Here is a 72,089-nt window from a genome sequence, read left to right as displayed (position 1 = left end):
TTGGACTTTGTTCCTGACCCTGTCTCCCTTCTTCTGTCTTAGACGGTCTGACTCACGTGAGCCTCCTTCCCAGCAGAGCTCTCCCCCGCTGCAGCCTCCCCACTGCTGGTGGTCCCATGTTCTTGGCCCAGATGGATCTGCTACCCAATTGCCTGCTTATTTGTCAAGTGGTTGTCCCCAGCAGATGTTCCCATGTGGGAATGTGAAGTCCAGCATCTGTACACAAACAGCTGATTGCGTCACTGTCTGCTTTTGATCTAGTCCTGATGGGGCACCTCCCAGGCCATGGATGATCCTCCAAAACTGACCTGAGCATGACTTTTCTGATCCCCTCTTTCCATCCCCACCCTTTCAATCCTTAGTGGTTTTAGAAGCTCTGCGTGTGTGTTTTTGGATCTTTCTCCCTCTGCCTTCTCCTTTCCTCCTCCAATCCCTTCCTTCTTGTTCTCTTCCTCCTCCTCCTCCTTCTTCTCTCTTCTCCTATTGGTGTTTCTCTTTGAATAACAATACTTGGCAGGAACCTCAGTGTCTTCATGGTACCAATATGCTAGCTGAGACCCAGAAGGGGAAAAGGAAATTGGTTATGATTAGAATATAGCCATTCAGGGACAGAGTTGACTTTTAGTTCTTTTATCTTCTGCCTTCCTTCATTATCATGTACTCATGACTATACTCAGACTCTCAGAAATATCCATGGGTTTGATGGCTGGTCCAAAAACCTCCTAGCTGTGTTATTTTCAACAAGTTACTTCACCTAAAGAGAGTGATCGTTTGCAAGAGAGTGATCACCTATGACTCTCTGCATCATTTCAAATATATCATTAGTAACTTTTTAAAATACTGTGCATGAAGTACATAGCACCATATATAAAGAGTCATTTAAAAGTATGAAAACATGATGGAAAATGGATTATGATGATGAAGTGCACTTTCATATGTATTAGATCCTTTCATGTTTTAATCCCTGTTACTGTCACATGTTAGCAGAGTTTCCTTGGTCAAGTTAATTTATTTCTTTAAGTCTCCATCCCTTCATTTTAAAAATTAGGATGTAAGTAATTTTAACTTCACAGGGTTATAATATTTAGTGCTTATTACAACAGCCTGGCACCTAGTGAGCACTTGAGAGAACTATGAATGTTAGAGATGATGAGAAGAAAGAAGGAAAAGGGAAAAGAAAAAGAAAAGGAGAGCAAGATTTTCTATCATTCAGAGAGAGCATGAGGAGTCAGAACACTTAATTTTTAATCTTAGCTCTGAAAACTAAATTGCTATGTGATTGCTGATAAACTCCTCTTTGTATCTATACTTCAAAGATCCAAGGAAGGGTAGATGGTCTTTGAGCATTCTTTCAGACTGTGATCTTCTGTATCTTAGCAAAGTTCTCTCCTTACCCTTCAATTCTCTCATCAGCCAAGGGATGGGACATTCAGGATCCTTCCGGCTTTATAAAATCATCTGCCTTTGATACAGCCTTCCTTGTCTTCCTAAACCTTTGTGGTGTGACATCATTCCCACTGCTTTGGAGTCTGTTCAGAAGGAGGCGTTCTCATCTTCTCCTGAGACCCCTTCCTTACATGTGGGGAGAGGGACCCAGGAATCTAGCCTTGGAGATGAACCGCTGAATGTTTTCCGAGATAATCCATGAACCCCTTTAGAGAAGGCAGGGCTGTCAAGTGGAAACACTGACAGCAGCCTTGGTTCCAGCCATGTAAATAGTATTACTGCAAAAACATATATTTAGCATCTATGACATCAGCTTGATTTACCTTGATTAACGGAGCAATTTGCTGTACATTTTTCCAAATGCTGTAATCAATTAGAACTCAAAATAGATTAGAAAACCCTCTATGGTGTGGCCACCGTCCAAAAAAACTAATCCATCATAAAATATACGTATGTATCCTTTTCCAGCCATGGCGTGGATAAAGATTTGTGTCCTGGAGGAACTCAGAGTGGTTCAGGTTTGTGCAGTGGGGCATCAGGTACTTTTTCCTTCAGCTATTAGTAAAGGCAAATTGGGGGAAAGGATGTTTGTGGACATTACTCCAGTTTTGAGCAGCTTCTCATCTCCCTACTTACTGACCTTCCCTGCCTAGTTTCACTATCTGTTTGTAAAAGACCCAACTGGTTATAGACCCCCTGGAGCAACAGCATTGACAGCCCTTTAAAATAAGATCCTATATTACTCTTTCAAATTCCTCTCTTCCTGTGTCCCTATGCATGTACTTTAGGCTCCTCAGAGCTAGCCCCATCCCAAGCATTCGCTGTATTTCCTTACAACTCCGTGTTTCCACTGACAGTTCTCTCAGCTTGTGTTAGAATGAAGAATTAGTGTTTATTGAGTATTTACTGTAGATGAGGCACCAGGCTAAATGTTCACCATATATTATTGCCCTAAATCCTTTTAAACATCCCTTAAGACACTAGAGTTAAAATATCAGCCCGAAGGTATACACAACTAAGTGGCATCAAACCCTAACATCAAACCCAAGGCTAATACCAAAGCTCTCAGCTTTCTGCCTCTCTTACTACATCATTCCTTCATCTTTCACTGTTTGATTTCTTCTCTCTGCTCCCCCAGATCTCAAAGTACTCTTGTGTCTAGGAGGAAACTTATTTCTTAGAGTTAGTGACAGTTAAGTGTTAGGGGGTGAATGTAGAGCCCATTCACAGATTAAACTGATCCATTTCCAAGCTACTCATTCTGCCATGGCTGTTAGAGTTGCTACTGTAGGTAAAATATTCTCCTAGGTCTTCTACATGGCACAGTGGGATGGAGTGTTAAGGAACAGACCTGATGAAGTGCTGGCTGAATCCTAACGCATTAGGATTAAATTCTAGATCTTCTACTAATCATGTGTATAATTTTGGGTGTCACAGAATATACACTTCATGATTAATGAATAGAAATAATGTTTTGTGTGTACACACAACACATACGTCACCATCAATATCAATTAAACTGATATGAAGGTATGAAAGTACTTTATCAAGAGTGGTTTACTTGCTAACTGACATTAGGAACTTATGATCTAGGAGCTCATACTCTAAATTGCAGGTAAAACTACCCAAGAAGCTATAAAGCAGTGCATGCGTGCCTGCTAAGTGGCTCAGTCGTGTCTGACTCTTTGCAACCCTGTGGATCATAGCCTACCAGGCTCCTCTGTCCATGGGACTCTCCAGGCAAGAATACTGGAGTGGGTTGCTTTGTTCTCTTCCAGGGGATCTTCCCCACCCAGGGATTGAACCCACATCTCTTACATCTCCTGCATTGGGAGGCAGGTTCTCTACCATTAGCACCGTCTGGGAAGCCCCACAAAGCAGTAAGTTCTTGTTAGTTTTGAGCAAGAGTCAGAGGAGAACTGACTGTAACATGACTGAGATGGCTGGCTGGTTTTTCATGACTTTCCCCAGGACTTCTCCAAATGCCTGAGCCATAAGCGGCCCTCAGAGCACACATCCCTCATGAATAAATACTGCTGTCATTGCAGAAGCACCAGACTGGGACGTGGGTGCCCTGGGCTCTGACCCCAGCTCTATGCCTCACAGACATGAGTGAGTCAACTCAGCCACTCGTGCCCTCAGTTTCTTTATCTTTGAAAAGAGTATTAAACCCCTGACTTCATGAGAGTGTTATGCAGAGCAAATAAAACTGTCCACATGGAAGTGACTTGTAAACTATAAAGAAATGTATATGTTCAAGGGGATGAACAGGGCTGAGCTGCATTCTTAAAGGAACACAGGCGTGTGAGTGCTGTGCTTTGAGGCTCTCGAGGGAGTCCCATCCAAAAGTCTGCAATTTGAAGCCCGGCGGTTTATCCCAATTTTTACAAATGACCATTCATCTTCTTGACCTGACACTAAGCAAATGAACCACATAATCCACCAATGGACTGCTTAGCATACTCTTGGCAGAAAGGACATTAGAGACCAATGAATCCACCACCCTTCCCCACTCCAGCTCTCACCACTGTCATGATGAGGAGTGTGCCCTACAGAGGGTGGGAACTCATCTTCTCTCCTTCCCTAGCATCTATTACAGTTCCCCTCACCTATTATAAAATCATTAACTGTTTGTTGAATAAGCGAACAAAAAAACAAATTAAATGATTTGTTCAAGGTGTCTTCAGTAACTGACATACCTAATCCATGATAAGTGCTGATTCGTTTGCTTATCAAAAGAGTGGATGGATAAACAGTCATCCAGCCAATTGATAGTAAAATGAATTGCAAGGTATGAGATCTGAGACCCAAGATCAGATGTGAGCGACTGATCTGATCTTGGGTCTCAGATCTCATACCTTGCAATTCATTTCCCAAGACATCACAGGATGGTGTTCATCCTGGCTTGCATTTGTTACTAATTGATTTAAGTTTGTGCATTTTGCCTCTATGTCTGCAGTTCCAAATCATTAGAAGAAGCAAAGGGCCGTGGCTTCTCCTACCATTTTTCTTGGGGCTCAGGGCTTGAAATTGGTTATCCAGTAGGTAATCAATACATACATCTTGATCCTCTGAACCCAGACAAATTAAAGAAGCTATTTGGAGTGTGACTTCTGAGGCAGAAACCGGGTAGGAAGTGCTTTGTGTGGTCTGATAATGTATTTATTTATGAGACTAAATGTTTATCTAAGCCTCCAGAAGATCTCTGGCTTCATTTTGGTGTCTGTGTGCATTTGTGTTGTCTTGTATGGTCACAGCAGCCCCATCCTTCTGGGGTCCAGCTGGGCTACGGAGTAATAAACAATTTTTATAAATTGGCTCTCTCCATGACAGGAGTGGGAGCAACCCCAAAGCTTTAAAAAAAAAATTCTTCTCGGAGTTGTGAATACACCAGCAGCCAGCTAGTTCAAGTAGGGTTCAAGTAAGCACTCTAACTTCATGAAAGCTATTTATGACCAACACAATAAAACCTCTCTACCCATTCAGGCACTGGGCATTTGAGATGTAGTTGTTTTTCTTTCAGTCTGTTCTTTGACAGCATTCAACAATGCCGGGTTACTTTGACAACTTCAACAAGCAATTCAGAGTAGGAGCAAGCCTCCCCTTTGGTTCCGTTAGTCTTTGCCTTTGCCATTTGCTGCTGCGAATCAGTGATCATGTTGAACAGCTGAACTGGGAAGTTCAAATCCACTCTTGAAAATACCTTCCTGGTTGCTTCTGAAAAGCCAAACCACTTTGCAAGGTTCATCACCTCTCGTGGCTCATGACACTTCCTTCAGAAAGTACCCCATACAGTCCCCCCAAATCGCTATCTTGACATGGTTGAGTTGCAGCCGGTAGGCATTCATTTACCACCCTGTTTATTTTATGAGTGCCACCTACAGCAACCTAACTCAAGAGAGAGAGTGAGAGGTAAAAGCAATGACCTGTGCCCTCCAGGAGCTCATGTCCTGGCATGAAAACTGAGCCCGGAGTATCCATTTCAGTGGCACCAGTTAGACAGTCCTGACGGCCACCAAAGAAGACACATCAGGTTCTGGAAGCTCAGAGGCAAGGGCAAGAGTGGCCATGTCTAGGGGTGGACGGAAGGAAAGAGACAGAACTAGAAGACTTTATGGAACAGAAACCCTTGAGCTGGACTGGAAGTGTGTGCACACCACTGACCAGTTCTACATGAGGGAGGGAGGTGGGAGCATGACTCACTCAGAAGGAAAGCATGGTCTCCACCAGCTTCCCATGCCTTCTTTTCCCCCCAGAGTCCCACGGCCCCAAGCAGCTGCCCTCCCCAGGCAACTCTTGGGAAAATAATAGTAACCAAGAGAGCCACGTGCCAGGTATCATTTGAAGCACCTCACCCTCACTAGCTACTCATACGCGGAAGGTATTATCCTCATTTTTGTGGATGTGGAAACTGGAGCTGATATAAAAGATGAGTCATTTGTCCAACATCACAGGGTTAGTCATTGAAGCAGCTGGGCTCCTTCCCAGTCATCTTCTCCTCCTTAACCCACCTTCTTACATACCACACTCACCACCTCCTTGGGCAGATGGCTTAGCTGTTCCATGACAGAGAGGAGGTGGAGAGGAGGGAGTTTGGGAAGCACTTGGGGAGAGGTCCCCTTGGGTCTCCCCCAGGCCATGCATCTTCTCTCTAGCTCTGCTTATAAAGATAGAGCTCCTAGCCCCCACCATCTGATCCCAAGATCAAAGGAGACTGTACACACTCACATTTGTCAAATGCTCATTCTAGGAGGCACTGTGGTGTTTCACCTCTCTGTCTCAAGTTATCCCGACCAGAAGCCTTTGGACCACTGACTGTTTCCTTCAATTTGTGAGTGAGAGGTTTCAAGCCTTGTGTAATATCAGGGTTTGCTCTATTTTCCTGCAGCAAGGCTCTACCAGGGCGAAGAATCACCAGTAAGCAATTTCCCTCCTTTCCTTTGAAGTCCAGTTTGTTTTTACTCCTTTCCCCTGTGGATGATAACGTGTCCTAGAGCAGGTGGCATAACGATCCTGGTGAAAAGGAAAAATAAAAATGGCAGGGAGGAAGAAGCAGGAAATGAAGACGCAGACAGGGCAGGAGGAGGAGGAAGAGAAAATGTGATTGGAATGTGCCTAGATATGTGTCATTGACTTTGCAGGACTTATGGACATTGAGGACGTCTCCCTAAGACAAGACACAGATGTAGGCCTCTAGTTGACCTGTTCTGACTTGAATTTTGAACACGGACCATTGCATAAGAGTGGGTAAAGTTCTCAGTGTCGTGCAACGCCAAATTGGACACAGGAGGAAAGGGCATGACTAAACTGGGGTAGCAACAGGGGTGCTTATGACATAGCCATTTGCTGAAACACCCTCAGCATGACTACATGGTCATCTTACCCCAAACGTCTACCCCCTTTGTTTACTGAAATAAATGATGAATAAAAAGGTTTAGTCTTTTTTTTTTCTATCAGCCTAGGGGATTTATTAGTCAAATATTAATTAACCTCACCTCAAGTCATGTTTTCATTGTGTTTGGGACATGTCTTCTGGGCTCTGGTTTCCTTGGAATGAAGTTTGCATCTCTGTAAGATCCTTTCCATCCCTCTACTTTTCAGACAGCAAGCAGCTCAGAAACAAACAAAACAAAACCAAAAAATCTTGGATCTACAACACATTTCCCTGCCTCCTTCCTTCCTTTTCCTCTGCTCTCTAACCCCTCCCCTAGAGAACACAAGAGAAATAAAGTCGTAATTAAGAAAAGGACTAAGAATAAATTCCATGCATTTAAGCAAAGTTCCATCTCTGAACCCAGGAGGATTGGTGCATAGCTGTGGTTGTGCGAGAGGAAGCACTCAGGGACTCATGCTGGGCTTTCAACACAAATACAGCTCATAAGGAATAGTTTATCACTTAAACCATCTCTCTTCATTCTGCAGAGTAAAGGCAAGCCCTCAAAAAGGGCTCAGATACCACCACCACTGCCACTGGGATCTCCCATTTCTGGAGTCCCTCTGGCCCAAAGAGCTCAGAGCAATTCACAAACATTTACTGACGGAACCCCGTGACCCATCCCCCCACAAGTGAATACTTGAATATCCCATTCTGCAGAGGGCAAAATGGTAACATGAAGAAGTTCGAGGCTCTTGGCTGCCTGCCATGCAGAGAAAACGGAGTAGTGGCTGGACTCTGAAAGAAAAGCATCGCCAGGTGCGTAGAGGATTATTCAAGCAAAGAGCGATGGGCTGGGAGTCAGGAGACTGGGCTCTGATCCCAGCTCTGTCACACACGCCGTCACTGGGGGGGCCGTGCCTAAGTCACCTCCCTGCTCTGGGCCTCAGTTTCCCCAACTAAGGCAAGCTTCAGCTAGAACACCTACCTGAAAGCCCCTTCTCTGGGAATGATGGAGCTCTACATCCTCGGAGCCAGAGCACCAGGCGGTCTTTGTTATTATGGTGATGCCTAAACTGCACGACAATCATTCCTTCTGGAAAGGACTCCTCCTTCCATAGTCAGTCCTCCATTCAAGACCTTGCCCCATCCATCCTCCTACTGGTGCTGGTCCTTGAGTTGCTGCTGCCCATAAAATTCTGCTGTCTTTTGTTGATGTTCTGTCATTCAGTTGTGTCCGAGTCTTTGCCACCCCATGGACTGCAGCATGCCAGGCTTCCCTGTCCTTCACCAACGATCTCCTGGAGTTTGTTCAAACTCATGTCCACTGAGTCGGTGATGCCCTCCAACCATCTCATCCTCTGTCACCCCGCTTCTCCTCCTGCCTTCAGTCTTTCCCAGCAGCAAGGTCTTTTCCAAGGAGTTTGTTCTTCACATCAGGTGGCCAAAGTACTGGGGTTTCGGCTTCAGCATCAGTCCTTCCAATGAATATCCAGGGTTGATCTCCTTTAGGATTGACTGGTTTGATCTCCTTGCAGTCCAAGGGACTCTCAGGAGTCTTCTCCAGCACCACAGTGCAAAAGCATCAATTCTTCTGTTGTCTTTAGAACCCTTGATCACTTACTTCTCCACACAGAAGGAGCTCAATAAATATTTATTCAATTACCAGATTCCGTGTAACTTAATCTTTAATTTATCTGCCTTCATCTGACCAGAGACACAGTAAGGACCTTGAGCTAAGGGTAAAGAATGTGCTTGTTAAACCTTAAATGTCTCAGAAGATCTTAAAGCTTAAATATCTATTAACAGATGCCTTTCCCATCTGTATCTGGATTTTAAAACCCTGATGATACGTGTGCAGGGAGGCAGTTTGTAATGGGTAGGTTCAATTCAATGCAGTGTAATTCAGTTTGGCAATTAATTATTGATCAACTACTCTTTGCCAAAAACTATACTAGCATATGGAGTTACAAAGATTTCTACGACTGAGTTCTTGGCTTGGGGATGTTCTGCCCCATGGTGGAATCAGGCAAGGAGCACAGCAACCGTGATTCACTAAGATGGGTTCAACAGCAGCATGGACAAGACAAATACAAGGTATGAGACAAATAAAACACAAAAAGGCTAATTACAGCTCAGATTTCCGGTGAATTGGCTTTACCTTAGATTCCAAAGCACAGAAGTTGTGACATACAGATTTCAACGCTGATGAGATTTCACAGCACGAAGTTTCTTTGGTGACGGTACATATGTGTGTGGGGAAGCAATTGCATCTGTGGAAAACTTATATGAGACTCTGTTTCAAAGGATAACACAGCTGGCATGGACATAGTTTCCAAACGAATGTGTTGATATCAAGGTGTAGGCTGGCTTTCATGAAAAGCAGCTCATTTGAGATAATCCCGTGGCATCACGTATAGGAATATTTCTCCTCCTCCGTGGCTTGGTTTCCTTACATATAAAGAGGGTCGTTAGAGGAGATAGTTCCAACCATCTCTCCCAGCTCTGGTGCTCTGTATGTACGACACAGACCTGTGTTCTCTGTTGGGCTGGGAACTGAGATGGAGGTTGGGAGGAGGAAGAAAAGAAAGGAAGGAAGGAGAATGGGGATCTCCCTCCAAGGACTCTGACCTTTGGGGAGAGGTGAAATTCAGAGATGATCAGAAGGAGTAGGGGAATAGCAATAGAGGAACTGTCCATTATAAACGAATTTCTTAGGATGCAATACGGGTTTTTTATCTCATGCAGTGACATGAATATGATACTTGTAATCAGAAGTCTCAGATTCGAGTTCTAGCATTTTAGTTGAATAGATTGGAGATTCTTAAGAATTGACTTACCCTGTTGAGCTCAATTTCTACTCTGTAAAATGGAATATTGGGTGGGCCAAAAAGTTCATTTGGATTTTTCCCTAAGTTGGTATGGAAAAACCCAAATGAACTTTTTGGCCAACCCAGTAAATGCCCTCAGCCGTCTTAATTCAGGTGTGTTAAATAAAATAATTGAGAGAGCTGTACTTTGTAAACTATACAAGACAATACAGAGGTGGGTTTTTGTTGATATGTTATTGTTATGATTATTATAATAGAGAAGTAACTCAGTGGCTAAGGCAAGTCTGACTCTGCGTCGCTATGGACTGTAGCCCACCAGGCTCCCCTGTTCGTGGAATTCTCTAGGCAAGAATACTGGAGTGGGTTGCTATTTCCTTCTCCAGGGGATCTTCCCCACCCAGGGATCCAACCTGAGTCTCTTGAATTGGCAGGCAGATTCTTTACCACTGAGCCACCAGAGAAGCCCCATAATAAAGGAGTACATTGCCTTAAATGGATGGTGTTGTTATAGACATTTCTAACAGGCTAGTAGGGGGAAGAATTTGGGGGAAAGGGAGTCATCTGTCCTCCTAGAATAGCCTGCCCTATCCTCCTACCAGCTGTGAGCCTTCCCACATTCTGTGTCTCATTCCGTAGCGCAGTAAGCAAAAGCCACGAAGTGCTGGTGGGCTCTCATGGGCCCATCGATCTATACACTCCGAGAAAAAGCTGCTAATAATTCCCACTTTGCCCTGGAGCAGAGATACCACATAGTACTGTGATGGCCCATGGCCATTGAGGGGCCTCCACTAGTGAATTTTATAGAGGGCTGGTCCACATTTTTAAGCAAGATAACTAAGCCTCTAGAGTTCACTCTGAATATATATTTTTTAATCTTTACAAGTGTATGAGTCTCACAAGCTGGGATTTATGTAGAGATTTAGATCTGTTGCTGCAGAAGGTAAATTTTTAATTCACACCCAAGATGGAAACCAAAGTAAACCAAAGCTAGGATATCAGCGCCATCTAGTGGGCATATGTAGCCAATGCACACACCAGGGGAGAAAAAGATAAGCGAAGGAAAAGTGCACTCTCTCCGTTCAGAGGAGATTCTGCTGTGGTCACAGCCTCTACTGACTAAGGTAGGAGCCTTAGTCTGTAGCTCTGGGAGTCAGCATGGGTCAACAAGTCCGTACCACAGCTAATGGCATCATGAGACATTAGACTAAGAACTCGATCCGGTCAGAAACCAGACACTGGTTGCTTTCAAATACTGTGGCTCTGGGCAGGTCACTTAAACTCTAACCCTCAATTTCTCGGTCTGCAAAATGGGAACAGTAATGTCTGATTTAGAAGGTTGATGATAAGCTTGTGTTATAGCATGAGTCTACAGGCATTTGGACAAGAGTCTAATATAGAAAAGAATAATCAGTTTGGTATCTGCTGATTTGATGCTACTTCACTAAGTTCCTTTAGATCTCAATACAATAGCCATCAACAACTTCAGCTTTCCAAATAAGAAACTGAAGTCCAAAATGAGTCAGTGGCATGTCCAAAACCACACAGCCTATATGTGGCAGAACTGGGGTTTGAAAACAAGCCTGATATGTTCTAAACTCCTGTTGATCCCACTGTACCAGTTAGTAGACACACAAAGCGTGTTTCCTCCCCTACCCCTCGACATACACCATTTTTTCTTACAATGAATATTTAGTCACTGTCATGGACCTGACTTGGTGCACGCATTTTTGTATTCAACTGACATGTAGATATCCTCACTTTCTATGTGCAGATGGAGAAGCTGAAGTTCAGAGAGACTAACTAATGGAGCAAACATCAGCAATGAGGGAGAGAGCTGGGATTCAGACTTGCTGATCACAGACCCACTGCTTTAATCCCCCTTCAGCTGATTCATTCACTTATCATTTATCTCTAATTGTCAAGTATGGTTCTGTTTATATTTATATCCCCCGAATTACTTGTTTATTTAAAGACATCTGCATTTATTAAGGTCCCTGGCTCATTTAACTGTGACCTGTTTTCCTGCCCACAGAGAAGTGAGCATTGACTTTCACGTACAAAGCCCCCTACAGCTCAGAGAATTGTGAAGTCAGAGAGCCACCTGGCTGGATGGAGAGAAGGTCAATTCTGATTCCATTGAGGAGTCCCTTGCTCTATGGTTAGTTTTAAAAATGGAGACTGAAGGGCTTCACTAGGACAGCTACTAAAGATGGTTAGGAAAAGAAACACAGAGGCCTTTCACTGTATGTTTAGAAGGACCTCGAGACAGAGAGAGCCCAAAACCAGTTTGCTCAAGTCAGAGAGAGAGCTTGACAAAAATCAGCTCCCATTCCTCCAAAATGCTGATACAACGAGACATTTGCTCAAACCGTTAGAGTCTGATCAAGAGAGATGAAACGCATGCCTGGTGCAAAGAAACTGCTCTGTCTGGCGGTTGCTTCCCTCTAGTGGTCATATTGCCTTCAAGCTGAAAGATGCTTTCTTTTTTAAAAGATTATTTATTTTTAATTGGAGGATAATTAAAATATTGTGTTAGGTTCTGCCATCTATCAACATGAAACAGCCATAGGTGCGTGTATGTCCCTCGCTCGTGGACCTCCTTCCCACCTCCCACCGCATCCTACCCTGCTAGGTTGTCACAGAGCACCAGGTTTGGGCTCCCTGTGTCGTATATCGAATGCCCCCTGGCTCTAACCTCACACGTGGTGATGCATATGATCCAACGCTGCTCTCTCAATGCGTCCTGCCCTCTCCTTCCCACACTGTGTCCACAAGTCTGTTCTCTATGTCTGCATCCCCACGGCTGCCCTGCAGATAGGCGCATCAGTACCATCTTTCTGGATTCCACATGTATGTGTTAATAAAGATATTTGTCTTTCTGACCTACTTCACTCTGTATAATAGACTCTAGGTCCATCCACCTCATTAGAATTGAGTCAAATGTGTTCCTTTTTATGGCTGAGCAATATCCCATTGTGTATATGTACCGCATCTTATTTATCCATTCATCTGTCAACAGACACCTAAATTGCTTCCATGCCCTGGATATTGTAAATAATGCTACTATGAACTTTAGCGTATGTATGTCTTTTTTTAGTTATGGTTTTCTCAGGGTATGTGCCCAGTAGTGGGATTTCTGGGTCATATGGTAGTTTTATTCCTAGGTTTTTAAGGAATCTCCATATTGTTCTCCACAGTGGCTGTATCAGTTTGCATTTCTACCAACGGTGCCAGAGGGTTCCCTTTCCTCCACATGTCTCCACTTCTCTCGCACTTTTTCGTAGACTTTTTGCTGCTGGCCATTCTGACAGGTGGCTGTGATACCTTATTGTGGTTTTGATTTGCGTTTCTCTGATAAAGAGCGGTGTTGAGCGCCTTTTCATGTGTCTGTTGGCCATCTGTATGTCTTCTTTGGAGCAGCGTCTGTTTAGGTCTTCTGCCCACTTTTTGATTGTTTTTTTTTTTTTTTTAATTTTCTGATATTAAGCTGCATGAGCTGCTTGTTTACTCTGGAGATTAACCCTTTGTCAGTCGTTTCATTTCTCCCACTGAGAGTTGTCATTTCACCTTATTTATAGTTTCCTTCGCTGTGCAAAAGCTTTTCAGTTTAAGTAAGTCCCATTGGTTTATTTTTGTTTTTATTTCTGTTACTCTGGGAAGTCGGACATAGAGGATCTTATTGTGATTTATGTCAGTGTTCTGCCTATGTTTTCCTCTAAGAGTTTATAGTTTCTGGTCTTGCATTTAGGTCTTTCATCCATTTTGAGATTATTTTTGTGTATGGTGTTAGGGAGTGTTCTCATTTCATTCTTTTACACAAAGCTGTCCAGTTTTTATGCTTTTGAAGGCATCTCAGAATTACGAACCGCAACATAAAAGCTGGATGCTGTTTCCCCGGAGACTATCTGGTGTGGTCACTGTCTGGTCTCAGAAGAAGGGGATGACGACAGCGAGCACAACGTGAAATAGAAGTGAGCTGTTTAAAATATACATTCGAGAAACCATTTTTTTAATTAAAGTCTTCAAATCTGAGTTATGCATACACACGCAGACAACACCTGCTCCCTGGAACACAATTTGTAAAGTAAGTGCTGATCCAGTGCTCTTTCTCCTGCACCTAGACATTAATTTCCATTGTCAAATGAGACTGTTGAGGCCCACAGAAGGACGGTCACCATGCAGCGGTCCAGCGTAGGCTTACACAGTGACAGTGTAGACAATGTCTTCTGGAAGTATGTATCCGGAAAGAGCCTTCATTAGGCTATGCACTTGCATGAGCTGTGCTCGGGTGAGACCCCCACCAACCCACGATGGGCCTCAGTGAGAACAGGAAGTCAACTCTGCAACGTCGCTGATAGCTCTGGGTTATTAGCTACTGAAGCAGTACCTTGCGTAGCCAGAGTAATACCCCACATCTTCCACTTGCCAGCATCTGCTGTGCTCCTCTCTGGGTTAAGGCATGCTTGGGGCAAGAAGACTGGCCATTTCTCATGCCCGGTGGACTTCCTCACTCTCCACGTCTAGTAGAGAATTACAGCCCTTTTGTCTCTTGAGGGTAATTTCCTCCACTCGTCAGAGTTTCCATGTCGAACACCTCTCCCTGCAGTTAGCTTGACCCCAGGCTTCTCTAGCTCTATTCTGGGAGGTCTCTGGGGCTCTGTCCTCATTCCACAGGCCTTCAGAGGTCCGCCCCCAGTTCCCTTTTTGCTGAGTTTTGCTTGATCCTCCACACAGATCGATTGGACAAGGCCCAGCAAGAAGACCCCACTTAACTCTCTTTCTCCCTTGGCCTACACATGTTCCTGGGGAAACAAACAAAGGTTCCCTCCTTGGCAAACCCAACTGCAGGTCAGTCGCAATGCAGCAGCTTCTCTGGCTGTGACCCAAGGCAGTTAGTCAGCCCTCCTTCTCCTTCCACATTTACTGGGTTGAATCTAGGCATCATTTTTCTTGTTTTAAATATGTATTTATTTGGCTGTGCCGCATCTTAGTTGTGCATTCAGGATCTTTTGATTTTGGCAGGTGGGATCTAGTCCCTTGACCAGGGATTGAACCCATTCTCCCTGCATTGACAACACAGAATCTTAGCTACTGTACTCCCAGGGAAGTTCCCAGGCCTCATTTTCAAACAATCCCTCCTTGATTTTGTTAATGTTTTAAAAATCTGCATTTAAATTTTTATTCAATCATTATTTAACTAACTCATTAATTTTATTTTCTTTAGTTTTGCTTGTTACTTTCTAACTTGTTCAATGCTCATGTGACTGAGCTATAGCCATTTCCCTTTTCTAATATGATTGAGGCTAACATACCTCTTGAAACACTGTTCTTACCACATCCCACACTTGTGACAGGTAAGTATTTCACTGCACTAATGCCTGTAGGAGTATCCCTATGCAGACGGTGTGTGCCTGGTGGCTTTAGGGGGAAAGTTGGAGCTGGAGCTGGAGCAATTGTGGGCTGGGGCTTCTCCCTGGGCATTGGAAGCTGCCACCTTGTCAGGGCTGGACTGGAGCCAGGTGGGCTGGAGCTGGAGGTATAGCCTCCCCAGGCACATCCAAAGCCACTCCCTTGGGAGGGACTGAGGGTAGAAGCAGAGTCCGATGTAGGCTGGGGGCTCTGCTGGAGCAGCCTTGGCAAACCAGCCAGAGAGCCAAGCACTGTTCAATCGGCAGCCTCCGTGTGGGACTTGGAGCAAGCCCGTTCATGCACATACCCTTTAGGAGTAGGGTCTCAGTCTCCTACAGCCTCTTGTTATCCTAGTGGAAAACCCTGCTGGTTTTCAAAACCAGTAATGAGGACTTGTCTTACTGGTGCCAGTCCCCAGGGCTGCGATGCCGAATGTGGGGCTCAAGCCCCTCGCTCCTTAGGGAGGACCTCTGCGTTTGAGTGGTGCTAGTATAGTCAAAGCTGTGGTTTTCCAGTAGTCATGTATGAGTGTGAGAGTTGGGCCATAAAGAAGGCTGAGCGCTGAATTGACGCTTTCAAACTATGGTGCTGGAGAAGACCCTTGAGAGTCCCTTGGTCTGCAAGGAGATCAAACCAGTCAATCCTAAAGGAAAACAACCCTGAATATTCATTGGAAGGACTGATGCTAAAGCTGAAACTCCAGTCCTTTGGCCACTTGATGAGAAGAGCCAACTCATTGGAAAAGACCCTGATGCTGGGAAAAATGGAGGGCGGAAGAAGTGGGTGACAGAAGATGAGATGGTTGGGTGGCATCACCAACTCAATGGACGTGAGTTTGAGCAAAGTCTGGGCGATGGTGAAGGACAGGGAAGCCTGGTGTGCTTCTATAGGGTCCATAGCGTCACAGAAAGTCAGACAAGACTTAGTGACTGAACAGCAAAAACAACAAGTGGTAAAGAATCTGCCTGCCAGTGTAGGAGACGTTGAGAGATATGGATTCAGTCCCTGGATTGGGAAGATCCCCTGGAGTGTGAAATGGCAACCTGCTGGAGTACTTTTGCCTGGAAAACTCCATGGACAGAGGAGCCTGGCAGGCTGCAGTCTACGGGGCCACGAAGAGTCTACGACACAACTGAACACACACACTTCCTTTTTGAGTCACCCACCTGGTATGTGTGTGTGTGTGTGTTACACCTTTAATTGTAGAAGAGCTGTTCCACTAGTCCTCAGGCCATTCTCAGAGTTGTTCTATATGTAGTCGTAGTGTCTGTGGGAGGAGGTGAGAGCTGGGGACCTTCCTACTCCACCACCTCCACTCTTCTTCTTTTAAGGGATTCTGGTAGGCACACAATTATCCCTGCATGTGTATGCATTTGGCGCATATTTGCTTTTACTCTGAAGTCATTTTGCTACTGTCGTTGATTTTGATTGTTGAGAATCTGCTGGTAGTCCATTTGCTACTCCTTTGCAACTGGGTGGCTTTTCTATATGGATGCTTTAAAGATACTCTTTGTATTATTGTTCTTCACTCTCAGAACAGTGTGTGTTATTAGACTCTTTTATTCTACTCCATTCTCTGGGTCTCCTTAACCAGTTCTGACATAGCACATCTCTGTTTCTTTGTGCTGTACTCCAATGTGATTTTCAGAATGACCTTAGGATAATTTTCTCATGAGTTACGCCTAATGTGCTGTTTCATCCATCTACTAAGGATTTAATTTAATGACTTTAATTCTCATTTCTTAGTGTTTTAATGAAGTAGATGAGACTTTAGAGTATTCTTGGTCATTTTGTTTCTATATATTTTGGGAAGGAGGGAGTAAACAAGTGAACATTTTTAATGGTTTGTTTTATTTTGTGTTAATTTCTTTTACATGGTGTAAGGCAAAAATCTAAATTCATTCTTTACATGTAAATATCCAGTTGTCCCAGCAACATTTGTTAAACAGACTATCCTTTCCCCTTTAAAAGATCTTGGCACACTTGTCCAAATTGAATTGCCCTTAGATGTTTAAGTTTATTACTTGGTTACCAATTCTTTTCCTTTGGTGTATATGTTTAGCTTTGTATCAGTGCCACACTGTAGCTTTATGGTAAGCTTTGAAATTGGAAAGTGCGCTTCCTCTAGCTTGGTTCTTCTTCTACAACATTGGTTTGGTGACTCTGCATGCTAAGTCGCTTCAGATGTGTCCAGCTCTTTGTGACCCTATAGACTGCAGCCCGCCAGGCTTCGCTGTCCATGGGATTCTCCAGGCAAGAATACTGGAGTGCGTTGCCGAGCCCTTCTCCAGGGAATCTCCCTGCCCCAGGATCAAACCTGCATCTCTTACATCTCCTTTGTTGGCAGCGGTGTTCTTTACCACTAACGCCACTTGAGAAAACTTTTGTAACTTTATATGAATCTGAGGATCAGTTTTTCCATTTCTTCAACACTGTCAATTTTAGTGGGAATTGAATTGAATACGTAGATAGCTTTGGACAGTAGTGCCATCCTAACACGGCGAAGGCAATGGCAACCCACTCCAGTACTCCTGCCTGGAAAGTCCCATGGACGGAGGAGCCTGGAAGGCTGCAGTCCATGGGGTCGCTGAGGGTCAGACACGACTGACCAAACTTCACTTTCACTTTTCACTTTCATGCATTGGAGAAGGAAATGGCAACCCACTCCAGTGTTCTTGCCTGGAGAATCTCAGGGACGGGGGAGCCTGGTGGGCTGCTGTCTATGGGGTCACACAGAGTCGGACACGACTGAAGTGACTTAGCAGCAGTATCAGGCATCCTAACAACATTATCTTGTAATCCATGAGCACAGGATCTTTGCATTTATTTGGTCTTTTAAAATTTCCTTCAGAAAAGCCTTGTTGATTTCAGTGTAAAAGTCTTCCACATCCTTGGTTAAATTTATTCCTAGGTATTTTGTTCTTTTGAATGCTATCATAAATGAAATTGTTTTTATCATTTCCTTTTGGGGTTGTTCATTGTTAGTATACAGAAATACAACTGATTTTCATCCATCTATCATACTGTCTTCCAAAATCTTGTCATTAGGGACACTTCTGTGGCAGAGAAGTTTAGAAAAATCGTAGGATTTGGGGCCTTGAAAAAAATATCCAATTAAAGCAAATTATTCTTTTCTTTTTTTTATTGAAGAATAGTTAATTCACAATGTTGTGTTAGTTTCAGGTATACAGCATAGTGATTCAGTTATTTTTTCTGATTATATTACATTATAGGTTATTATAAAATGTTGAATATAATTCCCTGTGTTATACATAAATCCTTGTTGCTTATCTATTTTATGTGTAATCATTTGTATCTGTTAAACCCATACTTTTAAGTGGTTCCTTCCCACCTCCCTCTCTTCTTTGGTAACAATAAATCTGTTTTCTATGTCTATGAGACTGTGTCTGTTTTGTATATAGATCCATTTGTATTATTTTGTTAGATTTCACATATAAAAGATATCGCCTTCGCTTGTGTCTTTCTCTGACTTACTTCACTAAGTGTGATATTCACTAGGTCCGTCCATGTTGCTGCAAATGGCAATATGTTATTCTTTCATTGACTGAGTAATATACCATTGTGTGTGTGTATGTATATCATCAAATCTTCTGAAGCGAGTCATCTGCCAACAGGCGCTTATGCTGTTTCAATGCTTTGCCTATTGCAAATAATGCTGCTATGAACATTGGGGTACATGTATCTTTTTGAATTAGTGTTCGATTTTTTTTTCTGGATATATAACCTGGAGTGAGATTGCTGGATCATATAGGAGCTCTATTAGTCTTTTAAGGAAACCCCATACTGCTTTTATGGCAGCTGCATCAATTTACATTCCCACCAACAGTTTAGAAGGGTTCTCTCTTCTTCACACAGTCTTCAGCATCATTATATAGACTTTATGATGATAGTTATTCTGGTATGTGATTTGTGGTTTTGATTTACATTTATCTAATAATTAGGGCTTCTAAGATGGCACAGTGGTAAAGAATCTGCCTGCCAATGTAAGATACACAGATGTGAGTTTGGTCTCTGGGTTGGGAAGATCCCACGGAGGAGGAACGGACAATTGATTCCAGTGTTCTTGCCTAGAAGCCTGGTGAGCTACAGTCCCTGAGGACACAAACAGTGGGTCAGGACTGAGTGACTGAACACAATAATTAGTGATGCTGAGCATCTTTTCATGTGCCTGCTGGCCATCTGTATGTTTTCTTTGGGAAAATATCTATTTAGGTCTTCTGCCCATTTTTTTGATTGTTTTATTGATATTGAGTTGTTGCTACAATTTATGTCAGAGAATGTTTTGCCTGTAAAACTTCCAGGAATTTTATGGAGTCATGACATATAGTTAAGTTTTTAAACCATTTTGAGTTTATTTTTATATATGATGCAGGGGAGTGTCCTAATTTCATTGATTTACATGCAGCTGTTCAGCTTTGTCAACACCACTTTGTTGGGTAGACTGTTTCTCCATTGTATATCCTTGCCTTCTTTGTCATAGATTAGTTGACCTAGGTACATGGGTTTATTCCTGGGCTCAAAGCTAATGGTTTTTGAATTCACCAGTATAACAGGGCAAGGTTCAGTTCCCAAGAATAAGAGGGAGGTAGGAAGAGGAGGGGAATGGTGATAGGGGCATTGCAGGTGTGAATTATGTATTTCTCTCTGGTACCAACAGAGGTAAGCCTTGAAGATAGAAAGTTTTATCAAGTCCTGCCTACATGGCTAGAGGTAAATCTCACTTAATATTTGGAACATTTATTAAAAAAAAATATCTCTGTCTCCTCTCTTACCTAGAAAGGGCTGGACATTTTCCTTGAAATTAGTTCGCATTGCCAAGTAGTATTTTTAAAAACTATCTTTTAAGGTCATTTTTTTCCTGTTCAAAGTCCATCATAGGAAAAAAAAATTCAGATTTCAAATAAATAGATATAAAAATACACATTTCCTTACTGAAGAATTCCAAATAATAAATGTATTATAGGAGGAAAGCAAGAAATAGAAAATAACCATTAGAACATCACAGAAATAATAGCAACAGGCAAGATCCATCAAAGTTTGCTAAAATGGGTCATGGACTGTTAGGCAGAAATGGGATATTTGCACAATGTCAAAGAATCTACCAAAATGTTACATGATTATAAAGCAAAACTATTATGTTTGCAAGAAATAGTTCTGTCATCACTCACCATAGCCAAATGGTGGTGTATCACTCTAGCCAATAATACATATTGACATTGTACCCCTTGATGTATGATATAAGAATCTTGTAGAGTATGAACCATGTGTATTCCTTTGCTTTAAGTTTGAGGAACGCCTGACAAGATGGAAAATTTCATCAGATTCTACTTGCGTGGTTAGAGATAAATCTCACTCAAAGTTTGGAAGACTCACTAAAAGCAAAAATATTTCTGTCCCCTCTGTTTCATGGAAATAGAAAGAAAATTTCCTTGAAATTTCATTTACAAAAAAGTAAAGAATGTTGGAATAACATAAACAAAAAGTTAAAAAGATACACTGAAAAGGGGTAAGTCACCTCTGTGGTTTTCTTATTGGGAAGTAATACAAAACCTGAATATAATCACAAGAAAATAGAAAAACCAGGTAGAGGGATTTTCTACAAAATAATTAAACTGACCATTACTCTTCAAAAGTATTAAGGTCATGAAAAACAAGCAAAATCTGACAAATTATCAGGATTAGAGGTGTCTATTGAAACAGGACAACTAAATGTGATGTGGAAAACTGGATTGGCTCCTAGAGCAGAAAAGGAACTTTAGTGTAAAAACTACTGAAATCAGTAAACTCTAGTGAATGATATTATGAAAAGTGAAGTGAAAGTGTTAGGTGCTCAGTGTGTCTGACTTTGCAAACCCTTGGACTGTAGTCTGCCAGGCGTCCCTGTCCATGGAATTCTCCAGGGAAGAATACAAAAGTGGGTAGCCATTCCCTCTCCAGGGGATTTTCCTGACCCAGTGGTTGAACCCGGGTCTCTTGCATTGCAGGTGGATTTTTTACTGTCTGAGCGTCAGAGAAGCCAGCTTAATAGTATTCAGTTCAGTTAACTTCAGTAACTCTTTCATGTTTGACTCTTTGCGACCCCATGGACTGCAGCATGTTGGACTTCCCTGTCCATCACCACTCGTGCAGCTTTCTCAGACTCATGTTCACTGAGTTGTTGGAGATGCCACGCAACCATCTCATCCTCTGTTGTCTCCTTCTCCTGCCTTCAATCTTTCCCGGAATCAGGGTCTTTCCTAATGAGTCAGCTCTTCGCATCAAGTGGCCAAAGGATTGGAGTTTCAGCTTCAGCATCAGTCCTACCAGGGAATATTCAGGGTTGATTTTCTTTACTACTGATTGGTTTGACCTCCTTGCTGTCCAAGGGACTCTCAAGAGTCTTCTCCAATACCACAGTTTAAAAGCATCAATTCTTCAGCACTCAGCTTTCTTTACAGTCCAACTGTCACATCCATACATGACTACTGGAAAAGTCATAGCTATGACTAGACAGATCTTTGTCCGCAAAATAATGTCTCTGCTTTTTAATATGCTGCCTACGTTTGTTATAGCTTTTCTTCCAAGAAGCAAATATCTTTTAATTTCATGGCTGCAGTCACCATCTGCAGTGATTTTGGAGCCCAGGAAAATAATGTCTGTCACTGTTTCGATTGTTTCCCCATATATTTGCCACAAAGTGATGGTACTGGATGCCATGATCTTAGTTTTTTGAATGTTGAGTTTTTCTTTTTTATTTTTTTAATTGAAGGATAATTGCTTTACAGAATTTTGTTGTTTTCTGTCAAACTTCAACATGAATCAGCCAAAGGTATACATATATCCCCTCCCCTTTTGAACCTCTGTCCCATCTCCCACCCCATCCCACCTGTATCAATCCTAGATTGATACAGAGCCCCTGTTTGAGTTTCCTGAGCCATACAACAAATTCCTGTTGAATATCTATTTTACATATGGTAATGTAAGTTTCCATGTTACTCTTTCCATATATCTCACCCTCTCCTCCACATCCCCATGTCCAGAAGTCTATTCTCTATGTCTGTTTTTCCACTGTTGCCCTACAAATAAATTCTTCAGTAGCATTTTTCTAGGTTCCGTATATATGCGTTAGACTACGATATTTATCTTTCTTTTTGTGACTCACTTCACTTTATATAACAGGTTCTAGGTTCATCCACGTCATTAGTACTGACTCAAATGCATTCCTTTTTATGGTTGAGTAATATTCCATTGTGTATATGTACCACCACTTCTTTATCCATCCATCTGTCAGTGAGCATCTAGGTTGCTTCCGTGTTCTAGCTATTGTAGATAGTGCCACAGTGAACAATGGGACACATGTGTCTTTTTCAATTTTGGTTTCCTTAGGGTATATGCCTAGGAGTGGGATTGCTGGGTTATATGGGGGTTTTATTACTAGTTTTTTTTAACAAATCTCCATACCATCTTCCATAGTGGTTGTATCAATTTACATTCCCACCAACAGTGCAAGAGTGTTCCCTTTTCTCCACACCCTCTCCAGCATTTATTGTTTGTAGACTTTTCCTGATGGCCATTCTGACTGGTGTGAGATGATATCTCATAGTTTTGACTTGCATTTCTCTAACAATGAGCAATGTTGAGCATCTTTTCATGTGTTTGTTAGCCATCTGTATGTCTTCTTTTGAGAAATGTCTGTATAGGTCTTTTTCCCACTTTTTGATTGTTTTTTTTTTTTTTCTGGGATTGAGTTGTATGAGCTTCTTGTATATTTTGGAAATTAATCCTTTGTCAGTTGTTTCATTTGCTATTATTCTCTCCCATTCTGAGGGCTGTCTTTTCATCTTGCTTATAGTTTCCTTTGCTGTGCAAAAGCTTTTAAGTTTAATTAGGTCCTGCTTGTTTACTTTTGTTTTTATTTCCATTACTCTAGGAGGTGGGTCATAGAGGATCTTGCTTTGATTTATGTCATCGAGTGTTCTGCTTATGTTTTCCTCAAAGAGCTTTAGAGTTTCTGGTCTTATATTTAGGTCTTTAATCCATTTTGAGTTTATCTCTGTGTATGGTGTTAGGAAGTGTTCTAATTTCATCCTTTTACAAGTAACTGTCCACTTGTTCCAATACCATTTATTGAAGAGGCAGTCTTTGCTCCATTGTATATTCTTGCCTTCTTTGTAAAAAATTAGGTACCCATAGGTGCATGGGTTTATTTCTGGGATTTCTATCTTGTTCCATTGGTCTATATTTCTGTTTTTGTACCAGTACCATATGTCTTGATGACCATAGCTTTGTAGTATAATCTGAAGTCAGGAAGGCTGATTCTTCCAGCTCCATTATTCTTTCTCAAGACTGCTTTGGCTTTCAGGGTCTTCTGTGTTTCCATATGAATTGTGAAATTTTTTGTTCTAGTTCTGTGAAAAATGCCACTAGTAATTTGATAGGGGTTGCACTGAATCTGTAGACTGCACTTGGTAGTATAGTCATTTCCACAATATTGATTCTTCCTACCCAGAAATGGGATATCTCTCCATTTGTTTATGTTTTCTTTGATTTCTTTCATTAGTGTCTTATAATTTTCTGTGTACAGTTCCTTTGTCTCCTTAGGTAAGTTTATTCTAGATATTTAATTCTTTTTGTTGCAATGGTGAATGGCATTGATTCCTTAAATTCTCCTTCCGATTTTTCATTGTTAGTATATAAAATTCAAGTGATTTCTGTGTATTGATTTCCTATCCTGCAACTTTACTAAATTCACTGATTAGCTCTAGTAATTTTCTGATACCATCTTTAGGGTTTTCTAATACCATCTTTAGGGTTTTCTATGTACAGTATCATGTCATCTGCAAACAATGAGAGATTTACTTCTTCTTTTCCAACCTGGATTCCTTTTATTTCTGTTTCTTCTCTGATTGCTATAGCTAGGACTTCCTGAACTATGTTGAATAATAGTGGGGAAAGTGGACACACTTGTCTTGTTCCTGATCTTAGGGGAAATGCTTTCAGGTTTTCAACATTGAGAATAGTATTTGCTGTAGGCTTATTATATATAGTCCTTACTATGTTGAGGTAGGATCCTTCTATGCCCATTTGTTGAAGAGTTTTATTCATAAAAATGGGTGCTGAATTTTGTCAAAGATTATTTTCTGTGTCTATTGAGATTATCATATGGTTTTTATATTTCAATTTGTTAATATGGTATATCACATTGATTGATTTACATATATTGAAAAATCCTTGCATTCCTGGAATAAACCCAACTTGATCATGGTGTATGAGCTTCCTGATGTGTTCCTGAATTCTGTTTGCTAAAATTTTGTTCAGGATTTTTTCACCTATGTTCATCAGTGATATTGGCCTGTAGTTTTGTTTTTTTGTGTTTGTGTTGTCTTTGTCTGGGGTTGGTATCAGGGTGATGGTGGCCTCATAGAATGAGTTTGGAAGTGTTCCTTTTTCTGGAATTATTTGAAAGAGTTTTAGAAGGATAGGCATTAGCTCTTCTCTAAATGTTTCATAGAACTCTCTTGTGAAGCCATCTAATCCTCGGCTTTTGTTATCTGGGAAATTTTTTTTTTTTTAATCACAGCTTCAATTTCAGTGCTTGTAATTGGGTTGTTCATAATTTCTATCCCTTCTTGGTTCAGTCTTGGAAGATTGAACTTCTATAAGAATCTGTACATTTCTTCCAGGTTATCCATTTTAGTGCCATATAGTTGTTCATAAGAGTCTCTTATAATCCTTTATATTTCTACATTGTCTGTTATAACCTCTCCTTCATTTCTAATTTTGTTGACTTGATTCTTCTCTCTTTTTTTCTTGATGAGTCTGGTTAGAGGCTTGTCAATTATGTTTATCTTCTCAAAGAACCAACTTTTAGTTTTATTAATCTTTATTATTGTTTCTTTCTTTTTCACTTATTTCTGCTCAGATCTTTATGATTTCTTTCCTTCTACTAATATTGGGTTTTTTATGTTCTTCTTTTTCCAGTTGTTTTAGGTGTAAAGTTAGGTTATTTATTCAATATTTTGCTTCTTTCTTGAGGTTGGATTGCATAGCTATAAACTTCCTCTTAGAACTGCTTTCACTGCATCCCATGGGTTTTGAGTTGTCATGTTTTCATTGTCATTTGTTTTCTGATTTCCCTTTTGATTTCTTCAGTAACTTGTTAGTTATTTAGAAACGTGTTGTTTAATCTCCATGTATTTATATTTCTTACAGCTTTATTCTTGTAATTGTCATCTAGCCTTGTGGTCAGAGAAGATGCTTGATACTATTTCGATTTTCTTAAATTTATTGAGGTTTGATTTGTGACCCAAACTATGGTCCATCCTGGAGAATGTTCCATGTGCACTTGAGAAGGTGTATTCATCTGCATTTGAATGGAATGCCCTGAAGATATCAGTGAGATTCATCTCATCTAATGGATCATTTAAGACTTGTGTTTACTTATTAATTTTCTGTATTGATGATCTGTCCATTGGTGTGAGTGGGTGTTAAAGTCTCCCACTATTATTGTGTTACTGTCAATTTCTCCTTTAATGTCTGCTAGTGTTTGTCTTATGCATTGGGATGCTCCTGTGTTGGGTGTATAGATATTTACAATTGTTATGTCTTCCTCTTGGACTGATCCATTGATCATTATGTAATGTCCTTCCTTATCTCTTGTAATCTTCTTTATGTTAAGGTCTATTTTGCCTGATATGAGGATTGCTCCTCCAGCTTTCTTTTGCTTCCCATTTGCTTGGGATATATTTTTCCATCCTCTCACTTTCAGTCTACATGTGTCTTTATGTCCGAAGTGGGTTTCTTGTGGACAGAACACATACGGGTCTTGTTTTTGTATCCAGTCCGTGTCTTTTGGCTGAAACATTTAATCCATTTACATTTAAAGTAATTATTGATATAATTGTTCCTGTTGCCATTTTCTTAATTGTTTAGGGTTGATTTTGTAGATCTTTTTCCTTCTCTTGTATTTCTTGGCTATATAAGTCACTTTAACATTTGTTGTAAAATTGGTTTGGTGGTACTGAATTCTCTTGACTTTTGCTTGTCTGAAAAGCTTTTATTTCTGATCAATTTTGAATGAGATCCTTGCCAGGTACAGTAATCTTGGTTGTAGATTTTTCCCTGTAAGTACTTTATGTATATCCTGCCAATCCCTTCTGGCCTTCAGAGTTTATGCTGAAAGATCAGCTGTTAAGCATATGGGTTTTCCCTTGTATGTTACTTATTGTTTCTCCCTTGCTGCTTTTAATATTCTTTCTTTGTGTTTAGTCTTTGTTAGTTTGATCAGTATGTGTCTTGGTGTGTTTCTCCTTGGGTTTATCCTGTATGGGACTCTTTGTACTTCTTAGACTTCATTGATTATTATTTCCTTTTCCATGTTGGGGAAATTTTCAACTATTAACTCTTCAAAAATTTTCTCATATCTTTTCTTTTTCTCTTCTTCTTCAGGGATCCCTATAATTCAAATGTTGGTGCATTTGATATTGTCCCTGAGGTCTCTTAGACTGTGCTCAGTTCTTTTCATTCTTTTTACTTTATCCTGCTCTTCAGAAGTTATTTTCACCATTTTATCTTCCAGGTCACTGATTCGTCCTTCTGCTTCAGATATTCTGCTGTTGATTCCTTCTGCTACTGCTGCTACTGCTAAGTCACTTCAGTAGTGTCTGACTCTGTGTGACACCATTTCAGTAATTGTGTTGTTTGTATGTTTATTCTTTAATTCTTATAGGTCTTTGCTCATTGATTTTTGCATTTTCTCCATTTTGTTTTCAAGATTTTTTATCATATTTACTACCATTATTCTGAATTATTTTTCAGGTAGTTTGCCTACTTCCTCTTCATTTATTTGGACTTCTGTGTTTCTAGTTTGTTCCTTCATTTGTGTAGTATTTCTCTGCTTTTTCATTATTTTTTTTTTTAACTTATTGTGTTTGAGGTCTACTTTTCCCAGGCTTCAAGTTTGAATTCTTTCCTCCTATTGGTTTCTGCCCTCCTAAGATTGGTCCAGTGGTTTGTGTAAGCTCCCTATAGGGTGAGACTTGTGCTGAGTTTTTGTTTATTTGTTTTTCCTCTGATGGGCAAGACTGAGTGAGGTGGTAATCCTGTCTGCTGATGGTTGTGCTTGTATTTTTGTTGTGTTGTTGTTTAGATGAGGCATCCTGTACAGGGTGCTGCTGGTTGTTGGATGATGTGGGGGTCTCTTATTCAAGTGGTTTCCTTTGTGTGAGTTCTCACTATTTGATACTCCCTAGGGTTAGTTCGGAGAAGGCAATGGCACCCCACTCCAGTGCTCTTGCCTGGAAAATCCCATGGACGGAGGAGCCTGGTAGGCTGCAGTCCATGGGGTCGCTAAGAGTCAGACATGACTGAGCGACTTCACTTTCACTTTTCACTTTCATGCATTGGAGAAGGAAATGGCAACCCACTCCAGTGTTCTTGCCTGGAGAATCCCAGGGACGGGGGAGCCTGGTGGGCTGCTGTCTATGGGGTCACACAGAGTTGGACACGAGTGAAGTGACTTAGCAGTAGCAGGGTTAGTTCTCTGGTGGTCTTGGGTCTTGGAGTCAGTGCTCCCACTCCAAAGGCTCAGGGCTTGATCCCTAGTCAGGAACGAAGATTCCACAATTGGTTTGTTATGGCATTAAGTGAGATTAAACCAAATATCCAAAAATGAGAAGCCAAAGATGAACCCCAGACAAATGGCAGTTACAAAATCAGGCAAATAATAATTAAAATAATGGAATATACACATATACATATACACCCATGAGCAAAGTCAAAACAGTCCAACAAAAATAAAGTACAGTAGATTGACCTGGTGAACAAAGGAAATCAAAAATTGTATTTACCAGTTAAGAACAAAACTAACTAAAGCACAAACTTGAAAACAAAACTAAAGCAAGGTGCCAAGTGGAGAATAAAGCAATGAAAACAAAACTAACAAATATGTTGAGAGGAAAGGAAAGAAAGAAAAGAAAGAAAGACTAGATATGCAAAGTTAAGTAGAGGTAGATGAAGAAGATTTATATACATTAAAGAGTAATTGCAAGGGGAAAAGAACAGTAGGGAAGCAAACAAAGGAAGAAATGTGGAAAAATATAATAGAGTTTAAAAATTTAAAAATATTAAAAAGAGAAAAGGAAAAAAATGGAAGAAGAAAGGAAAAAAGGAAAGCTCCACAGAACCACAAAAGCCCAACATAGAGGCAGAGGTTTATAACAACAGTAAAAAGTGTGACTGAATATACACATATGCATACATGGCCATAAGCAAAATCAAAACAATCCAACAAAAATAAAGTTCAATAGATAGACCCACCAAACAAAGGAAACCAAAAATTATATCTACCAGAACAAAACTAACTAAAGCACAAACTGGAAAACAAAACTAAAGCAAGGTGCCAATTGGGGAATAAAGCAATGAAAATAAGACTAGCAAAATGTTAAGAGGAAAGGAAAGAAAGAAAGAATAGATATGCAAAATTAAAGAGGCAGATGCAGAAGATTTATATGCATTAATGATTAACTGCAAGGGGAAAAGAGGAGTAGGAAAAGAAAACAAAGGAATAAATGTAGAAAAATAATAATAGGTTTAAGAAAATAAAATTTAAAAAAAGAAAAGAAAAAAAAAAGGGGGAAACTCCACGGAACTGCAAAAGCTCGACATAGAGACAGACGTTTATAACAACAATTAAAAATGTGACTGAGGAAAAAAATTAAAAAAAGAAAAAATCCAAAAGAATCTATAGAACAAGTCAAAGCATACGAATAATAAATATTTTTCTTGAGTCACTGCTGTCAGAGTCCTTTTCCTCCCTGGGAGCCACAGTCCTCCTCGCCTCCCTAGGATGCACTCTATCACTGTGCCGATCTCTGGACCTGCTGTGGGGGCAGCTCAGGTTCTAATCTGGTCCTACTCCTGTGTGTTTTTGCCTCCAGTGTCCACAACTATCAGAACTAGTGCATTTTCTTCTGTGGGAGCTCTCAATGACCTCTCATATATTCCACAGACACAGAGTCTGGCTAGTTGATCCTGTGGATTTAATCTGCAGCTTGTACAGCTGGTGGGAAGGGTTTGGGTCATCTTCCTTAGCCACGCTGCCCCTGGGTTCCAACTGTGGTTTTATTTCCACCTCTGCGAGTGGGTTGCCCACTGGGGTTTGCTCCTGAGGCTGCCCTGGAGGACCTGGGTTTGCCTTGGTGAGGCCCAGCTGTGGAGGTGGTGCAGCTGCTGGGGTCGTAGGGGTTCTGGCAGCACCAGGTAGGTGAGATGATGGCCGGGGCAGCAGGAACTATAGTGCTCTAGAAGGGTATGGCAACCAGTATTGGCCAATATGCTCCAGTATTCTTGCCGGGAGAACCCGCCTTCCTGACAGAGAAGCCTGGCAGGCCACAGTCGACAGGGTCGCAAAGAGTTGGACACTGCTGAAACAACCCTGTGCACATAGACACGAGACTTCCTTTGCCTGTGACAGCCTTGCCTCCGTGAGAGTTGAGGGTGAAGGTGGCACAGCTTCTTGGCTTGCGGGGACCCTGGCAGCACTAAGTATGCAAGGACACAGACTGCCTCCACCCCAGGGCCCTGTCAGAGCCTTTTTTCAAGCCTCTTGTGACTGGCGATCAGAAGGCCTCTTTGGCCAGTCTTTCTCCATAGCTCCGCCCATCAGGCACTTAGAGGGCTCCCTTGCCTGGGGTCCTTCTCTGCTCTTCCATGCATCAGGCACATAGAGGGGACCCCCTGGCTGGGGTTCTACTCTATAGATCGGCGCATCAGGCATTCTAAGGGGCAGCTTGGTGGGGTCCTACTCTAGTTCAGTGCATCAGGCATTTGATGGGCCAGCCTCTCTACTGTTCAGCTGCCAATGCTGTCCTGTGGGGAGAGAGAGGCTATGGTGATGGCTCCACCCACTATGTGTGACTCAGCAGTATCACCTTGCTTCCATGGCTGCCTGGCTTTCCTCCACAGGCATGTCCCACCACAATCTCCTCCCTCACATCTCCTTGATCCATTTCTCCACAGTCAACAGCAGCCCTTGGCCTGGGATTGCTCCACAGTCCCTACACTCCAGCTCCCAGCTGCTGCGCCTTCCAGGGGAAGGCGTACAGGGTATGCATGTGTCCCTGTACAGGGTATGTATGGCTGTGGGAAGGGCTGTCTGATTCTCATTCCACTTAGGCTGCCATAGATCAGCTGTTTCACTCTCAGCCTTAAAGATTTCTCCTCTGACTCAGACAGTTGCCCAGATGTGGGGATCAGACCCCTGCTTCAGTTGCCCTACCAACCAAGGGTAGGTCCAGTCCTACAGACACTCCTGTTTTCCCCCCAGTTCCTTCTTCCTACCGAGTTTTGTGTGGCTCTATATATTCTTTTCCTCTGGTAGGGTACTCCTGTCTGCTCTCAGCTGGTGTTCTGCATGAACTTCTGCTTCTGAAGGTGTATTCCTGATGTATCCGTGGAGAGAGATGTACTCCATGTCCACCTACTCCTCCACCGTCTTGTTCTCTGAATGTTGAGCTTTAAGCCAGCTTTTTCAGTCTCCTCTTTCACTTTCATCAAGAGGCTCTTTAGTTCCTCTTTGCTTTCTGCCATAAGGGTGGTGTCATCTGCATATCTGAGGTTATTGATATTTCTCCTGGAAATCTTGATTCCAGCTTGTGCTTCATCCAGCCCAGCATTTCGGATGTATAGTATTTATATCAAAGTTAATTTCTTAGTTTGGGCTATGTCCTCTAATAATGTAAGCTACATTACATTATTAGAGGACCTTGCATTACATTACATTACAAGGGAATCTGAGTGAAGGATTTATGAAATCTATGCTGTTTTTACAACTCCTCTGTAAGTCTAAAATGATCTCAAAATAAAAAAGAAATTAGTCACTAAAAAATAAGCAAATATTGTACTGAGTGCAGTTCACTGTATTCCCTTAGCTTACCTAGGATTAGACTTTGACTGAAAGGGATTAACTATAACTCTACTGTATATTGCCACCCTGCTTATTTAACTTATATTCAGAGTACATCATGCGAAATGCTGGGCTCGAAGAAGCACAAGCTGGAATCAAGATTGCCAGGAGAAATATCAATACCTCAGATATGCAGATGACACCACCCTTATGGCAGAAAGTGAAGAGGGACTAAAAAACCTCTTGATGAAAGTGAAAGAGCAGAGTGAAAAAGTTGGCTTAAAGTTCAACATTCAGAAAACGAAGATCATGGCATCTGGTCCCATCACTTCATGGGAAATAGATGAGGAAACAGTGTCAGATTTTATTTTTTTGGGCTCCAAAATCACTGCAGATAGTAATTGCAGCCATGAAATTAAAAGATGCTTACTCCTTAGAAGGAAAGTTGTGACCAACCTAGATAGCATACTGAAAAGCAGAGATATTATTTTGCCAACAAAAGTCCGTCTAGTCAAGGCTATGGTTTTTCAGTGGTCATGTATAGATGTGAGAGTTGGACTGTGAAGAAAGCTGAGCACCGAAGAATTGATGCTCTTGAACTGTGGTGTTGGAGAAGACTCTTGAGAGTCCCTTGGACTGCAAGGAGATCCAAGCAGTCCATCCTAAAGGAGATCAGTTCTGGGTGTTCATTGGAAGGACTGATGTTGAAGCTGAAGCTCCAATACTTTGGCCATCTGATGCAAAAAACTGACTCATTTGAAATGACCCTGATGCTGGGAGGGATTGGGGGCAGGAGGAGAAGGGGATGACAGAGGATGAGATGGCTGGATGGCGTCACCGACTCAATGGGCATGAGTTTGAGTGAACTCTGGGAGTAGGTGATGAACAGGGAGGCCCGATGTGCTGTGATTCATGGGGCCGCAAAGAGTCGGACACGACTGAGCTACTGAACTGAACTGATTGGAGCATAAGATGTCAGGCTCTTGATAACTTTCTCACTACCCCTCTGAAACAGTAAAAGAACAAGACTTTTTACAATGGTGTGTAGGTTGGGATGATCGTTCATGTTGCTGTTGCTTTCATTTTGAGCGCACAGGAGTTGTGGAGAGGTTGCAGGGCTTCTGAGGCGCTAAAGTCAAGAGAAGGTGGTGTATCTCCTTTTCTTCCTCCTGTAGGGGCACTTTTAAAAATAACATTGATCTGGATTGAATCCAGAATCTCCCATTTGCTGATGTGTAGCTTTGGGGAAAGTTACTAAGTTTCTTCACCATCCTCCATTGGAAAATATGGAGAGCAATGCAGACTTTATAGGGACTATTAGAATTGCATGAATGCACGTCACTGATTACTGATTATTATTATTAGTTGTAAGAACATGGAGAAAGCATAAAGAGCTTTAGTGAAAATAGGAGATCTCTCAGGGGAAATGCAGCCAAGAGTGCTTGTCCTGGTGAGTGAAGAGCAAGCTGGATTTTAGCACACACTTGCCTACTATCTACTGTCAGACAAGCACGGACATACAAAAAGGAGATGCTTTCTGACTGTGTTGTCTTAATGTCTCAAAAAATATATTAATAGAGCTATTTTAAAATGAGGTTCATAAGTGAGTCGGACACGACTTTCCATTTATTTAGGCTTAATTTGCTTTCAGGTGTGTTCTGTCATTTACATTTTGATGTCTTGGGAATCTGTTATGTTTATTTCTTGCAGTCTGTTGCTTTTACTTAATCAAATGCATTGATACGTATTTTAACAACTTTGTTGAGGTGTAATCGGACTATAATAAACTTCCCGTACTTAAATGGTACTATTTCACAAGTTTTAACATATGTATGCAACTGTAAAACTATCACCACAGTCAAGATAATAAACATATATCTCGTCTCCCACAAGTTTACCAGAATCCCCTTGTAATCCTTCCCTCTTGCCCATCCCCTTCCTGTCCCTAACCCACATACCAATGAGCTGTTTTCTGTCATGACATTAGTCTGTGTTTTCAGAATTCTACAAATGGACTCCTGCAATGCATGCTGCATTTGGGCCTTATTTCAGTATAATTATTTTAAGATGTATCCTTATTTCACTGTATGCCAATAGTTTATTCCTATATATTCCTAAGTAATATTCTATATCATACTGATACCATAATTTATCTATTTATCCTTTAATTAATATTTGGGCTGTTTCTATGTTTTGACTATTACAAGTAGGGCTACTAAGAATATTTGGTTACAAGCCTTTGTATGTGCATATGTTTTCCTTCCTCCTGGATAATACCTAGGAGTGGAATGGGTAGGTTATATGATAAGTGATACATGTCTACATTTTAAAGAAATTGGCCAACTGTTTTCTTAAGCAGATGTGCTATTCTACTTCTCACCAGAAGAGTATGAAAGTTATCCCATGTCACTGTCAATACTTAGTTTGGTGTGGATGATCTGTTGTTTTAATGTTAGTCAACATAATGAGTATAGTTAGGTTTATCCTGCCTTTTTAAGAGTTATGCTACTTTCCTTTTACAAAAGATGTATGTTAGTACTTGTTTTCACTAACTGAAAGAAATTCAAATAGGATTTTCCCTTTTATAAAATCACCACACTAATGTGGGTCTTTCCAAAAAGCAAAATGACTGAACTCAAATTGTCAGAAAGCAGTGGATACTCTTTGCTCTATGCTGTTTTGACTCAGAAAAGGTTTCATAGGAATGTGCTGCTTTGAGATAATGGGAAAACCTACATCTCAACGTGGTTTTGCTTTCCCTTTCTTTCAGGAGTAACAACGGTGTGCTTATTTACCAGATGTGTACATTCTCTGATAATGTCTTTAAACAGTTTTTTGCTCTTTTTTTTTTACTGTATAACTTGTTTTCCTACTATGTGAGTATTTGAAAGATTGTTAAATACTATGAGAAAAATCTTTTATCATATATATGATTCACAATTGTTTTCTGGAAGGTCATATCTTGCTTTTCATTCTCTTAAAAGTGTCTTTCAAAGAATAGACCTTAATAACTTGATGAAATTCAATTTGTTCATTTTTTTTATTCTGCTGTATCTAAGAAATCCTTGCATAACCTGAGACCTCAAAGATGTTCTTTTATATTTTCTACCAGAAACTTTATACTTTTAGGATATATATGTAGATATATGATCATTTTGAGTTAATTTTAGTATATGCTATGAGATGTGGATCAAAGTTAAATTTTGCATACCCAAATCTAATTTTTATAAGGCATTGGTTGAAAAAATTGTTATTTCTCCTTTCAATTGCTTTTGAAACTTTGTTGAAAATCTATTTATCATATGCTTAAACTCACCCTCTTAAAAATGCATAGTGTGAAGTTTGTGGGTTAAAAATTATCTGGGGCAAAATGAGGACAAAGGCCCGGGAGACAGCATCTCAGAGAGCTCTTAGATACTGCTCCAAAGAGGTTGGGGGTGGTCAGTATAGCATGGGATTTTGGTGAAGGGGGAGTACACACAACAAGGCACATATTTTTTGCAGAAGAGTTCTGATAGTCATGAGGAGCAGTCATCACCATGAATGATTTGAGAGCATTTCTATATAGGAGGAGATACAAGAATTGTCCTCATAAAATCATCTCCTAAAACTATCTAACTATCTGAAGACCTGTTCTGCCAGTTGTTCGCTGAGCACAGACTGCCTCGTTTTCTGCAGTCCACCCTGAACTCTTTTTAGGGGCTGTTGAGGTCAGCAGCTGCACTAGAGTGTGATTTTATCCTTGTAGAGGCAGATTGTGAGTGCCAATGGCAAATGCCAATATGTAGTTGACAGACCTATTTTTGAATTCTTTGTTCTGTTCCATTGATCTATCTGTCTACTATGATAGCAATACAACATTGCCTGAAACAGTGCAGCTTTATAATAAATCATGAGGTAAGATAGCTTGCTGCTGCTGCTGCTAAGTCGCTTTAGTCGTGTCCGACTCTGCCTGATCCCATAGACGGCAGCCCACCAGACTCCCCCGTCCCTGGGATTCTCCAGGCAAGAACACTGGAGTGGGTTGCCATTTCCTTCTCTAATGCATGAAAGTGAAAAGTGAAAGTGAAGTCACTCAGTCGTGTCTGAGCCTACCATGGACTGCAGCCTACCAGGCTCCTCCATCAGTGGGATTTTCCAGGCAAGAGTACTGGAGTGGGGTGCCATTGCCTTCTCCATAAGATAGCATAAATGGTTCAAATTCATTCTCTTTTGAAGTTGTTTTGACTATTCTGGGTCTTTTAGGTCCTCTGCCTTTCCTTATAAATATAGAGTTAGTTTTTTCATTTCTAAAAGAAAAAAAGCATGATGGGATTTTTGATTAATAGATGGAGAAATATACCATGTTCATGGATTGGAAGAATCAATATAGTGAAAATGAGTATACTACCCAAAGCAATTTATAGATTCAATGCAATCCCTATCAAGCTACCAACAGTATTCTTCACAGAGCTAGAACAAATAATTTCACAATTTGTATGGAAATACAAAAAACCTCTAATAGCCAAAGCTATCTTGAGAAAGAAGAATGGAACTGGAGGAATCAACCTACCTGACTTCAGGCTCTACTACAAAGCCACAGTCATCAAGACAGTATGGTACTGGCACAAAGACAGAAATATAGATCAATGGAACAAAATAGAAAGCCCAGAGATAAATCCATGCACATATGGACACCTTATCTTTGACAAAGGAGGCAAGAATATACAATGGATTAAAGACAATCTCTTTAACAAGTGGTGCTGGGAAATCTGGTCAACCACTTGTAAAAGAATGAAACTAGACCACTTTCTACCACCATACACAAAAATAAACTCAAAATGGATTAAAGATCTAAACGTAAGACCAGAAACTATAAAACTCCTAGAGGAGAACATAGGCAAAACACTCTCTGACATACATCACAGCAGGATCCTCTGTGACTCACCTCCCAGAATATTGGAAATAAAAGCAAAAATAAACAAATGGGACCTAATTAAACTTAAAAGCTTCTGCACAACAAAGGAAACTATTAGCAAGGTGAAAAGACAGCCTTCAGAATGGGAGAAAATAATAGCAAATGAAGCAACTGACAAACGACTAATCTCAAAAATATACAAGCAACTCCTACAGCTCAATTCCAGAAAAATAAATGACCCAATCAAAAAATGGGCCAAAGAACTAAATAGACATTTCTCCAAAGAAGACATACAGATGGCTAACAAACACATGAAAAGATGCTCAACATCACTCATTATCAGAGAAATGCAAATCAAAACCACTGTAAGGTACCATTTCACACCAGTCAGAATGGCTGTGACCCAAAAGTCTACAAGCAATAAATGCTGGAGACGGTGTGGAGAAAAGGGAGCCCTCTTACACTGTTGGTGGGAATGCAAACTAGTACAGCCACTATGGAGAACAGTGTGGCGATTCCTTAAAAAACTGGAAATAGAACTGCCTTATGATCCAGCAATCCCACTGCTGGGCATACACACTGAGGAAACCAGAAGGGAAAGAGACACGTGTACCCCAGTGTTCATTGCAGCACTGTTTATAATAGCCAGGACATGGAAGCAACCTAGATGTCCATCAGCAGATGAATGGATAAAGAAAGCTGTGGTACATATACACAATGGAGTATTACTCAGCCATTAAAAAGAATACATTTGAATCAGTTCTAATGAGGTGGATGAAACTGGAGCCTATTGTACAGAGTGAAGTAAGCCAGAAAGAAAAACACCAATACAGTATACTAACGCATATATATGGAATTTAGAAAGATGGTAACAATAACCCTGTATACGAGACAGCAAAAGAGATGCTGATGTATAAAACAGTCTTATGGACTCTGGGAGAGGGAGAGGGTGGGAAGATTTGGGAAAATGGCATTGAAACATGTATAATATCATATATGAAACTAGTTGCCAGTCCAGGTTTGAAGCACGATACTGGATGCTTGGGGCTGGTGCAATGGGACGACCCAGAGGGATGGTATGGGGAGGGAGGAGAGAGGAGGGTTCAGGATGGGGAACACATGTATACCTGTGGCAGATTCATTTCGATATTTGGCAAAACCAATACAAGATTGTAAAGTTTAAAAATAAAATAAAATTTAAAAAAAGTAAAATAAAAAAAAAGAAAATACAATTTACAATGCCACTTATATTTGATAAATGGAAGCCCATGGCATCACTCACAGAACTACTTGATTCAAATCTGCAATATGTTCATGCTCTGTACTAGCAAGAACTTGTATGTTGTATTAAGGTCTTATTTTATACACTAGTATTGATCTGTTAATTATACTTGAAGTTCATGATTATACTGGATTTTGGAGATACATATCTACACACATAGATACACACAAATATTGAAAACAACAAAACCAGAAATCTAGCAAAAAAAAAATTGCTTTGAATCTATAGATTTAGGGATCATTGATATCTTAACTCATAGATATCATTTGATCAATAAATATGGACTATATCTACATTTACTTAGGTCTTCTTGAAGTTATCTGCAACCAACATCAGTAGAGGTTAAAAGAATGCTTAAGATCATCTAGCCTTTTATTCCTAATCTTAGAAGGAAAGCAGTCACTCTTTTTGATTAAGTATGATGTTAAGTATAGATTTTTCATTGGAAGTACTGATGCTGAAGCTGAAGCTCCAGTACTTTGGCCACTTGATGTGAAGAACCAGCTCACTGGAAAAGACCCTGATGCTGGGAAAGATTGAGGGCAAGAGGAGAAGGGAGCAACAGAAAATAAGATGGTTGGATGGCATCACTGATTCAATGGACATGGGTTTGCACAAACTCCGGAAGACAGTGAAGGACAGGGAAGCCTGGTGTGCTGTAGTCCATGGGGTTGCAAAAAGTCGGACATGACTGAGCAACTGAACAACAAATACAGCAAAAGATTTTGATAAATGTACTATTGTTATAAACATGCTTTCCTTGATTTGAAGAAATACACAGAAGTAATTAGAATAAAGGACCACAACAGTCCCAGCCTACTCTCAAATTGATCAGAGATAAAATAACCTTTTGTGAGTCTCATATTTGGGAGTGTCTTGTGCTATCCTTGCAACATTTCTACAAGATGAAAATTTTACCCCAAAAAAAGTTATCAAAAACTCAAAAGAATAAAAAGAAAGCAATCAAAACCACATCCCCAAAAGAAACCATAACACAAAAGTCTGAGGTTTTTATTCTGTGTACCCAGAATACTACCTCTTATGTAGTTGTGCATTCGTATTTTTCAAAGAAAGAGCTTGAGACCTTGAGTTAAGAGGCCCAGAACATATAAAGACTTGTCCAAAATAGCACAACCATTCAGTGACAGAGCTAGCTCTTATATATAGGCCTCATCAAATCCCCTGCATCCCCCAGTTCTCCCTTATGTTCTTGTTACATGGCCAACCCCCTTTTTCTTCTCTTTTGGTATTCTCCATCCTGTAGTGTTTCAAATATTCAATTCCAAAATAAATACTGTCATTTTAAAAATATGTAGGGAGTTTATCTGCCAATAGATATTAATTTTCTAAATTCATTCATCCTGGTGCACATTTAGAAACCAGAAAGACATGCTAACTTTAATCAGAATCAGTATTTGATGACCATATAAGTTATCAGTTGGTGTCAGATTTCTGAGATAATTTATCAAGATAACATTCTTGTCTAGGGGAATTCAGAGTCTGAGGAACTAGGGCCAAGTTAAGGAAATAGAAAACTGGAAGCTGCCCACGGCACATGCTACAGGTGGGGAGAAGATGTTTAAGATGACTGCTGTATGACGCAGAACACTGGGTCTTTCTCCTTCATAAATTCCTTTGTGTGTGGATGAGAAATGACTTGCTGAAAGTACTTGGAACATCCTACCTACCTTGGAACCAATATAGAGGCTCCATAAGGAACGCTCAGCTGGTCAGGACGATTTTGTTTGTTCTTGGCTAATCCCTGAAATATGCAGACACAACACGGAAGGTAAAAGTTTGGAAATACTGGGGCTTCTCAATTTAAAATCCTGCGTTTGGGGATGTCTACAATGAATGACTTCCATACAATTTTGCAAACAAAGCAGCGTCTATCATTTCCACACTATCTGACTGAAACTTCCCATGTTTCAAAATCCAATCTCATAATTTCTGGAAGGTATTAAACTGGATATCATTTTTAAAATGATTCAGGACCTGGACAGGGTAAGCACTGTCTCCAGACTGACAGCAGTGTTCTGATGAGCAGTCTTTGCAAAAGCGAGGTGGCCCGTTGTAAATCTACCTTGTATTTCATAGCAGCCCCCACTTTGTTCCTTTCCAGGCCTACTTAGAGTTAATAAATATTTTGAATCCTCACTAGGGCAGAGGTATTGCAAGAGGTCTTCTCTATTATCGAAAGTTTCTCTATTTCATCACCTTGTTTATTTCATTCAGAGCACTAATTACACGCTGTAGGGAGTTCTTTATTTCTCTCTAAGATTATTGTCTGCATTCTACATTAGAGTGTCATATTGCTGAGATCAGGCCTGCATCACTGCTTTACGCCCAGAATTTAATACAAAGCACACCTTAGGCACTTAGTAAACCTTTGTTCAACAAACAGTGGCAGGACCATCTGTGAAAAGGCAGGCACTGCGTGTCTGTGAAACCGCAGTGCCATGGTTAGCCATGTTAGCCTCAGCTGCCTGAGGCTCATGTTTAACTGAACTACTTTTCAGTTCTGTGGCTTGGATGATCTTCTGTTGGATATCTTTCTGTGTTTCAATGTATTCATCTCTGTAAATTGGTAATCACAATACTAACTTTCTTTTTCTCCCAAGATTTACTGAGATACTACTACCATAGGTGATGTTGTATTAGTTTAAGGTATATATCATATTGATTTCACCCACTTACATAATATAAAATGATGACCACTGTAGCATGAGCTAACACATCCATCATGTCACCTGAATAACATTTCTTTTTTTGTGATGAGAAGGTTTAAGATGTACTCATTTAGCAACTTTCAAGTACACCATGTGGATATGAGGCAACCCTATGCACTTCCCTAGTGGCTCAGGTGGTAAAGAATCTGCCTGCAATGCAGGAGCCCTGGGTTCAATCCCTGGGTCAGGAAGATTCCCTGGAGAAGGGAATGGCAACCCACTGCAGTATTCTTGCCTGGAGAACTACATGGACAGAGGAGCCTGGTGGGCTTTAATCCTTGTGGTTGTAAACAGCAGCACATGACTGAGCGACTAACACACTATGCACTGCTGCTGCTGCTGCTGCTAAGTGGCTTCAGTCATGTCCGACTCTGTGTGACCCCATAGACGGCAGCCCACCAGGCTCCCCCGTCCCTGGGATTCTCCAGGCAAGAGCACTGGAGTGAGTTGCCATTTCCTTCTCCAATGCATGAAAGTGAAAAGTGAAAATGAAGTTGCTCAGTCATGTCTGACTCTTAGCGACCCCATGGACTGCAGCCTACCAGGCTCCTCCATCCATGGGATTTTCCAGGCAAGAGTACTGGAGTGGGGTGCCATTGCCTTCTCTCTATGCACTGCTAGCAGGCACAAAAATGTGTTCAGCCAATATGCAAAACTGTACAGAGGTACGTCAGAAATTCGGGAACAGAGCTATCATTTGATCCAGAAATCTCACTCCTGGGTGTACCTCTAAAGGATATGAAAACAGGATCCAGAAGAGATAGTTGCATTCCCATGTTTGTCACAGCATTATTCACAATAGCCAAGATGTGGAGACAACCAAAGTGTCCATCAACAGATGACTGGGCAAAGATACAGTAACATAAATATACATATATATATATATATATATATACACACACACACAATTGAATATTATTCAGCCATGAGAAAGAAGGAAATCCTACCATTTGTAACAACTTGGATAAACCTGAGGGCATTATTCTAAGTTAAATAAGTGAGACAGAGGAAGACAAATAGTGCATGATACCACTTGTGCGTGGAATCCAGAAAATGAACTCGTAGAGACAGAGTAGAATGGTAGTTATCAGGAGCTGGGAGGTGGGAGAAGCAAAGAGATGTTAGTCAGAGTACAGACTTCCATGTGTAGTCTCTTTTTATTTATTTTAATTGGAGGCTAAGTACTGTACAGTACTGTGGTGGTTTTTGCCATACACTCACATGAATCAGCCACGGGTGTACATGTGCTCTTGTATTATATACCTGATAGTACCTTTACCATGGAGTGATCTGATGCTTTACCTGAAACAGACGAAAGTGAAAGTGACGGTGAAAGTCACTCAGTCATGTCCAGCTCTTTGCGACCCCATGGATAGCCCATGGAATTCTCCAGGTCAGAATTGTGGAGTGGGTAGCCTTTCCCTTCTCCAGGGGATCTTCCCAACCCAGGGATCGAACCAGGACTCCTGCATTGCAGTCAGAATTCTTTACCAGCTGAGCCACAAGGGAAGCCCAACAATACTGGAGTGGGTAGCCTATCCCTTCCCCAGTGAATCGGCCCGACGTAGGAATCGAACCGGGGTCTCCTGCATTGCAGGTGAATTCTTTACCAACTGAGCTATCAGGGAAGGCCAAAACAGAATGAATGGTAATAAATGGTTATCTATGATACAAGGAATGACGTCACTAGCTCAGGCTCAGAGATGAAGAAAGTGAAGTTGAGAGGGAGCAACTCAGAGGGGTGTCTGAACACACCCTCCTGTTGAGAGACAGAGCCAGTGCTTGTACTTATGTTGGTCTGATGCCAAAGTCTAGGTAGTTTGTGCCACCCTCTGTGGTCTGCCAGCCTCCTAAGACTGAGAACACTGACCTCCAGCTGCTCAATGCAGGAGGATGTCATGGACACATCAAGGACTCAGTCACAGGGCAAGCTGCCATCTCTCCTGAAGAGGAGAAGGATTCCTGGCACTTAAAACAGTGAGGGAATAATCCCATGCAGGGGCTCCAGGAGTTATCTGGAAAGGAAGAGATTTGAACTGGTACAGGGGGAGAACCCTATCAAGTGCTTTTCAAAAATCAAGACTCTCTGCTTCCAAAACCATCCCCCATCCATCAGTCTAGCAACCCTATCAAAAACGGAAATGAGACTGTCTTTATAATGGTTTCCACATGTTCTCTTTTTATATGATTGTTAGGTGCCAAACCACAGGCATAGGCAGAGAAGTAGGATGAGGTCATCATTTTCATTTGCTCCTTTTTGTCTTTGCAGCTTGATTATGTGTCCATTCTGTATATAACTGCCCAGCATGAGTAGCCAGTGACAACTGTCCATATTTATTAAGCCTCTACCTATGTGCTGGGCACAGTTGTAAGATATTCATGTGTAGTAGCTCATTTATTCCTCATAACTACTAAATAAGACAGGTACTTAGTAGTATCCCTACTTCACAATGAGGGAACTGAGGTCTGGAGGAGGGTAGGCAACTTGTTAAGATCATACAGATAGACAGTAGGAACCAGGGTATGAATTCAGGGAGCTGGCTGCTAAAGCCTGTGTGTGTAACCCTAAGCACTTTCTTCTGTCTCTGGTGAGCTCCTGAATCTTTAGGAGAATTAACAAATGCTCTTGAAGTTCAGTTCAGTCAGTTCAGTCGCTCAATTGTATCAGACTCTTTGCAACCCCATGGACTGCTGCACACCAGGCCTCCCTGTCCATCACCAACTCCCAGAGCTTGCTCTAACTCATGTCCATTGAGTCAGGGATGCCATCCAACCATCTCATCCTCTGTCATCACCTTCTCCTCCGCCTTCAATCTTTCCCAGCATCAGTGTCTTTTGTAATGAGTCAGTTCGTCACAGCAGGTGGCCACAGTATTGGAGTTTCAGCTTCAGCATCAGTCCTTCCAGTGTTGCTGCTACTGCTACTGCTAAGTCACTTCAGTCGTGTCCAACTCTGTATGACCCCATAGACGGCAGCCCACCAGGCTCCCCCGTCCCTGGGATTCTCCAGGCAAGAACACTGGAGTGGGTTGCCATTTCCTTCTCCAATGCATAAAAGTGAAAACTGAAAGGGAAGTCGCTCAGTCGTGTCCGACTCTAGCGACCCCACGGACTGCAGCCCACCAGGCTCCTCCATCCATGGGATTTTCCAGGCAAGAGTACTGGAGTGGGGTGCCATTGCCTTTTCCGCCTTCCAGTGTTAGAGGCAAGCAAATGTAAGGAAAGTTAAGTCTCCTTGAAAGTTTCTTATGGTGGGACAGCACCTGTCTTTTCTTTTGGCCCCCTGTTCCTTAATCTTAAACAATGAGTTGACAATTCTTTGGGAGTAACTGAGAATAACTGAGAAAGAAAGTAACTGATGTGAAGAACTGACTCATTTGGAAAGACCCTGATGCTGGGAAAGATTGAAGGTGGGAGGAGAAGGGAACGGCAGAGGATGAGATGTTTAGATGGCATCACTGACACGATGGACATGAGTTTGCGTAAACTCTGGGAGTTGGTGATGGACAGGGAGGCCTGGCGTGCTGCAGTTCATGGGGTCGAAAAGAGTTGGACATGACTGAGCGACTGAACTGAACTGAACTGAACAGTTCAGTCTGAGAGAGACAGACTTTGTATACTAGACACATTATTGTCTGAATCATTAGAATTTGCCCCCATTCTCTCACTCATGTCACATGGGAATCCTGTAAGGACCAGCCTACCTGTTCATATTCAGTTTTACCCCCTCTAACTCATCCCTGAGTCTTCATTTGAGTTACAGCAAGGAACAGTTGACATACTCAAAAAATGACTTGAAAGTGAAAATGTTAGTCGCTCAGACATGCCCATCTCTTTGCAAGCCCATGGACTGCAGCCCACCAGGCTCCTCTATCCATGGGATTTTTAGGCAAGAATACTGGAGTGGGTTGCCATGTCCTCCTCCAGGGGATCTTCCTAACCCAGGGATCAAACCGGTTTCCTGCATCGCAGGTAGATTTTTTTTTTTTTTTTTTTTTTACCATCTGAGCCACCTGGGAAGCCCCACAAAAAGTGACTTAAAGAGAGTTAAGAGAGCAAATATTTAGGGAGAGAAACCACTAAACCCCAAGCCTACAGAGGAAGGGGAACAGAACATAGTTACTAGGATCTGAGGAGAGCTGTGGTTTCTTAATAGAGATGACCTTCTTAAAGCTGTGGGCATGGCCGGGATACACAACCACTGTGAAGACTGAGCACCTGTGGAGCAAGGACAAGGCAAGGGATAAATACCCCAACCTCTCTCTCTTCTCCCATATTCCAATGCCTGCTGGAAACCAGAGGGCCAGGAGCCCGATGAGATGGAGTCAGTAGAGACTGAAAGTGGAACTAGAGAGGCAAAAGGAGACTAACCAACAGAGGCTGCATGCGTGCATGTGTGCTAAGTCCCTTCAGTCGTGTCTGACTCTTTATGATCCTATGGATGTAGCAAGTCAGGCTCTTCTGCCCATGGAATTATCCAGGCAAGAATACTGGAGTGGGTTTCCAGGCCCTCCTCCAGGGGATCTTCCCAATCCAGGGATCAAACCCATGTCTCTTATGTCTCCTGCACTGGCAGGTGGGTTCTTTTCCAGTAGTGCCACCTGGGAAGCCCAACCAACAGAGGTCATTCCTCTTAATTTTTTGTTCTATTTGACTTCTTACAAAAAAAATGTTATAATGTGGATCTTCGCATACTGGGCTTTTAGTTCTGCTAGATAGGTGATTACTTGTAGAATGGTCAACTTGGAGGGTGTTGGAAGTCTTAAATGTTTATAGTTGCTATCTAATTACCCCCCAAAACTGTAGCAACTTGACAACACTGCATATGCACCATTATTAGCAGTAGATGCTTTTAATGCCTTAAATGTGTTGATCAGATGACACAAATTATTGCTTACTGTTTTATTCTGCATTCACTAGGTGACTAATGAGATCAGAAATGATGTCATAAGTATGCAATGGGATCACCTCAGTCAATTTCCTGTTTCTATTAGGGATATTTGGTTCCTTAATTGCCAATCTTTATTCAACTTGCCTTTCTTCTTTGTTTATGTAGCCTTCACCATACTCTAGTTCGGGGTACTTTTTGTTTTTCTTACAGTCAGATTTCCAAAACATAGTGCAAGTGCGAGTCATTTAGTCGTTCCGACTCCTTTGTGACCCCATGAACTCTACAGTCCATGGAATTCTCCAGGCCAGATTACTGGAGTGAGTAGCTGCCGGGGACCAGCCCCGGCTGAACCAGGGTATTCGAAGGAGAGACGGCGTAGGCGAAGATCAGGAAACAATTGCTTAATTAAACGTTAATTAAGGATATAAAGAGTAATAGAATGAGGATAGCTCAGTAGGAAAATTCAGTGGAGAAAAGAGGCTGAGATAAGGATAGCTCAGTGAGGAAATTCAGTGGAGAAAAGAGGCTGAATAATTCAGCCAGAAGGTAAGAGAAAGAACGACATGGTGAGACCAAGTTTCGGTGAACAAGGCCCGTACTTTATTTTCCAAAGTAGTTTTTATACCTTAAGTTATGCATAGAGGATAATGGGGGAAGGGGTAGAGTCAGGCAGCAAGCCAGGCTTTCTTCCTGCAAACTTATCATATGCAAAAGCTTAGGTGATTTGCATCATCTTCTGGCCCAGAGGCCTGTTAACATTTTAAGACCTTTTCTTCAGAAAACTTATTTTTCTCTAAAGGTGATTGGTCAGGAGCCACCCTCCAAAAGCATTAGATAAAGTTGCATTCCTACAGCGCAAAGGTGTGGTGGGCTATAACAAGAAAAAGAATTAACTCAAGGGTCCCAGGTTACAAACATTAAAGCTACTATTTACACCAATTATATTAATCAATACACTGCCAGGGACACAGCAGGTAAGGGATATGGAAACTTAGCAGCAAACATTGGCCCAACAAGTGAAAATCCCTTCACCAATACAATTTCTAATCAATCTTTTAACTACTCAAAAGAATCTGTGTTTAGACAGTTTAGAACATCTCCTGCCTCTCACAGTTGGGAGGCTCTGAACAATCACATGAGGCCGGGAAAAACCTATTCAGGCAGGCTAGAGGATTTCCAAAGGAGTTTGTAGGTTAAACACTGTCACACCCAGGAATTATTAACTGGAGCTGTAAGCTAACTTTTTTCAGAGAGGTAGTGGGGGACAGCCCCCCGTAAAGTCAGAGGTGTAGGTGAAAGCACAAAGCAGAAAGTAGGCAGACTCTGGTTTTGGGGGTATATGCTCGAGAATTTCCAGGGGGACTCCTGAAGCTCGATCCCGCCTTTGCGTATGCCGAGCCTCCTTCCTCATGACCTTTGTCATGGGCGGAGTTCCTCACGCTGGCTACCGGCAGTGATAGAATTCCAGTTGAGCTATTCCAGATCCTGACAAGTGCTGCACTCAATATGCAATATGCACTCAATATGCAATATGCCGGCTCCCGGCAAGTAGCCTTTCCCTTCTCCAGGGGAACTTCCCAACCCAGGGATCGAACCCAGGTTTCCTGCATTGCAGGCAGGTTCTTTACCAACTGAGCCACAACATAAATCTGACCTTTATGTGAAGACTCAACCGTGGCTGCTACCTGCCTTCAGGATAAAGTCTAAATCCCTTTGCTGACTGACAGGGCTTTGAATGTTGTAGTTTCTAAAAGCCCCCAGTTTTATCTCTTGGTCCTGTGCACCAGCTCTGCATCCACAGCCCAGGTACAAGTACAAAGCCAGCATGCTCGTGCCCTAACCCTCAGTGCATTGGCGTGTGCTGTTTTCTCTTCCTGAGATGACGATCATCACTTCCTCTTGGCCCGTTAACTCCTGTCCTTTCTCAAAGATTAACTTCCCCAGTGTCTCTTCTGCAAGGCTATGCTTGTTGCTTCCTCTGTTGTCTTCCTAGACTGAATCTCCGATGGCTGACAGGCATGGTGAACTGAATTAAAGGCAACTGATAAGCAGTATGCCAGGAGTGGAAAGTATCAAGATGAATAAGTCCCAGTACCTGTGTCCCAGAGCTGCACGGTCTAGTGGCTGAATCCTATCACCCACATGGAACAGAACAGCACTGGCAAAATATTAGCAGGGCTCTCTTTGAGTTTTCCTACTGGCAGTCTTTCCAGAAAAGACTCAAGGAGGTGATTGTTCTTGGAAAAGCCACATACCATTTGTCAAAGTCCCTTCATCGTGACCTCAGTAGGCCAGCTGCAACATTTGAAGGTCACTCTAGGGAACCATGCAACTGCAATGAGATGTCCTCCAACCGCCACTACCCAATATTACACTTTGGTGGCTGGGATCTTGGGGATCCCCCATGACATAATGAACAAGGTTTTGCTGCATAAAGAAGCTCTATTTTCAAGCATCACTTTCTCAGCTGGCCCGTTTCACCACTGCATGGTATGTAAATATACGCTGGACATTGTAGCTCTGTTTTTTATCCCTATTTATCTCTCCAGAAGTCCAATCCAAGCACTTCCTACCACCTCCACTTTAAACAAACCTCAGAATGAAAGTTCAGAGCAGTATGATATTCTTTCAAAATTAATTCAAATAAAAATTAATTTAAAAAATCCTTCAAATAGCTAGTGCCCTATTACACTTAAACTAGGATTTGAGAAGTGCTGTGTCAAAGCGCACAATGAGAACAGCATGGGAGACCTATATAGATAAGGGGCCCTACCACTCTGAGCCTCAGTTTCCTCACCTGTAAAATGGAGATGATGTTTGCATTTCAGGACAGTGGTGAGAAGTAAAACAGCATGTTTATGACATACCTAGCACAGTCAGAGAGAAAATAGAAATAAACGGTAGACAATTATTTTTTTCATTGTTTATCTAGTTTCTACTTTCTCCACTATTCAATATGTGAAACAAGACACAAGAGTATCAGACCACCTGCTTTCTAGTCTCACTTTTGACATTCACTCACTTTCTTTATCTAACCTTTGTGTATTTAGAAGAATTTAAGATGATTCAGAAGCCAACAAGTAAGACAGTCCAGTGAGAAAATATTCATGTAATCAAATGTGGGCAGCCACATTTACCAAATCCTGCCTTGGAGAAAGTATTATATTTCTTAGAGAAAAAAAATACTGAAGAGCCCTGGGTGAGGTGGTTAACATGCCATCTATAAGATAATCACAGCTACCCATATTTAGTGAGTACCCGGATGGGTATAGGTCTGTATTTTGGAAGAGTGGTAAAAAGTAGAAGATTACGAAGTTGTTTTTAAATAATACAAAGGTATGAAAATTAAAGTTCAGTTCAGTCACTCAGTCGTGTCCGACTCTTTGCGACCCCTTGAATCGCAGCACGCCAGGCCTCCCTGTCCATCACCAACTCCCGGAGTTCACTCAGACTCATGTCCATCAAGTTGGTTATACCATCCAGCCATCTTGTCCTCTGTCGTCCCCTTCTCCTCCTGCTCTCAATCTTTCCCAGCATCAGGGTCTTTTTAAATGAGTCAGCTCTTCTCATCAGGTGGCCAAAGTATTGGAGTTTCAGCTTCAAAATCTGTCCATCCAATGAACACCCAGGACTGATCTCCTTAAGGATGGACTGGTTGGACTTGCAATTAAAGTTCAATTGGGACTATTATTGAAGGAGAATTAGGTGAAGAGAGTGTCTGAAAATTGTTATTTACTGCTTGCAAAATAGAATAAAAAGAAAAACATCCTGGTAGCGACCTAAAGGCAAAAGGACTTTGGGGAGAATAGACCTATATAATGAGAAATTTTGGGGGCTTCCCAGGTGGCACAGTGATAAAGAATCTTCCTACCAATGCAGGAGATGCGAGAAATGCAGGTTTGATCCCTGTCAGCAAGATCCCCTGGAGTAGCAAATAGCAACCCACTCCAGTATTCTTGTCTGGAGAATCCCAAGGACAGAGGAGCCTTAAGGGCTACAATCCATGAGGTCATAAAGAGCTGGACACAACTAAGCGACTAAGCACAATGAGAAGTTTCAGTCATATGCAATGTTTGTGTCTATCTTGAGAGCTTCAGTAAAGTCTACATCGCTTTGCAGCTGGAGAAGTCACGGTGGAACCCTGCTCCTGTCTGGTTTGGCATGGGGCTAAGGACAGCTGGTATAAATAGAGTAGTGGCCCCCTGAGAAAAGGGCAGCTGATCTAGGTTGTGTGCATTAAGTAACAATTTACTGAGCTCATGTTGGGTCTCTGGCACTGTACTTGGGGTTTCAATAGGAGGGGAAAAAAAAACACGGTATGCTTTGATATACCATATAAGATATACAACAGACAAGATGCTCATCCTAAGGATGTACAGATGAGGGAAACATGTATTCTGTGTGGTGGTGATGATCCAGGGAGAGCTCCAGAGAGTAAAAGCATCTTACTAAGACCTAAAAAGATGAGTAAGAGTTTGCTTAAGCTGGTATAGTGGAAAAAGACCAGCCTGGCAGAGGGAAGAGCTGGAGCAAAAGCAGAGAGCCTCACAAGTGGGGAGAGGGTGACAGAAAGACAAAGAAATGAGTCTTTCTGATGTGTGTGGAGACATGAGAAGGAGGAAAGATGGAAGAGTCATCCAGGGCTGTATTTTAAAGAGTTTTTCTCTGTTTGTTATTCTTCCCCCTCCCCCCCCCCCGCCTTCCTCTGTTTTTCATTCTTACTCAGTAGGTCTGAAGACACAAACATTTTTTGAAGTTTGTTCCTTAGTCTAATCCTTTAGACAAATACAGCCGGTTTCTGATTCATAACAATTATAAAATGTCTATGAAATTGAGTCAAACAAAGCCTTCCTGGCTCAAGGATCAATTTCCATGTGCACTTAAGCCATTTAAGATAGAGTTAATTGTCCCGTGGTCTTTGTCTTCACTCTGAGATGTTCCGTATGCCAAGACTTACACTATCCATCACTAGCCTCACAAGTGTTGTAATTCGCACCATTTTCAGGGCACCGATGGCCTCTGCAGGAGAAAGGGTGAGATGGGATGAAGAGAGAAGGGACTTCCTCAGGTCTTAAAAGTGAGTGAGTGAAAGTCACTCAGTCATGTCCGACTCTTTGCGACCCCATGACCTATACAGTCCACGGAATTCTCTAGGCCAGAATACTGCAGTGGGTAACCTTTCCCTTCTCCAGGGGATCTTCCCTGCCCAGGGATTGAACCCAGGTCTCCCACATTGTAGGCAGATTCTTTACCAGCTGAGCCACAAGGGAAGCCCCCTCAGGTTTTACAAGACTGACTGTTTTATAGAGCTCCGTGTCAACAGTTGTTGTTCATCAAGAGTGTAATGGGAAGAGTGGCCGTAAACCATAGAAGAGAGGGATTATAGTTGTGTCTCAATGCTTGGGAAACAAAATACAAGAAGAAAATGTTCCATTGAGGTCATTCTTGGATAAAACAAGCCAACTCATGTGGACTCAATTGCAGTAAACCTCTCTTTCCATTTTAAGAGAAAGAACCAGAGGTGACAGGTAGAATCACAGAGCATCACATTTGAAGGGAACTTGGTCAAGGTGGTTAAATAGAAAGCATGTGAGGTTACGACTCCAAAAATGTAGGTTAAAAATCTCCATTTAAGAGCATGCTAGTTTTTTTCTTTTTTTTTTTTTTTTGAGGTTTTATAAATTTTATTAGTTATTCATGTTTATTTCCTTCTTTACTTGGTGTTTGGGGACTGTTCCAGGTCTTCTTTGCTGCGTGTGGGCTTTCTTTAGTTGTCGCGAGGTGGGCTACTCTCTCGTGTGGTGCCCTTCTCACTGAGGTGGCTTCTCTTGTTGCAGAGCACAGGCTCTAGAGCATACATAGCTGTGGCGCACGGGCTTCGTTGCTCTGCAGACTGTGTTGTTTTCCCAGACCAGGAACCCATGTCTCCTGCATTGACAGGCAGATTCTTAGCCACTGGATCACGAGGGAAGTCCAAGCACGTAAGTGTTTTCAAAAGTATTCTGAAGGTCATCTGCTCTAGCTACAAAGTGGAAAGCAAAAGAAGCTCTGAAAAGATATAGTGAAGGTTACAATAAAATGAATAAAGGATCCAGTTCACGGTGGGCGTTTAGTAAAAGACAATTACTACTAAATTGACTTCTTCTATTTACTCTGTTCCAGGACTCCTCATCTGAGTGTAAATGTTGAATTACTAGGAATAAGTGCTCAGCACACATGGATCCTTTAAAAAATTGTTTAAACCATCTGAATCCCATGCAGATGCCCTATGTCACTTGGACTAAAAAGGTCATATCCCACACTACTGAAATGTTCCTTGGATTTGGTCTCCGTTGTAGGACAAGCACTTGGATTTTTTCAACTTTCATAGTCTGGACATCTTTTTAACCTTCTAAAGAACTTAAAATGAAAAATAGGTTCTGGGATGAATTTCTTCTTGATTTGTAAATATTGTGCTTAGGGAAATAAGATTAAAAATGACCAAGTAATTAATCTCTTTGTTGTGCTAGAGTAACATAAGATCTATATGATCTAAACAACACTGTTATAAGCATAATTTATCTGATTAACATTAATATTAACAGTTTGTATTCTTTTAACATTTTGCACTTTGCAAGTCATCTTTGAAATACATCTTAAGGAAAAACAAATATTTTAAAGAAACTCACTTGGACTTGCTTCACAAATCATAGAGCTTCATTATCTATAATAATACTTTTTCCTGTACATCTGGAAAATCTTGAAGTAAAATTTATTCTGTTTGATTTCAGATGGAAAAAATATAGATTGATATCAAACAAAATGTTGGATTTAAATATTATCTTTTCCTCTGATGGATGACTATAACTGAGGCAGGTGATTTGACATCTGAGCCTCAGTTCTCTCATGGAAAATGAAAATAATATTCTCCATTTCATAGAATAATTGTGATTATAAAGCCCATAATACAGTATTGCATCTTAAGACAGGTTTCCTAAAGCACTGCTCTTTACACCTCTCACTTTTCCTTTGCTGTTTTCAAAAACTCTTTCTTGCTATAGACTAAAAACTCTGCTCCTTATGTGGCCTTCATATGCTCTCTATATTCTGACCTTGGCTATCTTTTAAAAAATTCTTATTTTATGTGTCCTACGTACACCCAAACTAAACTACTCACTCTCTGCCTCATATATCCCAGAAGGTCCTAACTCATGTCTTTGCTTTTTCTATTTTCTCTGACAATCATTCTCTATCTCCAGCATGTCAAAATTATGCCTAACCTTCAAGATTTAAGTTGAAATGTTTCTACTTCCTTGACATTTTGAAATTTCCCCTGACATCTTCAGACTGGAAATTCCTGTTATTCTCCTCTCAACCCTCACAGATGTCAAGTCAGCAACCATTTATCATGTGCCAACTGTGTGTCCGGCTCTGTGCTAATCACTAGATATATAAAGACAAGTAAGACACAATTCTTCTGTAATAATGAATAAGAGTTGATTTCACATCAAAGAACTTAAAAGAAAATCCTGACAATAACAACACATCACATTTCCCATCTTCTTATTTTATTATATATAATTGCTAATTACTGCCTGGACTGAGATAAACACATTTATAATATTAAAGTTAAACTTCTTCATGAGGAGGATTATTCCCATCTTAACAATGACAAAAATAATGTAAACTTCAGAGAGATTAGAAAACTTAACCTCTAGCTTTTATAACTGAGATCTGACTTCATGACTCATACCTAAACCACTCATATATGAGTTCATATTAAATATGAAGATGGCATGTTTTCTGGACTGAGGGAGAACTCATTTCATTACAAAGAAGGAACTGTGAAATTATGAGGTATAGTAATTTGGGAGCTACATTTAATTAATCTGTATATGCTTCCATAGCACTCAGCGCGTATTTGATACTGGGTTAGTTAGTGAAAGTGAATTTTGGACGTGATCATTGTATTAGTTAGGATGAGTTAAGTTATGTTGCTGTAACAAAGAACCCCCAAATCTTGGTAGCTTACAGCAACACAGGTTTAATTTTGCTCACACTGCATGGTTGTTCATTATAGGCTTCTTCTGATCAGTACCTTGGTTGACAGAGTAACCACATCAGCTGCATGTTGTAGTTTAGGTATCAGAAGAAAAGAAATTTGGAAAGTTCTGCATTGAAAAACATTGGCCCTTCAAGACTTAGCTCATTCTTTGCTGTTGTTGCTGTTAAATAAGAACCTGTTGATCATCCATTGATCATGCCATGAATAAAACGGCAATCACTGGTGATAAAGCAAAAGTGCAGATGATAGTTGCTCAGTCGTGCCCAACCCTTTGTGACCCCATGGACTGTATCCTGTGAGGCTCCTCTGCCCATGGGATTCTCCAGGCATGAGTACTGGAGTGGGTAGCCTTCCCTCCTCCAGGGGATCTTCTTGACCCAGGGATCAAACCCAGGGGTCTCCTGCGTTGCAGGCAGATTCTTTACCACTAAGCCACCAGGGAAACCCGATAAAGCAAAGACTAGAACAAACAAGGCACCTGCACGCCAGCAGATGAATTCAATGTTAGAGAAATAGTTATCCTCAGATTCTTTAATTACAATTGTGATGTTATGGAGCAAATTGTGTGGAACCATAAAAGTATAGAATAAGGATACCTCATAGTCTGAAAGTTTAGAAAAGAAGTGTCTAAAATCATGATATTTAATCTGAGACCTGAAAGAAATTAAAATAAGCCAGGTAAAATTGAAGGTGATGGGAGGGAAATGTAAGGAGAGTGAGGAATTTTAGAATCTTGCCCAATATACTCCCACAGAACTGGGTTAGTGTCCACACACAGCTATTGATATGTTCATAACCCATTGTTTCCATGTATTAGCATGTAACATATCCTATTAAAATGACTATTGCTAGTATGGTTGTCGGTCCCCCTACCCTAGGCTACATATCTTCATAGAATTTTATTTTCATTTCTGTATTTTCAAGGTTTGAGAGTCAATAATTTTCAGAAATCTTTGTCAAAGTGATAAAACATGATAGCTTGCTAGACCTGTAGAGTAAGCAGGTGTTGAATGAAATTTTAAATTTTTAAAAATATGTGTATTATATCATGTTGACACATAAAGATAATGTAATGTGAGTCAACACCAAAAGTTCCACCAGCACTTTACTTACCTGTCTTCATCTTGTTTCATTCTCCAATATATCCAATATTGTGCAAAAACAAAAGAATAGCTTCCCTGTTTACATATCTATCCAACTGTGGGCATCAACAGATTATTTCAGCTGTGTGTTCCTGCTAAGCAATGTCAAAATAAAATGAAGGTTATTAAGTTTTGAAAACGATTAGAAGGAAAGTATAAACTAAACTAACTGTATCTCTAATTTCCCAGGAAAAAAAGAGATCTATACTCAGAAATGAATAACTCGACCAATGAAAGACTAAACATATGAAATCAGTTAATGCTATTGAAAAGCTGGGGTGTTGAGCTATCAGGAAATTAATGTTCCACTCATTTATTTTTGAAAAGTGTTTGGTAGGACTTATTCCATTTATAGCAAGAGGAAAAGAGAGCTTACGCATTTCTGGCAAGAAAAGGGCTTCCCAAGCTGCAGATAAATATTGATATTGGCTTTAAGGCAGCAATAATCACATGCAAAATCAAGTAAAATAGACATATGGAAGATTTGAAAAACCTTACAATATTGCATTCAGTATCTTTCCATTTAAGTTAGACTTTAATCAATATTTTTGCTGTTGAAGGTGAACCAAGCCAGCAATTTGGCTGTCAATTCAAGAAGCATACAGACTTTTTTTTTTTCTTAATACACATTTTTAAAGATAAAACTGAATTCTAGGAGATGCACAATCTTAAGTTACAATTCCATTAGTTTTGACAAATGCATCCAGGCATGCAACCTACATACCTATCTATAGAGTTTAACTGTCAACCTAGAATTTTCCCTTCAGTCTCTTCCCAGTTTAACTGTCCCCCAGAGGCACAGCTATTCTGAATTTTTCTTCAACTTAGATTAGTTTTGCCTATGGTAGGAATTCCTATAAATGGAATCGTGTATAACAGTGCCTTCTCTGTTGTGTCTGGCCTCTGTGCTCAGCATAATGTCTGTACAATCCAACTATATTACTGAATATACAAGTAAGGTGCTGGTGTTGTTACTTAATATTATTCCATTATGTGAATATACCACTGTTTGCTTATCCATTTCAGTTTTAGACTATTATGAATAAGGTTACTGTGAACATTTTTTTTTGCAGGTCATTTTGTAAAAACAGATTTTCATTTCCTTTGGCTAAACACTTAGAATTGCCAGGTCACACAGCAGAGGTTTGTTATAAGAAAATATCAAAACATTGTCCCAAAGCAGTTGTGCGATTTTACACTGCTGCCAGAAACATTTTAGAGTATGGTTCTCCCAACCTTACCGGTATTTATGTTACTGTTCTCTTAGTGGCACCTCATTGTGGTTCACATGTGTGTTTATTTCCCTGACGATTAGTGGTGCTAAGAACTTTTCATGTGCTTAAGGCTGTTTACAGTTTAACCTTTGTTAGTACTGCTATTGGAGATGCCTTTAACATATTGATAAAGGTGTGTTCTATTCCTAGCTTGTTAAAAGTTTTTATCATGCATAGATATTAAATTGTTCAAAATAGCTCTTTTGAACTTCCTAAGATATTATTGGGCTCCCAGATGGCAGTAGTAGTGAAGAGGCCATCTGCAGACTCAGGAGACGTAAGAGACGTGGGTTCCATCCCTGGGTCGGGGAGATCCCCTGGAGGAGGGCATGGCACCCCACTCCAGTCTTCTTGCCTGGAGAATCCCATGGACAGAGGAGCCTGGCAGGCTACAGTCCATAGGTTTGCAAAGAGTCAGATACGACTGAAGGAACTTAACATACAAGATATTATTAGTTTTCTCTTTTACTCAGTGTAATTGATATATGTTACATATTTATATATTTTATGCATATTAATATATATTAACAATGTAATTAATTTCATTGCTTGGTTTTTTAAATATGAAAGTGACAGAGGCCTTGGGACAGAGGTCTCTTAATTCTTTTTATGTGTTTTAGATTTAATTTGGTAGTGTTTTGGATGTTTCTCCTAGGTTCATTCCTGGAGGGCTTTAAAAAAAAACTGTTGAACATTGTTTTCACGGTTCCTGGTTCACTAGTTTTGAGGTGAGAGTAAAAAATTTTCATTTTAATACAGTCAGGTATGATATTGATAGCTCTGGTTAGGTGAGGGGCATAAAACCACAGTTTTAAAAGATAACTATTTAGTTGCAAATAATGCAACTGACAAGGGATTAATTTCCAAAATTTATAAACAGTTCATGCAACTCAATATCAAAACAAACTAAAACACCCAATCATAATTTGGCAGAAGACCTAAAGAGATGTTTCTCCATAGAAGACATTCAGATGGCCTAGAGGCACATGACAAGATGCTTAACATCACTAAGTATTAAAGAAGGACAAAGCTAAGCTACAATGAGATGCCATCTCACACCAGTCAGAATGACCAACACCAAAAGACCTGCGAATAATAAATGCTGGAGAGGGTGTGGGGAAAAGGGAACCTTCCTATACTGCTGATAGGAGAATTTATGGGAATATATGGAGGAGAATTTATAGGAATGGATGAAGGTTCTTTGATAAACTAAAAACAGATCTGCCATGAATGCTAAATTACTTCAGTCATGTCCCACTCTGTGTGACCCTATGGACTATAGCCTGCCAGTCTCCTCTGTCCTTGGGATTCTCCAGGCAAGAATATTGGCATGGGCTTCCATGGCCCCCTCCATGGGACCTTCTTGAACCAGGGGTTGAACCCACATCTCTTATGTCTCCTGTATTGGCAGGCGGGTTCTCTACCACTAGTGCGTATGACTCCTGGACATATATCCACAGAAAAACATGGCTCAAAATGATACATGCACCCCAGTGTTCATCGCTGCACTGTTTACAATAGCCAAGGCATGGAAGCAACCTAAATGTATATCAAAAAATGGATGGATATGGAAGAAGGGGTACAATGGAATATTCTGTTCAGTTCAGTCTCTCAGTCATGTCCGACTCTTTGTGACCCCACAGACTGCAATATGCCAGGCTTCCCTGTCCATTATCAACTCCCAGAGTTTGCTCAGACTCATGTCCATTGAGTCGGTGATGCCATCTAACCATCTCATCCTCTGTCATCCATTCTCCCCCTGCCTTCAATCTTTCCCAGCATCAGGGTCTTTTCGAATGAGTCAGTCTTCTGCATCAGATGGCCAAAGTATTGGAGCTTCAGCTTCAACATCAGTCCTTCCAATGAACACCCAGGACTGATCTCCTTTAGGATGGACTGGTTGGATCTCCTTGCAGTCCAAGGGACTCAAAAGAGTCTTCTCCAGCACCACAATTCAAAAGCATCAGTTCTTCGGTGCTCAGCTTTCTTTATGATCCAGCTCTCACATCCATACATGACTACTGGAAAAACCATAGCTTTGACTAGACGGACCTTTGTCAGCAACGTAATGTCTCCGCTTATTACTCAGCCATAAAAAGGAATGAAATAATGCCATTTGCAGCAACATGGATGGAACTGGAGATCATCATACTAAGTGAAGTATTCAGAGAAAGTCACATATCATATGATATCACTTATATGCAGAATCTGAAAAAAATAGATATAAATGAACTTATTTACAAAACAGGAACAGACTCACAGACTTAGAGAATAAACTTATGGTTACCAGGGGCAAAGGGGAAAGGAGACCGATAGACTGGGAGCTTGGAACTGACATGTACACACTGCTGTATTTAAAATAAAATGCCTTTCCATGGAAAAAAAAAAAAAGATACAGAGCTCTTTAGATTTCTTTTTCTTCTTGTATCAGTCTTTTACTAAGTTATGTATTTTTTTAAAGATTCTTTTTTCCCATTTCACATAAGTTGGTGAGTTTATTTACATAAAATTTTAATAATATTATTTTACTTTTTCTTCCCCATGTGGGGAGTATTTAATGACATCCTCTCTCTTATGATAAAGAGAAATTTATGTGTCTGTATTTTTCTTAATGAATCCTTGAGATTTATCAATGTTTTGTAATTTTCTAGAAAGCTACATTTGGCTTTATTAATTTTCTCTGTTTTTTTTCTATTTTATTGGCTTATGACCTTAATTTCATATACTTTTTTTCATTTACTAATTTGAAGTTTAGTTGTTTATCTTCTTAAGGTGGAAATTTAAGTAATTAATTCTGACATAAGCATTTAGTACTTTAAATACATCCTGACAATATTAACATGTGTTCCTTCTATGTCCTTTAGTTGATAATAATTTCTAGTTTTTCTCATTATTTTTCACTGGCCTATAAGTTATGTAGAAGCATGCTGTTTAGCTTCCATATATAAAGTACAGCATTAGTTATCTTATCTTTCAGATTCTTATTTAAATTCGCTGAGATCAGTGAATAAAGTCAGTAAGAAAGCAATTTCTTTCTATTTCATAGAGATTTTCTATGACCCAATACATTGTTTATCTGGGTGAACGAATGTTCACCAGATTTTCTATGACCCAATACATTGTTTATGTGGGTGAACATTCCAAATACAGTTGAAGAAAATGTGTATTATGCAGTTGTTGGATGCAACTTGCTATAATGCCAGGCCAGTGGTGATTGACAGGGCTTGAATATTGTATAGCTTTAGTGATTTTTTGGGTCTAGTTCTTTTTTATTTTTTGATATTTACTTTATTTATTTGACCGTGCTGGGCCTTAATTTTGGCACATGGAATCTTCACTCTTCAGTTGAGGACTCTTGAGATGCAGCATATGGGCATCCAGTTCCCTGATCAGGAATAGAGCCCGGGCTCCCTGCAGGACTGAGGAGTCTCAGCGACTGGACCACCAGGGGAGGCCCAGGCTTTGTTCCTTAATGCTAAGGGAAAAGAGTTAAAATTCTTAAATCTAGTTGTGGATGTTCTTGCTTCCTTCTTCGGTACATACTCATAGATGAGTCCATGTTTTTCCAATGAACTGACCCTTTTATCATTACGAAGCATCTCTAATTCCTCTGGAAGTACTCTTTGCCTTAGGTTTATTTTAATATTTATATGACCACTCCAGCTTTCTTGTAATTAATGTTGGTAAGTTATACATTTTTTCCATTACTTTTTCCTTTTATTGTATAATTAGGCAACAATTTAACCTCACTTTCTAGCTTTACATGTATATACATTAGTAAAACCATATGGACTTGTTTTCCATCCATAGGTTTGGACATAGTATCCTGTAGACTAGAATATGCATCCAGCATTATTTTATCTATTTTTGCTGCTCTGGACTGCAGCACACGGGCTCTCTAGGTACAGTGAGCAGCCTTCCCACAGCAGTGGCTTCTCTTGTTGCAGAGCCTGGGCTCTAGGGCTTCAGTAATTATGGTGTACATGGGCTTAGCTGCCCCATGTTGTGTGGGATTTAGTTACCAGAGCAGGGATTGAACCTGCATACCCTGCATTGGCAGGTGGCTTCTTAATCACTAGAGCACCAGGGAAGTCCCCAACATAATTTAAAAATAATCACAATGATTTTATTAGAGTACATCCCCATCTATCATCAATCCTATTATATATGCTTTTACAGATTATTAGATTGTGTTTAGTACTGGTCCTCTCAGTTAAAAACTATTGAGTAGTTATTAACACGATATTCAGTTCAGTTCAGTTCAGTCGCTCAGTCGTGTTCGACTCTTTGCGACCCCATGAATCGTAGCACTCCAGGCCTCCCTGTCCATCACCAACTCCCAGAGTTCACTCAGACTCACATCCATCGAGTCAGTGATGCCATCCAGCCATCTCATCCTCTGTCGTCCCCTTCTCCTCCTGCCCCCAATCCCTCTCAGCATCAGACTCTTTTCCAATGAGTCAACTCTTCGCATGAGGTGGCCAAAGTACTGGAGTTTCAGCTTTAGCATCATTCCTTCCAAAGACATCCCAGGGCTTATCTCCTTCAGAATGGACTGGTTGGATCTCCTTGCAGTCCAAGAGACTCTCAAGAGTCTTCTCCAACACCACAGTTCAAAAGCATCAATTCTTCGGCACTCAGTTTTCTTCACAGTCCAACTCTCACATCCATACATGACCACTGGAAAAAACATAGCCTTGACTAGACAGACCTTTGTTGGCAAAGTAATGTCTCTGCTTTTCATTATGCTATCTAGGTTGGTCATAACTTTTCTTCCAAGGAGTAAGCGTCTTTTAATTTCATGGCTGCAATCACCATCTGCAGTGATTTTGGAGTCCAAAAAAGTAAAGTCTGCCACTGTTTCCACTGTTTCCCCATCTATTTCCCATGAAGTGATGGAACCAGATGCCATGATCTTCGTTTTCTGAATGTTGAGCTTTAAGCCAACTTTTTCACTCTCCTCTTTCACTTTCATCAAAAGGAACTCCTTTTCACTTTCTGCCACAAGGGTGGTGTCATCTGCATATCTGAGGGTATTGATATTTCTCCCAGCAATCTTGATTCCAGCTTGTGCTTCTTCCAGCCCAGCGTTTCTCATAATGTAGTCTGCATAGAAGTTAAATAAGCAGAGTGACAATATACAGCCTTGACGTACTCCTTTTCCTATTTGGAACCAGTCTATTGTTCCATGTCCAGTTCTAACTGTTGCTTCCTGATCTGCATATAGGTTTCTCAAGAGGCAGGTCAGGTGGTCTGGTATTCCCATCTCTTGAAGAATTTTCCACAGTTTATTGTGATCCACACAGTCAAAGGCTTTGGCATAGTCAATAAAGCAGAAATAGATGTTTTTCTGGAACTCTCTTGCTTTCTTGATGATCCATTGGATGTTGGCAATATGATATTAGGTGCTGCTTAAAGAAATTTATAAGTAATAAATTAATTTAATCCCTTTCCAGCCCTATGAGGCAAAAATTTATAACTTTCTCTAGTTTTCAGTTGAGACACAGAGAGTATTGAGAAACTTGCCCAAGGTCACATATTTGGAAATGGCACAGTGGGCTTTGGACCCAGACATTCTGGTTCCAGAACCTTCAGTCAAGACTTAGGGGTCATGGTGCATAATTCTTTTTTTAATGAATAAAGAAGAATGGAGACATATGAGACTGAAACGAAAGGAATAAAGAAGAGGAGGGGTGGAATGAAGCCAATGGAGCAAAGTAAGGAAGGAGAGAAGTGTCAGCAGCTGCCAATGCAACTGAGACACTAATCACATAGTAACAGAACGTTAGCCATTGGACTTGGCAATTGAAAGATGACGTTCATTAAAAAGTCTTGGTCAGGTACAGGAGGAGGAGGTCCATGATGGCGGCATGAGGAATAAAGCAGAGGTGATGAATGCAGGGTGCAAGCTTCTGAGATGCTGGTGTGGAAATGTGTTTGAGGATGAATAGGGGTGGGAAAGGAAATTGTGGTTTGTGATCCTTTTGTTGAGAGGTGACTTAGCTCTTTTGTGTTTTAGAATGGGAGAAATGTGAGTGTGTTTATGGGCAAATGAAATGGAGCCAGCAGAGTGGGAAAGATATGTGCCTAAGCCCTATTACAAAATCATTGGGAAGACAACCAGAGCTGCCTAAAACAAAGAGAAAACAGCAGAGGGCTGTGCACAGCGGCAGAAGTGTGAAGCCACTTCACCTGCTTCTCTGCAGTTTCTCACAGGCCGCCTCGCCCTGGCATTCCCGACAGACCCTGATTCCATAGTCAAATGCTAGAGGCACATTGGAATCTTTTTTCTCTGACAAAACTGTCTGCTGATGAATTAAGTGTGAATGAATCAGATACAGATGGAGTGAGTTTCACTGAAAATAAACATGAATTACAAAACTGGAAGAGGAAAATGCCCAAGGAAAAATCACTCTGTGCCAAATGAAAATTGTTTGGAATGTTTTTTTTTTTTTTATCTTGGCTCAATTTTCCCATCCACCCTTCTGCCGTCCTTTAACTTGTTCCCAATTTATCTGCAAAGATGACATTTTCAGTCCTTTGGGGACCTTGGGAACAGCTCTGGGGAAACCACGGAGGCCAGGACTGATGGGAAGCAGTGATACAAGATGTGTATAGGCATTTTTCAGTCAGCACGGGGCCGGTGGGGATGCTGGTGAGAAATTATTCTGGCATGCTTCAAGGATGCCCTTCCTCCTTTGCTAGACATATTCAAATGTGGCAACACATCAGAATGGAAAACTCCATGAGCTTCAGAGTCAGAATGACTCAGGTTGGAATGCTGGAAATGCCATGTATTAGCCATGTGCCCTTAATCAAGTGACTTGATCCCATAAGCCTCAGTTGCATTATTTGGAAAATGGGAATAACAAGTGATCTCTAGCTCATACAAATATTAGGCTTCAAGGAGGCTGTGGCTTCACAAAACAAACAGAATGCGCCTGAAAAATGCTATGAGTGCAGGAAGTATTTCCACCCAGAGGGGGATCACAGGGATCTCCAAAGGCATTTAAAAAGTGACTTTATACCTACAATTCATAGGTCTATTCCAAGGGATAAATGAAATAATACAGAGGGAGGACATTGACATCACTGACATTCAGTAAATGATGGCTTTGGTGTGACGATATCAGCAATTCAACTAAAACCATTAACAGGGAGTGGCCATGTGACTAGGTTCTAGCCAACCAGACATAAGCAGAATATTTGGTAGGGTTTTGGAGGATGGTCTTTAAAAGGAGGCTCTTCCCAGGTGGCTCAGTGGTAAAGAATCCACCTGCCAGTGCAAGAGACATGGGTTCGATCCTTGGGTTGAAAAGATCCCCTAAAGAAGGACATGGCAACCCACTCCAATATTCTTGCCTGGAGAATCCCATGGACAGAGGAGCCTGGCAGGCTATATAGTCCCTGGGGTCATAAATAATCAGACACAACTGAGTAACTGAGCACGCACATGAGATTTAAAAGGAGCCCACTCGGCCAGCATGTACCTTTTATTCATGCTCTTCCCCTCTCTGTCTAGGTCATGATTGTATTACTGAAAGTGGTTCAGCCATTTCGGTGGGATAGCATGTGATAAAGAAGGGCTGGGGAAAAAGACAGAAGCAGCCTGTATTCCTATTGGCATCTCAAAATAGCTATAGAAGCCCTCGATTGCTGACTTCCAGATTTTTGTTGTTGTTGTTGTTGTAATATATTACATGCGTGCATGCTAAGTTGCTTCAGTCATGTCTGACTCTTTGCAACCATATGGACTGTAGACCACCAGGCTCCTGTGTCCATGAGATTCTCCAGGCAAGAGTACTGAGGTGGGTTTCCTATGTCCTTCTCCAGGGGATCTTATAGACCCAGGGATCAAATGCAAGTCTCTCATGTCTCTGACTTGACAGCTGGATTCTTTACCACTAACACCACCCAGGAAGCCCTATATATACATATATCCTATTATATTATTATAATAGGAAGAACACATTTCCTGATTTATTTGTGACATGTGATTTTCAGTTTCTCTTACTAAAAACCAAAGCAAGTCTTATTACATGAACTGACACAAAGCCATAGAAAACACGGAGTTCAAAATACTGTAGGATTAATACCGTATGCTGACACTTGTCTGTGGAATATAAAAAAGCCAAATTCATAGAAACAGAGAGTAGAATGGTGGTTACCAAGGGCTGGAGGTGGGAGAGATGGAAAGATTTTGGCCACAGGGTACAAACTCCCAGTTTAATAATGAATAAGTTCTGGGAAAGTAATGTACTGTATGATGATTATATTTAGTAAAACTCCAGTACTTTGGCCACCTCATGCGAAGAGTTGACTCATTGGAAAAGACTCTGATGCTGGGAGGGATTGGGGGCAGGAGGTGAAGGGGATGACAGAGGATGAGATGGTTGGATGGCATCACCGACTTGATGGACATGAGTCTGAGTGAACTCTGAGAGCTGGTGATGGACAGGGAGGCCTGGCGTGCTGCGATTCATGGGGTCGCGAAGAGTCAGACTGAGTCAGACTCAGTCTCGACTGAGCGACTGAACTGAATTGAACTAAACTGATTATATATTTTAAAGTTGTTTATAGAGTACATCTTAGATGGTCTCAACAACAAAAAAAAAAGGTAACTATGTGAAATGTTGGAGGTATTAGTTAATACTATAATGATGATTATTTTGCAACATGTGTTTCAAATCAATTATATCACAATAAACCTGAAAAGAAAGGAAAACACCATAGGATAGATTTCCCTATATATATTGGGACTCACCTTATAAGACCCTGAAGTAGGTTGTTTCTGATTTCTAGATAAGGGAAATGATGGTCCAATGCTGTTTGACCCAGGCTGGCTTACACGTGAGTTAAGTAGGAGCCAGGGACACAGTGATGGTCAAGCTCTGGCGTCTGGCTTTGGAATGGATGATGAGTAGAAGGCTATCCATTGGGGCCAGAGGCAGATGCAGCAGTAAGACAGATGGGTGCCTGAACAGGTAGAACGATATGGTGTCAGGAGAGCTATCAAAAGAGCATCCAGAGCTTCAAAAATTGGGAGAGGCAGGCTACTAGGTGAAAACTCTCATTGACTCAGTGTCTACATTGTTGAACAACTTCCACGAGAGGCCATGTGGCATAATGAGAGTCAGAGCATATAGTTGTGGGGAAAATGTAGACCCTGAAGAATATTCTAGACAAGTTTGCATCCTGGCTTACTCAACTACCAACAATACCAAGTGATACCATCTCTCTGTATTCTAGTCTTCTAACCTCTCAATTGACATGGCAATGGCTACTTGAGTGTGTCATTCACAGTATTATTGAATATGTATAAGCATTTTATATATATATATATATATAGGTTTGTATATATTGAACATGTATATACATACATATGTATATGTATATATATATGCCTACTTCATTATTTCAGAAACAGCCCTGAGTGCCTACTATTATGCCATCCATAAAGCTAGATGGTCTGACTTCAAGTAGTGTGGAGAATTCTCTAAAAAATGAGACACTGATATTTTATTTATTTATTTATTTTTTTTGGAAATCAACAAAGATCATTTATTATAAAACCACAGAAAATTTCCTTAAAAGATTGAGCTTGCAGTCACTTGAAAGGGACAGAATTAAGAACAGGTGCCCCCATCCCTACCCTCATCTGCATCTTTCATGGTGCTCACAGAACTGGATGGAGCCTTAGCCTCCAGACCTCCAGGTCAACATTCGCACAAGCCGTGCTTTCCCTGTCTTCTGGATTAGGGGGCCGGGGTCAGCCCCGCCTTAACCCTAGCGCCTCCAGGCCCGCGTAGAATTTAGCAGCTGTCTGGTCCGAGCTCTGGCTCGATTTCGGCGGACCCGAAGCTGGAAACATATTGCCACGATGAGGAACTTGGTCACATACTGGTAAAGGGGCGATCCGATGATAAAGACCAGGACTCCGCATCCTGGGACTGCGCTGACCACGAGGGAGACCCTGAACCACCCGTAGAAGGCCGCCAGCATCTCGCTGTCCTGGCCAAATAAAAAATCAAGACACTGATATTTTAAAATAAAATTCTGATCAATTCATACTTCTCAAGTTATGTTGGGGATTCCTATTGTTCCTAGAATAAAAACATGAGATGCTTAAAGTGACACATAAGAACGTGTATGATGCTACGTTGCTCCTGCTTAAAATCAATCTACTCTAAAGCCACCCTCTACTATCTCACTCCAGCATCTTGGTTTTATATATATATGCTGTGCCTACATGCTTAGTCATGTATGACTCTTTCTGACCCTTTGGACTGTAGCCTGCCCGGCTCCTCTGTCCATGGGGTTTTCCAGGCAAGAATACTGGAGCAGTATTTTTCTTCTCCAGGGGATCTTCTTAGGGATTGAACCTGTGTTTCCTGCGTCCCCTGCATTGCAGGCAGATTCTTTACCTGCTGAACCATCGAGGAAGCCGATATATATATATATATGTGTGTGTGTGTATGTGTGTGTGTGTGTTTATGGTTATCTATTATGTTTGTCTCTTTCACTAGATCTGAGCTCTGTTTGGCAAGAACTCTTATCTGTTTCCCTGATGGCTCAGATTGTAAAGAATCCACCTGCACTGCAGGAGTTCCAGGTTTGATCCCTGGGTTGGGAAAACCCCCCAGAGGAGGGAATGACAACCCACTCTAGTATTCTTGCCTGGAGACTCCCACAGACACAGGAGCCTGGTGGCTATCTATGGTCCTTGGGTTTACAGAGTTGGACACAACTGAGCAACTAACACTTACTTACTTACTTACTTACCTGTTTCGCCTGCCAAAACCTTAAACTGAGCAGTATTCCTGATAGTTAGCAGCCAGTCAATAAAAAGTTCTTAAGTAAATGGAACAATGAATGACCTCTGAAAGCTACTACGGCAGATCCAGTTATCCCATGCAATGGGAGCATGGAGAGAGGAATGGCAAAGTCTGCTTTGGAAAGAGGAAATGGATAATCCTTCATGGAGAATAGGACAATGAACGTGGCTTTAAAGCACACCACACAAAAATTATCCAAGTAGAGAAGCTATTTGGTGGGAAAACTCCCAGAAGCTACTGATTGAATAAGCTTCATTTTTTTATCTATAAAATAAGGTATTTGATATCTATCATAAATAGAGGTTATGAGTATCAGCTGAGATACATGATGTAAAATTGTCCAGCCAGCATATATAAAGTATTATGATCAGTCTGTACTTTTCTCAGAAATCCTGCTTCATGAGTATCTTAAAAAACTGAAAAGTCTAACAAAAACAACAATGAGAATTACTCTGTTGATTGTCTACTGTGTACCCAATACTGGATACACAGTTTGTTACTCTAATCCTACAACAAACTCTCACAATAGCTAATATTTTCTTCATTTTAAAAGTAGAAAAGCTGATGTCCAGAGAGTGCAAGTGACCTATGTAGTACCACAGAGTACTGATATCCTCTGTGAGATTTCGCCTTAGACTGAAGTGTTAATACAATGGCCAGAGGTAGAGGCATTCAACAAGTAGAGGTTCGTACATATTGTGGAGCAGTCCATTGTGCTATGAGCTGGGGAAGCAATGTATATAAAAAAGACAAACATTCTGCTTCCATGGAGCGTACCATTCACTGGGATAAAACCTATGGTCGAGATCTGACTCTTGCTGTTTGGAGCCACACCATCAGGCTGTCACCTCTTCTCTGCGTGGAGGCCTATTTCTCCAGATTGACGGCCACTCATTTCAAACTGATGAATGTCTTGGTATTTCACCTTGATGCTTAATCTCCTCATGTCAAGAAGCCAGTAGGATAAAGGAGGAATCAGAACTGAACATGGTTAATTGGTGAGACCATTAGCAGAATGACATCCTCAATTCTCAGGTTGTATTATCCAGACAAGAAAGAACAAGGCTGGAGTCAGACCCAGATTGTGCACATTTCCTCCCAATCCATGTTCAATGAAATAGACCATGTAAGCTATATAAAACTATGTAAATTATGGGCTTCCCTTGTGGCTCAGCTGGTAAAGAATCTGCCTGCAGTGTGGGAGACCTGGATTCCATCCCTGGGTTAGGAAGATCCCCTGGAGAAGGGAAAGGCTACCCACTTCAGTATTCTGGCCTGGAGAATTCCATGGACTACAGTCCATGGGGTCGCAAAGAGTCAGACACAACAGAGCGACGTTCACTTTCTTTCAAATAAATTATAGTATGTATAATTTGTATAGTGAATGTTCTAATTTATAGAGCAAATGCTATGAAATTAAACTGACACCACTACCACCACCCTGAGCTGGTTTTAAACCCTGAGCAGCACACCACTGGTGTAGCATCTCTCTTCAAGTCTCAGTTTCTCCACTTGTAAAAAGGGTAGAAGAATGAAATAATTTAAAAACCCCAAGAAGCCTGGGTGATGTATTTGGAGAAACCATGGTTTGAAACAGCACAGAACTAGATAAGTTCTAGATGCTGGCCCTGTGTTAACTATGGACATTCAGAGAGTCATTTGCCTCTCTGAGGCTCAGTCCCCTCCTGTGTAGAATGAGGCTGCTAACTCCCACAGCATTAGGTTTTTCTGTGCATCAAATGTAACAAAACTTACAAAAACATGGGACCTATCAGTTTTTCAGTTCAGTCGCTCAATCGTGTCCAACTCTTTGTGACCCCACGGACCGCAGCAGGCCAGGCCTCCCTGTCCATCACCAACTCCTGGACTTCACCCAAACTCATGTCCATTGAGTCAGTGATGCCATCCAACCATCTCATCCTCTGTTGTCCCCTTCTCTTCCTGCCCTCAATCTTTCTCAGCATCAGGGTCTTTTCAACTGAGTCAGCACTTTGCATCAGGTGGCCAAAGTATTGGAGTTTCAGCTTCAACATCAGTCCTTCCAATGAATATTCAGGACCGATTTCCTTTAGGATGGACTGGTTGGATCTCCTTGCAGTCCAAGGGACTCTCAAGAGTCTTCTCCAACACCACAGTTCAAAAGCATCAATTCTTCAGCACTCAGCTTTCTTTATAGTCCAACTGTCACATCCATACATGACCACTGGAAAAACCATAGCCTCAACTAGACGGACCTTTGTTGACAAAGTAATGTCTCTGCTTTTCAATAATGATAGAAGCTAATAAATGTTAGACTTTCCCTATTCCTGCCACCTCCATGAACTATGAATGAAAAATAAATGAATGAATATTTTTTCAGAGTTGCTTTGCTTCTTCTCTACTTTGATCACTTTTAATATATTGATTTTGCTTAAAACATACCCATCATTTACTGATGATGTTTTGTTGTTGTTCTTATATGCTCTAAATTCCTGTTCTACAATTCTAATATTTTAAAGGATCTTCTAAACACAACAATCTGAAGCCAGTTTCCTTTGGAAGGGACAGGTGAACATGAATTTATGCAATAGCTATTTGGTAGCAGGCATTGTGTTGGCAGTTACATATTTCGCTCATGAAGCCTTCCAATAAAGAGAGAGATCTACATTTCAGAAAAACGTTTTCTTTGGGCATCTGCAGAATCCTCCTTGTACCGCCAGGGAGCAGTAAACAGCCACAGTTGAGGATTTTGAAAACCAACTGCTCAGTATCAGATAACTGCACTTCTCTTGGGATACAATATGCTGACATACCTTGAGTAAGTCTCTCCTGGCCAAGTTGTCACCTGAGGGTAAATGATGAAGGTAGAGACCTGTGAGCCAGAACAAGGTCACTCCCAACCATAGACATGGAAACCATAAGAGCTTCAGGGAATTAAATACAATGTTTCAACTGAGAGAGGAGATGATATATACAAGCCCCTGTTTGTTAGAGAAGGGGAGACTGAGGCTCAGAGAGAAAGAGATATATTCAAGGTTATCCAGTGAGTAGACAGCAGAGCTGGAGCCAGAACCCATGAACCCATGTTCACACACAAACTTACTCGTTGACAAGTAGGTACGTATGTGTGAGAGATTCTGATACCACTCGTATATAGTATTATTAAAGAGGAGACTGCAACTTTTCTTCCTGGTGGGGCTTTCCATCCTGGGACTTTGTAAAGGACTTTGCATGTAGCACTTCCATCTGCATTGTTATTAGGCAAGCCTGGGTTTACGGCATCTCGGTAGAAGAGCCACAGATCCAGGTAACATAAAAATGGATCTACTAAAGGAAAATACAAATGTCTTTTTTCAGAAATATAATTATTGTGGCCACAAATAAAGGCTCATCCTCATTTTGAATGCGGTACACAGAAAGGATTCTAGCAGGAGATCAATGCACTCATTTATTCTTTTTCCTTTCATTAAATAATACTGGAGTCCAACTCTGCCTTAGGATCTATATTAGAAATTATGGAAATGAATACAAATAAGAAGTAATGCCTTGTGGCTGAACACGAGATATAGTTCCGCAACCTAGTGGCAAACCCTGGCAAGAAACTAGATAGCTGCAATAGAGAATCATAAATTTTGTTTTGTTAAGATACATCCCAGAGGTTATGTTACTGTTTTCCCTTCTTTTCGCTAGCAAAATATCTACCAGGAGTCCATTTTGATTTCCCAAGAGTGGTCTCTCTTACAGGAAGTCACGAGCAGAGTAAGGCGTTGGAATCAATTGATTGGAAAGGGCAGTCACTCCTGAATTACCTAGATTGCTGGTGTTGCTGCTGTTCAGTCTCTAAGTTGTATCTGACTCTTTGTGACTCCATGAACTGCAGCACGCCAGGCTTCCCTGTCCTTCACTGACTCCTGGAGTTTGCTCAGATTCATGTCCATTGAGTCTGTGATGCCATCTAACCATCTCATCCTCTGCCACCCCCCTTCTTTTGCCATCACAAAAGAAAATTGGAAACTAAAGCACATCTCTTGGAAGGATGAGTGCGGAGCTTCAACAAATGGGGAAGGATAATCGGATCCTATGTACATGAAAAAAAATCTGCCTTTCTTCTTAAACTGATTCCCAGGAAAAGGACACGGGGATTCCAAAGTGGTGAAATATCAGATTTCATACTCAATTTGACCAGAATTTTTATGCATAGCTGATAACCTGAGAAGGGCTGAGTATGTACTTGAATGAACTTAGCATGAGGGTTTTCAAGCAGAGAGCCAGCCATGGAGCCTCTTGGCCTTGGCTTAGTTCAGAGGGTGAGAGCATGTTCTTCTTGCAAGAATCGTAGCAGGTGGCACAGAGTTTGGACAAGGGAGGCCTCATGAGAAGATTAGCCCAGGATGGCCTGTCAGAGTAGAGATAAGGGATTTCCCAAAGGAAAGATTCAGCAGCTCTGCAAACAAAAACGTTCCTATCTGATGCCACTCCTCTTATTTTTGTTAATTTTATTGAAGTATACAATGTCATGTTCTTCTTATTGGTTGTCTATGTTATTCATAGTATCAATAGTGTATACATGTCAATTCTAATCTCTCAATTCATGCCACGCCCGTTTCCCCGTTGGCATCCATACTTTGTTCTCTGTGTATGTGTCTTTACCAGTGCATGCATACTTTATTTCAGAAGCTAAACCGACCTGCATTTTGGATTTTATAAGCCCAAATTGTGTTTGTTTGTTGTTGCTGTTGTTCAATTGCTAAAGCATGTCTGACTCTTTGTGACCCCATGGATTACAACATGCCAGGCTTACCTGTTGATGTTATTGTTTGCTTATTTGGGGGAAAATAAGTCTTTGGGAAAGGGTATTCTAAAAAATCAATTCTGTGTAATAATGAAGTAATACTGGGTTGTTATAACATCTTATGGAAAAACCCTAGCAAACATTTTGGCTAACCCAATATAATGGAGTAGTATGCAGTAATGAATCAAATGAGGAACTGAGGGTCACATATGTGACCATTTTTTAACTTTGCATTTGAGAAGCAATTAGTAGAAGTTAAAATGATACTGAAGGTGCAGTTTGCTGTGGACATGTAAGGAGGGACCCCAACAATGGCTGTACCACATGTCAGGAAAACCTTCCCAAGGAGAGAGGCCTGCAAATGAGTGCAGATGAACTCAGGAAAATTATCAAAAGGAAGGAGTTTGGGCGGTGAGTAGTTTTCCATCTGAAAATCAGATCCAGGTCTCAAGTCTTTTTCATTAACCTTGTATTGTTGGGGGGAATCAAACTTTTAGACTAGTGGAGGGTTTAATTCTATTCTGCTTGTTTGCTTTGTTTCGTTTCTGGCACACTAGCTTTGGAATTTTGTATGGCCAAAGCATAGGGTTCATGAGCAGAAAGAACAGCGGCTACTGGCCTTGCTCACTGGGTTAGAGTCAGAGGTTATCTTCCAGGCTGTGGAAAACACCAAAGTGGAAGAACCTCTTGGCTTCCAGAATAGCCTCCCCACCCCCAGAACGTGGGGCACTGATTAGTATCTCCATCCTGTGCTGGAGACCTGCAAGGACAGAGCTGGTCAAGGAGTGCACCATCACTTTCCAGGCACTGTTGACTTGCTCCTCATCACCATCCAGGAGGTCAACAGGGCAGGGCTACTCCCCTTTGATGGGGGAGGAACATTCGCTCCAGAACATACTGTGCCTGGGAGGGAAGAACAGAACCCGGACTCACACCAGGAGCTGCAGATGATAAAAGCAAACTGTGTTCGGATCATGCTTTCTGTCATCTCCCCTCTGTTATCCTTATTGCTTTCTTTAGTCTACTTCTCCCCTGGAGAAGGAAATGCCAACCCACTCCAGTACTCTTGCCTACAAAATTCCATGGATGGAGGAGCCTGGTGGGCTACAGTCCATGGGGTGGCAAAGAGTCGGACATGACTGAGTGACTTTGTCCATTTTGTTGCAGAATCTGACTCCAAGCACTTTCTCCTCCTGCTTCGTTTCCTGATACTCATACCCTGCCACCCCACTCCTAGTACCCCACCTAAGCCTAAGTCAT

The sequence above is a fragment of the Bos javanicus genome, chromosome 8 (assembly GCF_032452875.1).
Source record: "Bos javanicus breed banteng chromosome 8, ARS-OSU_banteng_1.0, whole genome shotgun sequence".
In the NCBI taxonomy this organism is placed as follows: domain Eukaryota; kingdom Metazoa; phylum Chordata; class Mammalia; order Artiodactyla; family Bovidae; genus Bos; species Bos javanicus.
This window is presented reverse-complemented; position numbering follows the sequence as displayed.